Source organism: Procambarus clarkii, chromosome 10 (genome assembly GCF_040958095.1).
Source record: "Procambarus clarkii isolate CNS0578487 chromosome 10, FALCON_Pclarkii_2.0, whole genome shotgun sequence".
NCBI lineage: Eukaryota > Metazoa > Arthropoda > Malacostraca > Decapoda > Cambaridae > Procambarus > Procambarus clarkii.
The window spans coordinates 51,846,111-51,918,199 of NC_091159.1; the positions used below are offsets into that span (position 1 = coordinate 51,846,111).

The 72,089-nt window shown below is 42.8% G+C and overlaps 2 protein-coding genes and 1 long non-coding RNA gene across 3 annotated transcripts; all 3 read right to left on the reverse strand.

Annotated features, from left to right (window-relative positions):
- Positions 1-2,249: 2,249 nt before the first annotated feature.
- LOC123775166 (haloacid dehalogenase-like hydrolase domain-containing protein 2) lies at positions 2,250-25,381 on the reverse strand. Its single transcript, XM_045770112.2, has 5 exons — positions 24,927-25,381; positions 21,885-22,178; positions 20,813-20,928; positions 14,523-14,623; positions 2,250-3,565 (listed from the first exon to the last, which is right to left on the reverse strand). Exons 1-5 carry the CDS (start codon positions 25,019-25,021, stop codon positions 3,383-3,385), a joined length of 789 nt encoding a protein of 262 aa, XP_045626068.2. The 5' UTR covers positions 25,022-25,381; the 3' UTR covers positions 2,250-3,382.
- A 7,681-nt stretch (positions 25,382-33,062) lies between these two features.
- LOC123775154 (uncharacterized) lies at positions 33,063-42,988 on the reverse strand. The gene is made up of 4 exons (XM_045770090.2): positions 42,912-42,988; positions 38,235-38,461; positions 37,514-38,123; positions 33,063-35,214 (listed from the first exon to the last, which is right to left on the reverse strand). The coding sequence occupies exons 1-4, from the start codon at positions 42,946-42,948 to the stop codon at positions 34,886-34,888; spliced, it is 1,203 nt and encodes a 400-aa protein (XP_045626046.2). The 5' UTR covers positions 42,949-42,988; the 3' UTR covers positions 33,063-34,885.
- A 5,801-nt stretch (positions 42,989-48,789) lies between these two features.
- LOC138363169 (uncharacterized) lies at positions 48,790-50,887 on the reverse strand. Its single transcript, XR_011228035.1, has 4 exons — positions 49,339-50,887; positions 49,151-49,213; positions 48,992-49,036; positions 48,790-48,881 (listed from the first exon to the last, which is right to left on the reverse strand). It is a non-coding gene; the product is annotated as an uncharacterized lncRNA (long non-coding RNA).
- Between the last annotated feature and the right edge of the window lie 21,202 nt (positions 50,888-72,089).

The window sequence follows — 72,089 nt, forward strand, 5'->3', positions numbered from 1 at the left end:
GATGATTCCATGGGTTTATAGGCCTATGAGTGAAAAAGCATCTCCTGTTTTGTCCTATTCTGTTATAGTTTTTGAAGCTGTTGACACTTATTTGATCTTTTAAAGAAGTGTTCTGAATTAATCTCTTCTGACTTGTTAAGTATTTTGAAGGTCTCGACGAGATCAGCCTTGTGGTCTCTGGTTTACAGTGTTGGTTCTGTGGCCCTCAACTCTTCACTGTATGAGAGATGACTTAGATCTGGGACGATTTTTTCTCACACTGTTGAACTTTCTCCAATGCAGATATGTCCTTTTAAAGATGAGGTCGCCATGCTTGGATACAATAGTCGCTATTGAATTTATTTTTGCTTAACATAATATTCAATATTTTGAATTTAATATTTTTAATATTTTAATATTTAAATTTAATATTTTTTAATATTTAATATTTTAATTTAATATTTATAATATTTTAATATTTTAATTTAATATTTGTTGAATTTAATATTTTGCAACAAAAATATTAAATCAATTTAATAACTAATTTTGTTGGGGACAGGCAGCCTGTGAACAATGTACATGTTAGGCTTATATCAAGGTCCCCTTCACCCATGGTTGAACTACTGACCCTCACCAAGATGCAACCCCACAACAGGCTGACTAACTCTTGGGTACCTTATTTACTGCTGGGTGAACAGGAGCATTGGGTGATGGGAAACGTGGCGAACCACTTATGTCCCACTCGGGATTAAAACCCGGAATTCCCGACTGAGAGTCGAGAATGAACCTGATTGTATTACTACTACTCAAAGCACTACCTGGGTAGTAGATTAATAGTCCATGATTCACTAGAAACACATCAAACACTTACCTACACTACGCATTATTTGGGCCGAAAACGTAACAGGTACAATGCATGGCCTTCAGAAAAATAATCATTATTCCCATTATATGTTAAATTTTCATCACAATAGATAGCCTATTTGACCTTGCAAAACTTTATTGCCAAGGAGTTATATACACTAACAAATTTTCACCCATCTACTGCATCACATTCCAACACCTGATAGCCAATGAAAAGTTAACACTAACTTTGCCACAAGAGAATTTGATATCAAATACAACCAAGAATTAATAATCTCATTTACTTCTTGTGCTGAACATCCATAAAGGCTCAGGTCACACCTGATTAACATGGTAAAATTAAAAAAAAAAAAAAACAGACAGGAAGTCTGTGAATATACTTTAGGCTTGTATTAAGGTTTCTCCCCCCCCCCCCAAGATCAAACTACTGACCCCCACCAGTATACAACCCCACAACAGCTTGCTATCTCCTGTGTACTGTACCTATTTATTGCTATGTGAATAGTGGCATTAGGTAAAAGAAAACATGCCGACCGATTCCTGTCCCACTAAAGGAATCGAGCCCAGGAACCATGATTGGAAGTCAAGAAGGAAGTCATCTATAATACTACCTTTACAAAAGTATGGCTCTTGTGCATATTATACCAAATCCCAAAAATAACCAGGGAATAAAATGTTTTCCTACAGTACATCATTACTCTAACTCATTGCCTATGCAACATCATGAAGAGGTCTTATGGTGAATGATAAAATATAATTATTTAATTTTTTGGAGTACGGTAGAATGATTTGTCAAATAATCAAGAGTGCACTCACCACTCACAGAAGCATATTGAATTACTTGATAAATCTGGAGCAATCAACACTGGGAATACATCTTCAAATGATTAGTGTTGATGACTAACTCTTATCAAGTTTTTATCATGACAAAACCAAGTTTCTTTATATACAAATTTCTTATTAATTGATTGAAGTAAAGCATGGAGTGTTAAGTCATTTGACTATTACTCACTTGATGAGGAAAGTACGTACAGTGAATGTTGTAAAGACATCAGTTTGTGAAGACAGATGTTGGTAGGTGTATCATGTCTTGTTTTGTTCAGGCTCCCAGGTAATAATAATAATTTTGTATTTCTAAAATACAGAGGTATATGTTACAGAGGATTGATTAACAGGTGCAAAAATTAATATTTTACAATATTTCGGGCATAACAAAATTATTTAGTCAATATATTTTTAAATACTGTATGAGAAGTAAACTAACAAATAGAAATTATTGAAGAAGTTTAGCAAATAACATAAAATATAGTAGAGTCTGTAGCTGTAACAACAATAAATACAGTACAGTAAAAATCAAAATACAGATATAGCAAACAAATTAACATATCGAGGATGAGAAAATACGATTTAAATTTGTTACATTATGTTTATTAGGTATTTATTAGTCTTTTTTTTTAAATGGTCAGGAGAAATACACCATTAAATTGTATTTGAGAGATCATTCCATAATTTAGGCAGCCCGTCCTCCTAAGGTTTCCCAACGTCAAGAAAATGTCATATTAAAATGCTCTGTCGTAACCTAATAGAGGACCCAAAACTAGAAAATGGGAAAGGATGTCAATTTTGAGAGCCACTAACATTTTCTAATACAACGATTTTGACCTTAGGTAAAGTATGCATCAAAATGTGATGCTCTATTAGGAGGACGGGTTGATTTAGGATCCTTTATTTGCATGACATTTAAAGTTTGGTCAAGTCACACTCTTGAAATATTAAATAAATATTTGTTTCTCACATGGTGTCCATTTGAAGTCAGTATTAGCATTGCACTTACCGGTAATTGTCTTAGATATATAAGTACACTTGAGTGTATGTACAGTAGTGCCTTAATATTTACCATGTACAAAAGTTTCAATGAGCATCAATCAAATTCAAATGTTTACAGAGGATTCGCTACTGTATGTAATCTGACAGCAAGTTTCTCCTATGCCATGAATCAATCCACCCCCTTAGAGGTGTGTAAAAATTTGGCTTCAGGAAAGATGATTGTACAGAGCCTTTTACAGATCACTAGCCTATTCTCACAATTTGACAAGTGTCCAATTTATGTGCTTTTACAATATGTAAGTGAATGAACCTAAACCAACTTATCTAAGGTCAATACCCTTTTTAGCATGCCCATATATTCCACTAAATAATATTCAATTTGTAAGCTTGTATTCCTAGTGTACATTATGTACAGTCCATACATATGGTCCTAATTTCATAGAATATAGAATAATAATTTAATTATTTTAGATGGTAAATCAAAAATAATACAATTAGTAATATTGAGCTCCCATAATTTTTATTCAGCCACAGTTTGATCATATGAAGAGGAAATATTAAAATCTCGTGAACATTATTCTAACCTCAAGTCTTGTATGTTTTAAAAGTTATTATACATAAAGAAGTTGTGCTTATGGCTGTAAGGAAACCTATAGTTTGCTTTCCATTGGTTTAAAGTCTAAGTTCATTCAAATATATAGAATCTAGGATATTATTCCTCTGAATTCATAAGCCACCTGCTGATTATGTAATCCACAGCTTGGGCAAAATTTTCAGCAATATATGATGGCTTTGGGTCTACAGTAGACTCGTCACCTGGCCTATACTTACCAGTCTTCACCAAAATTCCAAGAAGGCCAGCATTCATTGCGCCACATACGTCATCTTGAGCATCCTGTAAAGGACAAGAAAAACATAGATATAATAATTTTTACTCTTGGTACAAGCTACAATAGTAGAACAGAAAACAAGAGATGCTTTTTTCATCCATAGGGTTATGAAACCATAGCACTGGCCCATCCACCAAAGCCGTCAATGTTAGATTGCTACAGTTCAAAATCCAGCTGGATAAAATCATGAAGAAAATAGAGGTACCTTAGACAAGCTGCTGGCTTCCTGCTCCCACCAAGACCACTAGAGAGATGGTAGCCCTCAGGTAATTCAGGTAAATTGCTATCTACATATATGAAAGTATTTAAAATAAGAAAAGCAAAAATGAAAATGAATTTTTGATTGCTTGAGTTTTGTATAATAACAACTGTAAGCTTGTTATAGCTTGGAAGAGGTAAGAAAAATACAAAGACTGAGACAGATTAGGTAAGCCATTATGTACGTACAATATAACTTACAAAGCAGTTAGTGAGTGCAAAACTGGCCAGGAATTAACACAAAAATTTATTTTACAATATATAGTACATGAATATCTATACAGTACAGTATTTTCCTTATGTTTATGCTCTCATGGGTGATCCAGAACAATTAGCATAGCTCCCAGAAATATGCTTTTCTTTGGTTCTCTATGCACTGCACTCTTGCTTCTAGGCCAATTTCAATTGGTCTTCAAGGATACAGTCTGGGACAAGTCACCATTCTGCCAAAGTGTAATAAGAGTCTTTCAAACATCCCTGCTGGATTCATACTTGGGCAAGAAAGTACAGTGGAGAAGACTATCCAGACTAAAATGGCCTCCAGAAGGTTAACTTTATTTCTTCGAAACCCTTTCAAGCATTACTCAGCATCAAATAAACCATCCAAGAGCACTCTGCTAACTGTTAGCCAGCTTGGCTGACCTATACCCCACACTCATTTTGGGTGGATATAAATAGAAGCTCTCTCGTATGGATCAATAGACCTTCTGCAGTTACCTTCATTTTTATGTTCTTGTTCGTCCCTAGATGTCAGCACCTACATGTCAACGTAGTAACTAGGATCTGCCCATCTCAAGTGCCATGACTTTCCTCCCCAGTACATCAGACTTGAGACTACCATTATTCAGTTACCCGACTTGTATTTACCTTAAAATCCACAGTTTTGTTCGACATTTGGCTCATGTTATTAGCAGACACTTTACATATTGAATGGATACACAGTCATTGCATATCTCTGGATTCGTTAACCAACTAGTGATATATAGGTTGTCTTTTCTGTTCTGCTTCAACTAGTGCCTCAGCAGTGAGTTTTATACATGACCTTTGCAGGACTTCTGGACTTTCTCAGAACAAAGCATTAGTGTTCAATATGCATCTACTGGGTTTCATTCATGGCAACATCACCTTTCTGTGCTTATGCAATTGTTCTGCTTACCCCAGGTCCTGCTTCAAAAGTGCTGTTCTAGCTATATTTTTTATGTTTACCTTTTAATGTGGCAGGCCTATTCTTGTCCTAAAGTTAACTTATTTTCTTGGTATACCTTAACCTAGTCTTGCAATCATATCTTTACTTTGTTCTGCAGTTTTGGATAGAGGTCACAAACTGTAGAACTGCTCCCTGGGACCTCAGATTCTTTGGGATGTGCCCCAGTTTTTCCAAACGACTTGACTTGCTGATGCTCTAGGTTCATGCATAAGGTCTGACTATTACTGGAGGCATTTTGTGGAGGTATGCCCTACCTCTGCAGAAACACACCTCTGGTATTTTCACTAGGTGCACTGGGTGTGTTTCCCTAGTTCCTCAGGTGCAGATCCCAGATCTTCTGACGTTCTTACCATTCTACAGGATGACTTCCAGGATCCTATTTTTTTTTCCAGCCACAGAATTGTGCCCTGGATCTCTGGTTTCCTGGATATGTGACCCTGCTTTGCAGATGCATTCCAGGAGATGTGTTTGGTATAGGAATCTCTTGATGTGCTCCTTGTTTCATCTTTCCAAAACACTGAATTACTCCTCAGATTGTTTACACCTTAGCCTGTTGGATTATCAAAAGCCAGAGACTCTTATAGTGCCTTACAAGCATTGAAGCAGGCAAGTAATTATCAAAAAGAAGGCCTCAAGGCAGGAAGACTATGTAGCACTGTATGTCGATGGATATTCAAAAGGTGCTAAATATCACTCAGGATGCCAATACGAGAACCAAAGAACATAAGGCAAGTGACGTCAAATATAGCAGATTCACCAAGGATTCTATTGAGAGACAAGTGACCCCAAGGGACATTAGGAAAGCAAGATATAAGATTGTCCTGAAAATCGAGACATTCTACAGGGAGGTGCACTGACTAAGAGGGACAATGCAGTTTGGACAATATGGAGCATGGTAGTGTTACATTAAGTGCCAGTGAACTTAAGTGTGTATTGCTGAATACAGTAACTTGCCTGAGCCATTTCCCACTGTCCATAACAGTGGTAGGAAGAAGGCTAAGGAAAAGGGTTGTTTTTAAGAGTGTGTAGCTTGTTACCTGTAATTCCAGACCTTTGACTTTGCCAACAGTTGTGGGTTGCAAAATGAATAACTGGGTAGAAATTCAAATAAGAAATTAATTTGAGGAAAAATAGAACATTATTAGAAAAGTGTGAATGGCCTTAATAGTAGTGTCCAAATTGAAATTGAAATAAGTTTATTGATGTAAAACACACACAAAGGGATGAGGTATCTCAAGCTATTCTCACCCCGTTCAGTACATCGTGTTTAAATGACAAGGATTAAATGACTCCAGACCCATGAGGACACTGTGAAATTCAACCACAATGACAAAGGAATGTTGATACCAATAAAGCAGCTGATGAAGAGCATACAAAATGGCATAAAGTTCCATTGTGATGATGATGATGGTCTCCAGGGGCAGGCACCACATATAAGTTAGGTCAGGAAAAAAAACAGAGTAGCCAATACCGTTGGCAGACTTAAACTCACCTGTGAACAATGCAATGGAGTGAGAGTGAAGAAAATTGTTCCAGGAAAACCCAGAAAAGAAGAAGACAGCAGCAGACGAACAAACAATCACCAAGGCCAAAAGAGCAGAAACCCCAGCGCCAGAGAAGAGCATGGAGCTCTGTAACCCGACCCCCAGAGGCCAATGCCAACAGGAAAAGAGCCATAGAGAAACAATCCTGAACTGAAGGGGCCACAACAAACTGAGAAGACAGAAACGAGAGCACTTCGTCTAAAGACCAGGATGACTATGGCAGAGCACTGCCATTTTTGGCCGGAGGAAAAAAACACCTGAAACAGCTCACACCACAGTGCAGAAGAAACATCAAAACCAAAAGCAAACCAGAGCGGCTCCACCAGAAACGCATGAGACAAGGCGACAGTATGTGTCAAGCCGACAGTCCCAAACCCCCTACGAGAGAAGGACAGGACCACGACAACAAACAGTGCAGGATACCTACGAAGAAACAAAAGGAAAAGAAAAGGAAGGACCGCCAGCAAAACCCCATACCGCCGCCGAGACGAAGCACACAGGTGGGACATCGTCAACGAAGCCACCTGATCACCAAACAGATGGTGAGAGACTCAAGTCAAAAGTACCAGACTGGAAGACTCCAGGAGAAGACCGAACCAGCCCCTTAACAGATCAGATCAATGATTAGAAAAGAGGCGGAGCCGAGGAAAAATCCCTGGGTTTGGACAACGAACAAGCAGCGCCCAAAACCAAGGCTGGCAAGAAGGAATGGAACGTCCTCCAGGGAACCAGGAATCCAGCAAGGAACAAGGAAAAGGCTGTAGCCAGGGTCATAACCCGAGTAACCCTGTCCCAACGAAAAGGAGCTGTTGGGGCAGGAGTGGGTGAATGGAACCTACAGCCACCAGCAAACATTACAACACAGAAGCTGATAGTGACATACAAGAAGATGAAAGAACCCTGTTCTATAACCAAGCAGTGGGGCTGTTCAGTCGCAGGGAACCGAATATGCGTACAGTGCAACCTAGCACCAACACTAGTATAACCAATAAGCAAATACTAAGAGACACAACGATGTGTAGTATAGAGGAAGGAAATATGCAATGCAAAGACCTGAAAAGTAAAACCCAAGCACCGGTAGCTAGGGACAAGAGAGTATAATCAAGATGATGAACGAAAAAGACCGAGGAAGCAAGTGGTAACAGAATGTACACGATCAAGCAAGCATACACACACACACTCTAATGTACATATAGGAGTGCAGCCAGACACTGAACGACGGTCAGGGAAAGTGTGTCCAGAAAGCAATGACTGAGGCAACGAATGAATGTCCAGATATAATTGATAGAAGCACATAGTAAGGTCACATTAAGATAGTGCAAAGTGGCCATTCAACACACTACAAATAACACCCAACACTCATCCAAAAACCGAGAACCAGCGCTTGGCTGACAGTATCACCAGACTGTATACTCTCACCTGTAGAGTATAGACACTATCGGGTCACGACACAGCTGAGATGTGTAATAATCCGGGAGCATTGCTAGTGAATTATGTTCGGAGTTGCGTGAACAGGAGGAAAAGATGAGACGTAGCGTAAGGCGGAGGTAGGTGCCACTCCAAGCCACCCCAAACCCATAAGCAGAGAAGATAACTAGGTGGTTCCCCCATATATAAAATCCAGAACTACCCCAGTACCTAAGGGGCTATGACTAGAGAGAAGATAAGCGAGAGTGGCGTATAACCCGTGAGAAGGACACGGAATTCCAACACATGTTAACACCGCCCAGAAACAAAACAATTCCCCACGGTGCATGCGCGCGAGTACCAAGCTGCACCACCCGTCTTTCAGGGAGGGGTGCCTACAAAGGGTAATGAACGATTAATAGGAATGTCGAGACAGGCTGGAGAAAAGACGTAATTAAAAAATAAGTAGAGATCGGAGCGAAAAACGATAAGGAGTACAAAAGAAGGCCAACGAGTCCTAGAAACGGACTGGAGGTAAGCCTCACTGGCAGACGACAGATGTTCCAATAATATGGGAAGTATCGAATATCTTCCCGAACCTTCGAGACCCCTGAGCACAAAAGCATGGAAGCACACATGGGCCCAGTGGCTTCCGTGACCAATGGTCATGCAGGATCCCAATACGAAGAGAACATAATTGCGACATGATGTAAAAGAATACATGTCCTAGAATAAAAGGAAGAGAAAGCAGTAAAAGCACCCACAGGAAGGACGGATCCTATGAACTCGAAGGGACACAGAACCGAACCTGGGGAAGGGCCGACACCCAAACCAACTCATACTCAAGAGGGAGAGAAAGAAAAACCCAACTCCACGTAACTGTAAGCCCCGCCCAGAGGGTTGGAAAATCCAGGAGGGGTCCAACAGGGTCCAAGGCCCCCAAGTCAGCTCCTACCCTAGGTCCCAGGAACCTCCACATCAGGCCCCGGGGATGCCAGTCGTCCTCCAAAGTCCCCAGCCTCACAAGAAAAGGCCAGGGCAGCCGAAAGAGTAGAAAGAGAGCGGGTCCACTGGTCAGACCCCGGAGCTACGGCAGGAGGAACAGTCTCGAATGCCACCATCGGCATCATAGAAGGGGCAACCCCCAAAACTGCTCGAGTCTCAGAAACCTCTAAACCCTGCCCCGACCCCGAAGCCATCAGACACTTAGGAGCCGGAAGCGGGGTGGGGGGTGGGACAGAATGAACCACAGTAGGGGAAGAATGAGGGGGGCACAGACTGTACCAAGGCAGCCTGCAACCAACACCCCCCAAGTCCGGATCCCTGTAAACCAAACGGGGCAGTCTCAGGGGCATCTGGGGAAGCAACCAACCTAGCACGTTGCAACAACCTTAACCTATCCTGCAACGCACGAGCCACCTGCACCCAAATAATGTCATCAGGAGAATGGGTTGAGTCACAAACAAGCAACAAAGCTCGCAGGACTCTGGGGACAAAAGTGTCACCGACCCAACAGGCAGCACAATGGAGGCAAAAACAATGAGCATCGCCCTGAGACAAGGGGACAGAGCAACCCTCAAACTTGCACAAATCGAGAGAGGACTCAGGGTACCCCGAGTATCGGGTCGATCGGACCCTAGTACCCCCGCAGGGTTTCCCAGGGCCCCTAGACTGAGTCTGCTAAGGGTTATTCCAGGCAGGGTACTGCTAACCGACACCCAAGCTACCAAACAACACTGCTAAAGCTGAACTCCCGGGACAGTGTCCGCTCACGAGGGCGAAGCAGAGGGTACCACCAATCAAGAAGCAAACCCTAATATAACAGGCAGGTAGTAGACACCAAGGCAGACCCTCCCCCACCACCAGGCAAAAAACAAAAATAAAAGAAATACCTCGCAAGAGGACAATGTACCCAGAAGGAACAGAGCTAGCCGCTGTTATAGGTGATAAACTTGCTGCCCAGTACCCCTTGCCCCTAACCAGTGCAAAAATTACCACTTACCCCAAGGTAAACAAGGGCGAAAGCCCCCGCAAAACACTTGAGGCAGGTCAATTGCCAAGCAGCACAAGACCAACAGAGGTTGACCCAAGGTGACTTGTGGAAGAGAACCCCAAGCCCCTAGGGTGGTACTTACAGGGCACTTAGGGAAGGGAACCCTAAGCGCATGCAACCCGAGCACCTAAGAATATTACTCCCAGCTCGCATGCCACCATAAGAGCAGTACTGAACCAAGGCACAGCACAACAAGAATCTGGAGCCACTCGACCAGTTGTGCCTCACACCAGCTGAAGAACTGGGGTGTGGATCGCTGGCGCGGGGGTCTCGGGGCTCCCACTTTCCCCTCCCGGGGAGGGGGGGAGCTGCACTGACATGTGGTGCAGCTCGTCTGAAGTCATGCTTGTTTGCTCGTTTTCATTTGGGGAGTTCTGTCCACTCGTTTGTCTACCTTTTGTCTTTTTTAACCAGAATAGGGTTTGTTTTGGGTCGCTTACCTTTCTGGGTGCCTGTCCTGGTCGATGGCAGATATAGAATGCTCCAAAATCACATGTGCAATTCTATAGGCTCCTCGTGCCTCTCCTGAGGGGAGACCAGGTTCTGGCTCGTGGTTCCCCAGTAGGCCTAGAACTCCACCCACATTGACTGGTGTCAAAGTTAGGGATAATCATATCAGCCTGGATAGCTCCGGGTAGCCCCCCCCCTCCCCCCAGAAAATATCATATAATATCCATGATTACTGGACTTGTATGCCTGCCTTCTGGCACCAAATGTATGAAAGAACATACATAACTCTCCTCACATCAATAATAAACCATACAAGCTCTTTATACATATTAACAAAAGCATGCAGCAACATATCACGTAACTGAAGTACAGTATTGAATATTACTAATGCACTGCTACCTGAATGATTCACTTCATGAGCAATAATTCTAATTAATACTACAACAGACTGAAACCATGAATCTGGCAGGAGTAATTTATTTAAGACTACATAGTTATGATCTAGTGAAATCACTGAGTCATAACAGGCCTTAAGGTTATACAGTATTTAATATCCTCACGGACAGTCTTTATATTTCCTCTCTCCAGTCGCAACATGGTACGGGAGAATGACTCTGCAAATACTGGCATTTGATTATACCTGTACATTTTTGGAGACCCGAACTGGGATCTCACCGGCAATCAACTGCCTCTTTAAGAGCTGTAATGATGCATGCACCAGCCAGGGTGGCTTAAAAGTACAGTATCATAGGAAAGTCAATAAGGTTCCTATGTGTAAATCATCAGGGAGGGTAAGTTCACCATATCAGACATCAAAACACTTAATCCATGCAATGGAGCCAAACAGATTATGGAACACAGACATGTATGAAGGAATCACAAGTGTTTGAATGTGATTATTGTGCTGTGATCCCCCATTAAGGAGGGGCAGATAAAATGTGCAATTATCACAACTAAAGATGAAGCCACTCCAGGTGATGAGGAAGTCACCACTGGAGACTTAATGCTCAACCCTGCCAAGGAAGTGGGACTGCATCTTACACTCTCTCACAGTGGTATAAAGACCTCTTACTCTCTCTCTCACCCCAGCCTGGACACCTAGTCAATCAACCTTCATGGGTGAGCCCTCACGGGCAACCCCAACTTTGGTCCAGGGAGTCGTACATGAGCCTCCTCACTACAATGGGAAGACCTTTGAGGTAAGTACAAACATTGAACATGACATGCAATGAAAATTCCCAATGACAAATTTATAAATATATTATGTCACTGAAATTGTAGAGGAGTGTATTTCCAGTAATATTTCCTTCCAGGTTTGATATTGCATAATTTTCTTCAAACATACAACAATATGATTTAAAAATATTTTGTAACTTTAATGCTCATCATGAAGCTTTGTGACTTATTGTGCTAGTTAATAATGCATTTCTTCAGTAAAAGAAATAAATTACATCCAATTTCTTTTTGTTGAATTTTGTGTTTAGTAATTTAATAAAGAGCATAGGCCTACCTATTGAACACTGCAACAATATTTTACCAACTACTAGATGTTAGAATATTAAATTGTAAATTTTGTTATGCCAGATAATAATAATTAAAACTTAAAAATGCTGTAATGTCTAGCTTATATTTTTATTCATTTTAATGTTAATTTTAATTTTTTCAATTGCCTTTATGTGTGGGAGAGAATTTTTGTTAGTGCGATGTAGAGCAGCTTTCCCGCACATTTGTGTAGCCTCTCTCTGCCACAAAGAAGAGCTGCTTCTGGTCGAAGAAGGTGGTGGTGTATATTTACTGCATGGTGAGGAATCAACCTCACTATTGCACGCTGTTTAACTCAGAGTAAACATTACTGAGCAAGTAATAAATATAATATTTTGTGTGTTTCTCCTCTCGTGTGTCTTAAAATACATGTAATGCAAGAGTTAGATGGTTTTTCTAAATACCTCAATTCAAAATAGTTATGAGTAATTCATTTCAATTCCTTCTTGTATTTGTTTAAGGGTCATTTATCTTTAAAGCATTCCCTCCTATAAATTACATATTCAATGCACGTTACCTTTCCTTTACATTGCTAATTAAATATTTCAAATGGTAAATACTAGCTAATACAAAGAAGCAATGAAGCTAGGTGGGGATTTACAAGTGCAAGTGACCTCTTCCCCTTCTTTTAGGTATGCAAATGAGCCACCAAATAAGAAACCTGCTGTGGGACAACTGCAAATCCAAGACTAAGGTAAAGTCAGTTAAATCCAAAACTAGTGCAAGTGTGCACATGGAGAAAGCAAAAGATTTCCAAAGGAAATCTAACATTAGCGTTCGTATACTGACATATTGCCAATGAACTTTCTAAATCAACACAGTACAGTATAGTATTATGCATTTGAAAATTTGCATAGGAGTATATTAAACAAAAATTTATACCAAATTTAGTGCAGAAGAGACAAACTTATACTGGCAACAATTGTAAATATACATGTACACTCACGTCATTGAAAGTCATGTTACTTCTGGGAACAAAGAAAAATAAAAAAAGGCATAGCGTGCTGTGCTGTGCCAATGCAGCTAGCACATACAAATACAAATTACTAGTTCAAGTATTGGTAAAACCTTAATACAATGGCTTTACAAAGGACCAAGTCTGTGTCTGTCATTTATAATAATCAAAGGAATGCACAGTATATCTTAGAGATTAGAATAAAGCTCATTTTTAACCCCTAGATGAAGGATTATTTCAGAAGTGCTGACCTGCCAGACAATAGCAAAGTGGTGTTATTTTTTGGCAATAGATCATCACATCTACACAAGGACTAGCGAATCAGTGACAATATCTTTGTTATGTACTTGCCCCTAAATATTGCTTTGTTGACGAAACCAATAGATACATGTAAAGTGTGTAATAACTGCAGAAATGTGTCCCTACTGTAAAAAAACATGAGTAATAGTGGTATAGATGTTTATAGTTATTTGCGGGGAATTCCAAGTGTTTTCGAACATGTTAACTATTTTAACATTCTTCAAAAAGTGACTCACAAGTCAACTACAGCCATGTACCCATTTGCTGCTAGGTGAACACACGAAGGGGCCAGAGAGAGACTTTCCGATGACAAAACAAAGAGAGTATCTCTGAAGAGGATGAGAGGAACAAATATTTTCAAGGAAAGCATGGAAGAGGTTAACAAACCAAATTTCTTTTAAAGTGTTAATGGAGTCCACAACTGACTTTTGTACTCGTAAAATTATAATTTTATTACAATTACCATATACACATGCATATTCAGCATTAAAAGGCTAGTGTTACCAAAATAAATATTAAAATAAATTCGCTAAATAACTAAGTTATGCTTGAAATGCTGGACATAAAATACATTAATAAAATACATAGAAGCTTTATATAAAATACAATTTGTGTACCAGCTGAATAACCACCTTAACATGTTACTTTAAATATCTTATAAATTATCATTATTAATACACTAAGTGTTTTTCAAGGCTACTAAATAACCTTACATTGAAGGATTTAGTCTTCCCGTTTGAAATAACCCGAGGACTTAAGCATCTTAAGACCACCACCTCACTCAACACCATCATACTCATCTAGACATCATTCCAAGATCGCAGGTAAAGCAAAATCTCACTTGAATGCTTTCAGTTCCAAAGTTGTCAGACCAAGTTGGTTCTCTGATCATGCACATAACAGTGTATTGATATCACAAATCATGCACATAAAATTATAATACTGACATCTCAGGTCTAATCACATAACAGCAACTTAATATCTCACACCATACAGCTAACAGTATAGAGCACTAACATATCTGATAAAGCACATAACAGCATATCATATTAACATCCCTGATCATGAACTTGTCAAAACACTAACACCTGTAATAATCAAGATGAGAGTAGACATTAATATTAGATGAGGAATCATCCTTACAGACAAAATGTCATCTACTATTAAAATCTACTCTGCTCTCTGTGTCCTTACACTGTTATCAGCACTTTGTGCACTTTGATCATGCAAATAAAAGCATACTAACATCTCCGATCATGACAGCTTCTGAAGCACTGCACCCCAGCTCCTCCAAAGCTGAATGAAAGAAAGCCGCTTCAGGTTTACCAACGGCTTCCGACTTACAACCTGTCGAGAAAAACCAAGCATTGAATAAAATGAAATGCCTCTTCCTGTTCAGGTAAAGCTGTATTGTTGAGATTGCTCCATGATAATGGGGTCCAGCCTGTCCTCTTAAACAAAGGCCAAAGTCCATTCCATACAACTGCCAAATCCTCTGTTTATGAATGAAAAATAGTTTACACATGACTCACAACTGATGACATTCAAACATTCCTCAAACAGTGCTTTGCTTACAATGTCTGTTCTAAACCTCAACTCTGTAAATACTTCACCTTCATACTACAAATACAAGTAAATGCCAACAGAACCTAAACACCTAACCTAACCAGTGCCTAAATATGAACAGTAGGCTAATATATAACAATATTAATTTATATTTGAGAAAATTCCTATTTTAAATGAACAGGATGTTAAAATTTATGAATGCATCTTTGGGTCGACTGCTGGATGGATTGAACATGGTATGAAGACGAGTTGAATGGGGCCACATCAGTCATGGAAGTTCTGTTTGACCTATTCAGAACCAAAGCCAGTATCTGGTGTCCCTTCAGAGATGCACAGGGAGCGAGTGATAATTTGCCTCCTCCAACTGGAAAAGCTTCCATAAAGTCAGCAATGCTTTATATCCAACTGGAGGATTCACAGAAAATATAGCCTCAAAACCACCGAACAACTCACATGCAACAAGGAAATCATTCAAACACTTTGAAACTCATTAGTACTGTACGGATTGCCACCACCAGTTGGCCCAACCACCTGCCCTCAGCCAGCCCACCATCTCAGTTCTGGAGTAGATGAACAACTCGCCAACAAACCATCGAACCTGGAAGGGGAGGGAGGGAATCAGGGGCCACTGGGGATCTGCCAGTGTTTTTTTTACATTCGACACTGGGTTTTTGAGCAAGATCCCACAGTGAAACTAACTATTCATAGAGGAAAAAACAGAACTTACCAGGGAGAGAAAAAAGTTAACAAGCACTAGGATGAAGAAGAGAATGAAGACTTACCAAGAGAGAGAGCCAACACACAAGACTTACTAGGAACCAGAACATTAACTGAATATCAGTCTACCAGAATCCTGTTAAAATACAAAAAACCCAAGCCTGAATATCAGCCCAAGATATGTTGGAGAAGACCGCAGCTACAGCCACGTATTTGCAAACATCATGGGCCCAAGGGTTGACCATAAACTGACTAGACTTAATAATGATATTGCAGATGACTTGGGAAATGTAAGCCTTGGAACACAAGACCAAGGAAACAAGGCCAACCAACTAGGCCCACACGTAGTAGCGAAGAGCAGACACTGGGCACACCAAAATGATGCACCCCTGGCCAAACCAACCAAGTATCAGTCACCAAAGACCCCTCTGTAAGCCTGCCAACTCATTCTTCACCAGAAAAGTTTAAGGGGTGCAAATGAATAAACCGCTCACCTCTCCAACCCTCGGCTGGAAGCGCAAGGCAACAAAAGACATAGCCTTGAGAAAGATATTGTAAACTGCCCAAAACTCTATGCGTGTTAGTAGCTTTGCAAAAAAATACAAGAAAACTGATATTATGTACTGTCACAACTCATTGTACCTTCTTGTATATAAATAAGTAAATAAATAAATAAATAAATAAATAAATAAATAAAAAATTCAAATTCAAATGTTTATTTAGGTAAAATACATACATACAAGGGGTGATACAAAAATTGATGAATTTATAGATAGAGCTAGTACATACAATGCCTAAAGCCACTATTACGCAAAGCGTTTCGGGCAGGAAAAACACTAAAGACTAAAACTTAATACTAATTGAGATTAAAGTTTAATATGTGTTGAGAAAATATAAATATAAAAAAGGGGCAACATGGCAGAAAAAAGCAAAAATACAATTCGGTCAACAAACAGCATTGTTTAAAAATAACAGACATGGGTTGACATTAAAGGGGTAAGGTAGGTTACAGGGAGTTAATTAGGTAGTGCTTAGTTTTTATCTTAAACTGGTTGAGAGAGGTACAGTCTTTAACATGATTGGGAAGGTCATTCCACATTCTGGGTCCCTTGATTTGTAGAAATTTCTAGTTTGATTAAGTTGAACTCTTGGAATATCATAAAGGTATTTGTTTCTGGTGTGGTGGACATGGGTTCTGTTACAACCTTCAATGAAGCTTTTAAGGTCAGGATTGGCATTACAGTTCAGCATTTTATATATATATATATATATAGTACACATGAGAGGATGTGCAGTGACTTAATATCTAACATATTCAGAGATTTGAGTAGGGGTACTGAGTGATGTCTGGGGCCAGAGTTGGATATTGTCCTAATAGCAGCTTTGTGTTGAGTAATTAGAGGACGTAAATGATTTTGGGTAGTAGAACCCCAAACACAAATACCATAGTTGAGATAAGGATAGATGAGGGAGATAAATAAATAAATAAATAAATAAATAAGCAGAATGGGAAGTGTAAACTTAAAACAGGAAAGTGGTCATGTGGAAGGTTGGACAGGAAATGAAGCTGTTCAATCCCAAAAGATTGAGGATGTACCATAGGTTCACTGTATCTTGCTTAGGGACTGGGAACAACTAGGACACCCACTGAAGGGTGTCACTTGACCATGCCCAAGTCTAAATAACCTACAATGACCCAACACAATGCTGGGAAGGACTCCTGACCTGTAAGACCTGATGACAAGAACAGGGACGGGACTGACCAACTCCACCGCAGGCTGAGAAAAATTACCCAAAAAGCCCCAATTCATGGTACAAGGACCTGGCAAAACAACCCAGACACCCTCCCACAATGGCATCAAAGAGACAAACCCAGAAAGGATTTGTATGAACCTGCAAGAAGAACCACTCTTTAGCAATGCATAGCTGTGATGTCAGACATTAGAAGATCTCGCAGAAGGAAGTGCAACCGTTCGGAAATCAGACTCACCCCCAAGACCTACCTTGACTAACAGTAGGCAAGGTCCCCACCCGACCAGGACCACCTCCAAGTGCAGGCAGAACCCTGAGATTGATGTTTGATGAGGCAGCAAGAGAATGGCTCCACTGACAAACCTACGCAACGACATCCTCTGGAAAGAGAAGTGAAAAGGTGGGCCATGAACAAAAAAAAGAGTTAAGACCAAGCCTATTTTAACAAACAGGGCAAGATGGTCTGTTGACATGTGAGGTGGGCCAAGAAGAATGCCACCACTGCATTCAAAAGAAGAGGACCATACATCTTCAGCAAGGCCACCAGGGATGGAGTTGCAAGCCTTAAGAATTCCAAACCCAGAGCAGAACCAAAAAATGCCACATCCACACAGAGCCCATCTATGAGGACTCAAACATGTAAGACAGCTGCTAAGTGGGAACATGCCCCTGTCATCCTATGTAATAAAGGCCCTCCCTGAACAGCACAGGCAGTTGCACATGGAGCTGCCACCTGAATAAGTCCTTGGAGAACACCTGAGCAAATAGGCAGTTCTCAAGCAGGGCAAAAGAAACGCCACCCAAAAACACCTGAAAGACGGAACTCACCTATCGAACAAGTGTGGGCCTGATAGAACCCCATGCCAAGCCCCAAGGAAAAAGAGAAGCTTGTCAGCCAGATAGAATGAACTCAAAACCTCACATCACACCCATTAAGCTGAGACAGACCCATACTCAATAAAAGAACCAAGGTCACTCAAAGAAAAGAGGACCAAGGTCTGCAGAAGGTACCAAAACAAACCAATGCAAACCTCCAAAAGCACTATGCAGGAAGATGGAAATCTCTGGAAATAGAACGACTCCAAGACACCGAATGGGACCTAGAATCGAACCCAAGGGAGAGCAGCCAAGCAATCATACTCGTGCATAAAGAATAAGAAAAATTATCCCCCTGAAGCAAAAGACCCTCCACAGAGGTGACCAAGATCCACAAAGGGTTGAAGGGTTCCATGGGTTCTCTTCAGGCTTCCTCTCAGCTCTGGAAGCCTGCCATAAAGACTCTAGGGCAGAGCCATAGTCCTTGCCTAACACCTGGGACAATGGCATCCTCCCAAACAGAAGGTTCAGAGCAGGAGTGGTGGGGAAAAATTACGAAGTTAAATGCCTCAAGACACCAGCGGGACCAGAAGACTCAGCTGCCTACATCATCAAAGTGTATGGGACCATTATCAAGTCATTTACATGACTTGATAATGGTCCCATATGGGCCAAAACATTGTCGTTTCTCCATTTTGTTTTGTGTAGTTTGGCCATCAGTACAAGTTCAATACGTTCCACTCTAGAGTGTGCAATGTACATCACCCACTGGGGACAACTCTGTGCAAACTTTTATCAGGGAGGGAAGCTTATAAAGCTAATGTGAAGCTTTAGGCACATGCTTAAATTGATAATAGGGGTCACAATTTCCAAATTTACAGATTTCCAACATGATCCCCTTTATTTTGAGGAGGAACTGGCTCCTCTGAAGGTCTCTACTACGAAAGAAGGGGGCTTTCCTCAAGTATTCATTTCTGTGCTTCAACCAGAGCATTTTGCTTCCTTTCATTTCCCTTTGGTTGTGGATTTCAGAGGATATGGGCTTTATACACAGGTGCAGGCTGGAGACGGAATGACAGCAGAAAGTTATGTCAATTCTTTTGTTTGGGGGGGGGGGCACACTTTTTGCAAGAGTGAGCCACTCCAGGGGACTTCAGCTACTCCTGTCTATTGATGAGGTTAATGTGCCCCCTCCCCGCTCCTAAGTGGTATGTGATCAATATTTCTTCTTTTTACAAGCTGAGCCTGAAGTGCAAAAGTTTCAGACATCTTGCCTAAGGCTAGGTTGGATCCGAAACATTCTTCTTTCCGAGTAACAAGGATTACGCATCGCAACTACCAGCCAGGGATTTTCAGAACCTGATATTGCAGGCAAGAGCCAGGAGGTTGAGGACTCTTAATTGTTTCATAGGCCAGCTCATTGTTCTTAAGCAGAAATATCTTTAAATCTTGATACAGGCCAAGGATTATCCAACCCAAGAATTATTCTCTGGCAGGTAAGAGAAATTCCACTACCGTACCAGCAAAGATGTGACTTCCAGTCTGGTCACTTCCAAAGAAATCCCAAATGTGAATAGAAATAGGGAACAGAAGGGTTCAACATTCGGAATTACCTTAACCAAGAACTTCGGTGTCTTGCCTGCATTCAGCTGGTCTGGCTCATCTCTTGCTCACTCTCATGGCGATATCAAATGTTTTGCCAACCTGCAGCTGACCGAGAGCAGGAGCTCTATAAGACCAGTGGTTATACATCAGAGTACATATGCTTATGACCAAACTTCTGCCAAAAAACATTAGTTGAAAATAGGTGGCATCGGGCATGTGAATAAGGTTGCTGGTTGGCTGGACCCCTAGATGACCCGAGCTACTGTACCACATCTTGAGGTTATCTTGAGATGATTTCGGGGCTTTTTAGTGTCCCCGCGGCCCGGTCTTCGACCGGGCCTCCACCCCCAGGAAGCAGCCCGTGACAGCTGACTAACACCCAGGTACCTATTTTACTGCTAGGTAACAGGGGCATAGGGTGAAAGAAACTCTGCCCATTGTTTCTCGCCAGCACCTGGGATCGAACCCAGGACCACAGGATCACAAGTCCAGCATGCTGTCCGCTCGGCACGCTGGACTTTAAAATCCTTAGCCTTCATCATTTAAACAATTTCAGCAGAGTGTTATACAATTTATCCCAGAGCCCTGTTAGCTACAAAACCCCACACACACAAAAAAAAAGGAATACAGGTTAAATAATACAGTGTATTAAAAGGCTCCCTGCAGACACACATTTAAGATGTTAAATAAATTGCAAAACTGGCACAAAGTTGTTCTACCCACAAAGAATAAAAACTAATGAAATAGATTTTCACTGGAGATGAAGAAGAGGGAACAATGCATTTCACAATGTACCTGGGAGAGAACACATCAAGAATAATAAGGGTTACCCTTCATAAAGCATTGGCTTCCTATCTCTCCCACTTACAGTAGAAAACATCAAAATTTTAAGCAACATTATGTATTTTCTTCCATATGCCTCTACAACCTTAAATGTTGAATCATAACATACAGATGCAGACAATGAGTCACAGTAACATGACTGAAGATATGATGGCCATACCACACATCAAAAAATAACATTGTCGTTTCTCCATTTTTTGATGTGTGGTTTGGTCATCATAGCATACAGAGTCTTACCAGATGAATATTCAAGAGCAGCTACAAATGCTCCTGGTCCAAGAGCCAATCCATCGCTGCGTTTGTAATACCGAGCTCTGTGAATAGCAATAAGTGGAGCCCCTTCAAGCAGAATTCTGAAATTGATGAGCTCTTAAGAAACCTTTACTGTGCACAAATTTAAATTTTATCAGAAAACTTACATAGGTAAATCTAGATAGATTTGATTGTACAGTATTTACAAGTATTTATAAATTAAAGAAACTTAAGATACTCGGTACTGTGATTGTGAATTAACAAATAAAGAAAATTAAGAATTATGAAATATTCTTTCAATACAGAACACACAGCAATAAAATATAGTGACAATAACAATAATACTGTACTATATTATAAGATAAAACTTATAAAAATACAACTTTTATGTGTAGTACATATTTTATATTAAATGCTTTACGGTAATAATTGCTCACAAGCTTTGTCTGAAGTCAACTGATAGAGAAATTAACAAAATAATATTTCTACTAAAATTAAATAAATAGGGATACTGTACATTGTGCAGGTTATCTCGCAAGCCATATATAATGTAGCAAATCCTCTCAGGAACTACCAACACACACCACCCAATGCAAAGTTATCCAGTACCACCTTATCACTACATACAAATTATCCAGAAGAATATACAAGATGGACAAGAACAAGCATCTTTGATTTCAGAGAAAATAGGACAAGAGAACATCAGATAAAGCAGGAGATTCAAATTAGTCAAAGAAATGTAAGGAAGTACAGTACTCGTTCTTTTTATGGATGGTCAACACAGTGTAAAATGTGAAGGTCTTGAATGCCAGCTCCATCGATAATTTCAAAGAGCCAATATGACAGAGAATTTAAATGTCAGAAGACTTAATAAAAGCACCAGATATAAAAAGCTAAAAGGCAGGGTAGAGAGTGCAAAACCTCACTCCCTATAGACACTGGAAGGCAAATGCAGCTACAACACTTCCCTCCCACGAACTTTCAACTACTATTTGTAAATTTTAACTTTTGTAATCATCCTCAAAGTAAGCTAGTACTGAATTGTATATACATTCACCTGAAGGCTGTTGTCATGTGTTCGTAATCAAACTGATCAGGGGCTAAGCCTACAAGTACAGCATTTTGATTCTCAGGGCTGATGTCATGAAATTCCTCCTTAGCTGCATCAGCAATCAGCATGTATGGTCGTAAACGTCTTTTGTCTATTAACTGCTTGGCAGCTGTTAGAGATGTGAAGATTTCATCTCTATCAATACTGAAACCGATGCGGGTGAGACGTTCATGAAGGATACGTTTTGATTCCTTTGTGGTGTTTGTAACAAACTTAATCTTGACATTTGTTGCCCTTAATCTGAAAAATTGAATTTGCATAAAAAATTATTAAGTTTAGGTTAATTTTCATTATGAACATTACACATTACATATATGTGTGTAACATGATATAACTACAAATAACTGTACAATAACATAGGCTATAGTACAGGGAATTTTTTTTTATTTTATTTTTTTACAAATTATTCAGAACACAGAATGTTCTTTTGGAGAGAAGTAAGAAGTGCAGCAGGGAGACAGGTGGATGGGTAAATGAGAAAATTAAAAGACAAACTTGGGAGAATGTTAATAGATGAAGATTAGAAGCAACTGGAGAGAATACTTTGAAACTGAAAAAGGTGCTATTGTGAAGAAGATTGGATTATTAGTGTGATAAAAGAGTATATGACAGCAATCAGAATCTGTTGTTATTCAGAGGCACTGTTACTTCTGTACAATGCTGAAGAAGCTGAAATGTGGGAAAGTTGCAGTTGTTGAGGTATGTACAGAAATTATGAAACTGTTATGGAGAAAAAGGTATGGAATGGATGTGGCACCGTGTCAGAAGGCACAGAATGGTGGCCCCTTGCCAAAAGGCAAAGAATGGTGGCACTGTGCCAATAGTGATGCTTTGCCATAAGGCACGAAATGGTGGTACTGTGCCAGAAAAGACAATGGTAGCACCGTGCCAGAAGGAATGGAACGGTGGCACCATTCCAGAGAATTAGAAAATGAGCTAAATTGTTACTACCGTATAAAAATTAGGGGAAATAATCAGAGGTGTAGTGCAGTGGTCTACATCCACTTACAACCAAGGGTCCTCGAAAAGATATTTAGGCAAGTCTTCTTTCCCCTTATGCTTCTATTCCCTTAGTAGTAAATAGGTAACTTGAAGTTAGACAACTGTTGAGGGGTTGTATTCTGAAGAAGGTTTGTAGTTCTCCAAGGGTAACCTCAGTAAGCTTACACAGGCGTCCTGTCCTACAACAATGGGAAACCAAGAGTTTGGCTGGATAGTGGTAGGAAAAATACAAGAAGTTACTGAAAAATTGATTATTGATGAAGAGTTTTTTTGTCATTTTTAACCTGCCCTCAGGAAGGAAATTCCCTAAAGGAAATGGACTAAGAATGACTACATAATTAGTGCTATTATCTACTCTCTACCCATGGTTAGGTTAGGTTAAGGTTACTTTAGGTTAAGGTTAGGTTAGGTTTTGTTACATTAATATGATGTATTATTGATGGTAATGTGAAATATGGAATGAAAAAAATATTTGAATATGCCCATGACTTCCGTTTACTGAAAACCAAATAAAATGTTTTCAGCATACACTTTTTTTTATTTTAAACCAACAAATTATATTGCAACAAAGTTATAACTTGAGAACAATCTCTGTTTACAAAAAAGGTTCATTTGCCATTTTAAATGTGGACTATTACTGGAACCAAAATATGCTTTTTGACCATCACTAATATCTGTTGTGATTTAATTAAAAAAAAAATTTATCCAGGTGGTTTGAGGGTGGGCGAGGCCTCTCATGGAAATGGATTTGGTCCGAGGTTGGGCTCGTAATCTTATATGGCTTCGAAGAGGCAATTTTATGGACCTCTTTAAGGCATTGCACTACAGTATTTGCAAATACGTTTATGGGGCACAATACATTAGATACAAAATTGACCCAAAAATATTTTTATAACCTCTATATTCATACAGCAGAAGATATGTCATCCCAATTTATACTATAGACAGTGAGTGCAGCACCTTGTGGTCCTGTATCCAGAATATCCACTACTATTAGGATAGGTAAGGGTTTATTATGTAGAAGACTTAAGATGATCCTTAAAAAAAATTCTGTGCATTTTCCAGACCTGTCTGCTTTCCAATATGACTTAAAAACCTTTGCATTGTCAGGTGAAAGTATAGTTTGACTAACAGGTAGGCTAGCTATTATTCTTTTATGTTCAATGACAAACTCCTTTTCTACAATTAGCATGTTAATAATTGGCCATGACCAAGATTGACAATTTTTTTGGCATTGTTTCGGAGTCTTGCCTGCAGACTTGCCGAATGCCAAATAACCAGTGGTAGCCAAGAAGTCCCTCAGAGGACTTCATATCCAAATCCTTTTATATCTAAATCATAATATAATGGATTTGGTCTGACAGCACAGTAAAAAATAAAATTGACAAATGAGAGCTTCCTGCTAAGTTGGCAGTATGTTATCATTTGTCACTAGCCAGATAAGCATACTTAAAAACATTATAATTGTATTATTTGCCTTGTGTTGTTTCCTTGTGTGTGTAATCACAAACTAATGGCATCTTATTTGTATTGTTTCTCTATCACCTTCTCATGAATTAATCCTGTGTAACTTTGCTGACACTACTATCGGCATTACCGTAATAAATTATAACAAGGTTTAATAATACCACTGAACACAGTCCGTGTAATAATGCTCACCACAGAAATATACATGAAACAAGATCAGTGGCAAAATTATTTAACCTATTTGTTGAATGCATAGTGGTAATAGATTGTTACAGGTAATAGACCACAATAAACAATTGTTACAGTGTAATAGACAATAATGAATTATTATAACCAAACCACACACCACAGGATGAAGAGACGACGACGTTTCGGTTCATCCTTGACCGTTATCAAGTCGATTGTCCAGGATGGACCAAAACATCGTCACCTCATCTTCTGATGTGTGATTTGGTCATCATATTTTCAGCCACGTTATTGTAACTCATCATCTGCATAATGAATTAATGTCCCCACTACCTTTTAAGGGCATCTATTGACCCGGGTATAACTGCGTCCTCCACATGCAGCGTGCCGCTCAGATCAATTAAAACAGCACCGACTCTCCTTGCCATTACTGACAACAGGTTGTGAATAATGAACAGTGCTCCGTCAGGAATAAAGGAAGTAATTATCAAAAGATGGTACCAAGCCAGGAAGACTATGCAGCTCTATCCGCCAGTAGAGGTGGGGAGGGGTGGGAATCTCCTCAGCTAGACTGGCGCCTCAATTTTCTTCAACTTTCAAGTCAACTCTCCATAAAAATCAATTCAACTCTCCATAACAGTCAGCTCAACTCTCTACAACACGCTACAAGGTTGTTTATGTCTATCAGCTGATTGTCTCGACACAGACACTTTTGTTTACATCGATCAGCTGACGATATAAATAGCTTTATATGTATGTCCGCTTTATGAACTCTCAACAGTTTTCGCCATCAAAACGATAACATTGAATCAATTTAACCATCCTCCATTTGCTGAGAGCGGCAAGAATTAGTTTTATGTGAAGACAATTTAATTCAGTAAGACTTATATCGAGGCCCCCTCCCTAATGCTCGAACAAACAATAGTTACCTAACTCCTCAGCTGGGTATCTATTTACTACTAAGTGAACAGAGGCATAAGGTGACAGGAAACGCGCCCAATCATGAATGTCCCGTGGGTTCTGTTTTTTTTTTTTTAACTAAGACATATGTATTCGTGCTCTGTTGAGAGACAAGAGAACTAGAATTAATAATAATAATAATAATAATAATAATAATAATAATAATAATAATAATAATAATAATAATAATAATAATAATAATAATAATAATAATAATAATAATAATAATAATAATAATAATAATAATAATAGTAATAATAATAATAATAATTTATTTAGGAAAAGTACATACATAGATGCAGAGTTACAGTACAAACATTCTGTTTGATTTATAGATAGAGGTAGTACATACAATACCTAAAGCCACTACTCAAACACAAACCGAAACTGTTTCTATTTTCCACTTGTTACAACTTGTAATTAAGTTGTTATAGCTTGGCTTAACGTGTTTATGACGTATTAGAACGTTGTTACAACTTACCTATATTGGTTGTTATAACTGGTTAGGTGGTGTTAAAACTTGCTTCGAACGTTGTACCAACGTCGTAATTTCAGTGTGTTTGGCGGGATAGTACGCATAGCGTTTCGGGCAAGGTGAGGTGGGGAAAAAACACTTAGACTAAAACTTAATAGTAATTGAGCTTAAAGTATAAATTGCGTTGAGAGAAAAAAAATAAAAGATAACAAAAGGGGGGAACATGGTAGAAAATAGCCAATATACAAGTTGGTCAACAAACAGCATTATTTAAAAAATAGTAAGACGGGTTGACATTTAGAAGTAAGGTAGGTTACATGGAGTTAATTAGGTAGTATTTAGTTTTCATCTTAAACTGGTTGAGAGAGGTACAACCTTTGACATGATTGGGAAGGTCAAATTCCACATTCTGTTCAAGTCCCAAAACTAACTCTCTCTCTCTCTCTCTCTCTCTCTCTCTCTCTCTCTCTCTCTCTCTCTCTCTCTCTCTCTCTCTCTCTCTCTCTCTCTCTCTCTCTCTCTCTCTCTCTCTCTCTCTCTAACTCTCTCTCTCTCTCTCTCTCTCTCACTCGCTCTCTCTCTCTCTCTCTCTCTCTCTCTCTCTCTCTCTCTCTCTCTCTCTCTCTCTCTCTCTCTCTACTCTCTCTCTCTCTCTCTCTCTCTCTCTCTCTCTCTCTCTCTCTCTCTCTCTCTCTTCTCTCTCTCTCTCTCCTGTGCAGTTACAAACCCATTAAGATTTCAATTTAGAATCAACAGAGCAGGAAAAGTTGTTAAACATATGGGACAAAATCTTACTGAAGCGACCATACGAGTCATAAATACTCATACTCCGCCCAAGTAAAACAGAAACAAGCAACACTTAGTGGGCCAGCCAGAGGCTTAGGGCCCACGCAGGAATATCCCTGCCAAAAATGAAAAGAAAACTCTGTCAATATATATTTTACTTATTTGTTTATATAAAACCTTGCTACAATGTACCTTTTTCATCTTGCCTGATATATGTTAGATGAAGGACCTAGCCGAAATGCTATTTGTGTTGGTGGCTTTGCAAAAATACATAAAATACAATTCTTATGAAATCTCACCAACCCATTGTATCTTCTTGTGAATATATTATTATTATTATTATTATTATTATTATTATTATTATTATTATTATTATTATTATTATTATTATTATTATTATTATAGAAGTGGCCCACAACAGTCTCTATACAAGGCAGTTTATATCTGCGGTAAGTCAGTCACACAATTACTAGTCTTGCTCCACACCCACCCAACTGGACGGCAGCTATACAGTCATGTGCAGGTTGCACCCACAGTAAGCAAATTTTAGTTAGTTGTTTTAAGATGTCTGGCAGTACATCACTTATGTGCTACCTTGGCCTGTAGCACATGCTGTTTTGCCCGAAACACTGCATATTAGTGGCTTTAGGCATAGTATATACTAGCTCTTGTCAACTTGTAAAGGAAATGGACACTGAACGAAAGCATTAGTGCACATCTCTGAAGAAAAAAAATTGAGGTTGTAAAGTTTTGAACAAAATGAGGCCTTTTGTTTCGTGATTAGTGACGAATATGTTGACTCTCCTGATATGATATGATATGGAATTGACTAATTGTGGTTGACTGCAGTTGTTGTCGACACGGCGAGGAGTGAGGACCTGGGTGTCGCTGCTGACGTGGCTTGTGTCCCGTGTTTTTGTTGAGGGGCCCTTGGGGCCGTGACGGTCTGCAATCATGAGGGGGCCTGTGACCCCTGTCACTAGGCAGGCCTCCATTGGCCTGGAGTTCTCTGGGGTTGCTTCCTACCACGCTGTGGAGGTGGTAATGATTGATATGCTACGTGTCCCAGTGGAGTCTGTATGTGGTGTGCAGCTGCTTGCCGGACGGCGGCCGATAGTCAAGTTCAACTCCCCGGCGATTTATCAAGGTCTCGTCAAGCGCTATGATGGGCGCTCCTTCGATCTTCCTGGAGATGGTGGGTCGGTAACCCTCTCCGACCGTTGTGGAGCCACGACGTATGTGACAGTGCATGGGATGCCTTTTGAGTTCCCTGAGGATCCCCTACGTCGGTACTTTGCCCGGTTTGGGCGGGTCCTACATGTGCGGATGAATGCTGTCCCTACCGGGAGATGGAAGGGGGTCCTGTGTGGGACCCGCACTCTCGCCATGCGCCTCCGGGATCCTGTGCCGTCCTCCATCATGCTGTTGGGGTTCCCGATTCGTGTTTTTTACGCAGACAACCTCAGACTTGTTTCAGGTGCGGCCTACCGGGTCACCTGGCCGCGGGGTGTGAGGAGCGCCGGGTCACCCCTATTAACCTCTTCCAAGAGGAGGATTTTCCCCCCGCTGTCGGTCCCGGACCTGTCTTAACATGATGGACCGTGTGTTGATTCCCTGCTGGTTTCTGCCCCGGTGTTGGATGGTGGTGTGGATGTTGACGTGGGGGGTTGGAGCGGCCCCGCCCCCGCCAATGGCTTCCCCGCCTCCGACGTCCCTGCCCCTGTCGCCTCAGCACCGCCCCGTCTCGGCCGCCCATGCCTGCTCCGTCCCTGCATGCGGCGTCTCCTGTCCCTTTGGATGTTCGCGGCGAGGAGTCACCTGCTGTGTGTGGTCCGGTGCCCCCGGCCGAGGAGGCTGCGGTTCTCAGGGGCCGGGCCTTGAAGGCGCGTCCGTCGGAGTGTTCTGCTGCGTTACGGGATGATGGGGGTGATAGCTCGGATGACCGGCAGCCCGTCTCCAAGCGCTCGAGGCGGGTCCCGAGTGTCTCCCCTTTGTGGGGTGCCTTGGGTGGAGGTGGAAGAGTACGTTGATCCGGCATCTCCTGCCGAGGTTGGCGGTGCTGTGAGGGGGCTCTGTGCTGCCTCCGGAGTCGCCCCCAATGCCTACTGCTGATGACTCCCCACAATGGGAGGTTACTCCTGCCGAACGGGACCTCGTCGTGATCTTACGGAAGGATTTGCGCCAAGGTGCCTCTGCTCCTATGCTCGGTGGCGGGGGCCCCGACTTGTCTGTGTCCTCTGCGGGTTCCCCTAGTGTGCAGCCCCGTGTGAAGCCTCGTGAGAAGCCTCGTGCGCCGGCCGGTACAAAACCCTGTGCGGCGCCCGGAGCACCTCCCAGTGCCGATTCCAGTGCGGACCCATCGAGTGTGAACCCCTTCCCTGTGCTCGCGGCCGACAGGGGCGTGGTTATACAGTCACGGGTTTTGGACCTCGTTTGGGACGATAGGGTGCGTGAGAGCCCGTGGTGCTCGTCGACTATTTGGGTACCGAGGTTAAAGGGGTTTATTTTTGGGGTGCCTGATTGGATGCCTCGGCCTTGTGCGTCTCCTGGTAGACCAGTGTCCGAAGACGTCCAGCTGGTCTGGGAGGCGTACTGCTTGCGCTTCCCAGCACAGGAGTTTCCGGACAAGTATCGATAGTGCCTGTGTTTGCTTGTATACTCCATGTCTGTGATTTTGTTACCGTGTCTGCGGTTCTATGTCTGTTTTGTCTCCGTGTTCGGTTTCGCCCTGTTGGGCGGTGTGTTTATGTGTGTGTGTTCCGGGTGCATTTTTTTTTTGGGGGGGGGGGGTTTGGGCTGTGCTGTGTGTGTTTTGTGTTCTATTGCTTGTGTTGTTTCTAGGGGTGTGTGTGTGTGTGTGTGTGCGTGTGTGTGCGTGTGTGTGTGTGTGTGTGTGTGTGTGTGTGTGTGCGTGCGTGTGTGTGTGTGTGTGTGTGTTTGCCGGTTCCTGCGTGTTCCGGTTATGACTTCCTGTCTGTCTTGGCTTTTAGTACTGATTGTGTAGCCCTTCAGGCTGGCTTGTGTTACTAGATTTGTATTTATTTTGTACCATATCGTTCTGTGTCTTTTTCATGTTTCCTGTTGTATGCTTATTTGTTTTTCTGTTATATGATGCCTTTCTCTGTTGTTCTCATGTTTGTTTGTGCTTTATGGATCACTGCTTGAACTGTTTAGCCTAACTGTTTTTATGTGTATTTAATGTACTTTATCAATAGAAAGACAAAAAAATTGTGGTTGTTTGAATTACTGGCCAAGATTAACTCATCCAAACATAACAAGGGGCAAAAAGCATACCTATCTAATACAACATGTGAGGGATTCATCACTGATGAATCCCTCGTTATCAGTCACGTGACGAAATACAAGTATTTCAAGGAGTGCCGGACCAACCGGGCTGTGGTGGGTATGTGGGCTTACGGGCTGCTTCAAGCAACAGCCTGGTGGACCAAACTCTCACAAGTCAAGCCTGGCCCCGGGCCGGGCTTGGGAAGTAGAAGAACTCCCAGAACCCCATCAACCAGGTATCAACCACAGGTATCAACCAACCAGGTAAGTATTATTCTGCTTCACTGGTTTCTCCTCCAGATGGATGTAATGTGAACCAGCTGGCTTTGACTGTGTGCCATATGTTGTGCCGTCTGAACCAGCTGAAAGATTTATGATGTTTTTTTTCGATATAGAAGGTCAAAGAGGAGAACAACTCACTCAAAGTTGAATTGAATGTTTCCATGAAAATGACATTGATATAAAAAACCAGCCAATTCTCAGAGTAAATCCACTAGAACGAGAAATCCCATCTTTTAATTCACGGAATGCCTGTACACACATTTTTTTTCTGCCTCCTAGTTATCAGCGAGATCTCGGCCATTCTGCTGCATTATCTAATAGTCGTGGTGCTCATTTGACCAGTGTGAAACTATTGTCCCGATTCCAGGTGTCCTATCAGCTGGTACAGACGCAACAACAAGCATTTATACACAACTTTTCTGCAATAAAACAACTCTTGAATGACGTTTAAAATAACAATGACCAGAAGGCCGAGAAGTCAACAACAGGGCTCGTCCACTACGTACTTTCATCCATGACGAAGCTGGAGGCAGGAATAGTGGTCATACTGTGGGTTCAAGTATTGTCAGCGTGGTCAAATGACCATCAATGAGTTCTTCTCGAGACTGGAAGCCCAACCATTTGGGCTGGACGGTAGAGCGACAGTCTCGCTTCATGCAGGTCGGCGTTCAATCCCAAACCGTCCAAGTGGTTGGACACTATTCCTTCCTCCCGTTCCATCCCAAATCCTTATCCTGGCCCATTCCCAGTGCTATATAGTCGTAATGGCTTGTCGCTGTCTTCTGATAGTCCCTCCCCTTGAAACTGGAACTCATCTTGCGCACTCTCTGAATTCTGGAGTGAATATATTCAAGCTGTGCGGTCCATTTTGTGTTTTTAAAGACATTGAGAAAAATGCCAAGGAGTTCAAGTTCAAGTATGTTTATTGAGATAAGAAAGAAATACATCTCAAAGGGATAGAGTAGCTTAGGCTACTTCTACCCCCCTCAAAAACGCCAAGGATCTGAGTGAGTGTGAAGATTATCAACAACAAACTCATAAAGGACACAAGTGAGATCACATGTGTGATGAGTTCAGTAGTTCCAACACGCTTGAGTCACCAATTGTTGAATCTCAAACACCTTTTCCCCCCACTATTGATAGCTTGTTTTTTACGCTGTCAAAACGCCAGGAAGCTTATTAAAAAGGGAAGAATAGTGTATTTGGGTCCCTTCATGAGTTATAGCCGTTTACACCCGAAGAGACTTTAAAGCAGCCATCAAGTCTTATCAACTCAAGATAAGATAAGATATCAACTCATATCCGGAAGATCTCAAAAAAAGTCTTGGCGAAATAAGAAAGCCTTGGTGAAGGAAGAAAGTCTTGACGAAGGAAGAAAGTCTTGGTGAAGGAAGAAAGTCTTGGCGAAGGAAGAAAATCTTGGTGAAGGAAGAAAGTTCTGGTGAAGGATTTGTACAGTTTAGTGAACTGTTGAAACCTGATCCTGCTTCTCATATTGGCGCCAAAAACATGACCAAATATGCAGACGATGAGTCACAATAACGCTGCTGAAGCTACGATGACTATAAAGAGCCAATATATATATATATATATATATATATATATATATATATATATATATATATATATATATATATATATATATATATATATATATATATATATATATATATACATATATATATATATATATATATATATATATATATATATATATATATATATATATATATATGTATGTGTATATATATATATATATATATATATATATATATATATATATATATATATATATATATATATATCACATTATAATGATGTTTTCCCTTAGTATTTACCTTAATTATGAGTCAGCTCTCCCAACCTCTGGTGGGCTTCGTTCGTAGACGCTTTTACGAAACATTTTTAAACTTCTAACTTCCCTGCTAGCCTAAGAATCCCAGCTCTTATATTTGTCATTAAACATAACCAGTGTCCATTCTCATGCTTTCCTCCGTACTATATCCTTTCCCCCTTTCTTAATTTTCATCTTATTCCTCTTTCTTCACATCATTCTGATCCTCTCGATCTCTTGCTCTAATTTACTTGTCTCTTGCCTCATATGCCTCTTCTATTCTTACTTCTCCTCTTCCTGCTTTTGGATTTTTTTTTAGTTCCTGAGTGTGTGTTTGTGCCCATCTTGAATGAGAATTAGCGTGTACAAATATATATGAGTACAAATGTGTGTCAGAATAACAATGTTATTGAGTATCAGTGTGCAGGAGTGCCTGCAGTGTGCAGGAGTGCTTGCAGTGTGCAGGAGTGCTTGCAGAGTGCAGGAGTCCTTGCAGAGTGCAGGAGTGCTTGCAGTGTGCAGGAGTGCCTGCAGTGTGCAGGAGTGCTTGCAGTGTGCAGGAGTGCCTGCAGAGTGCAGGAGTGCCTGCAGTGTGCAGGAGTGCTTGCAGAGTGCAGGAGTGCTTGCAGAGTGCAGGAGTGGTGGGATGCAACAAGTCCATTAAGGGATTACCGACTGATGGCCAGATATTGTTTTTGACTTCCTGTTTTGAAGAGACGAACACACACTCAAGAATATTTAGTGTTCTTCTTGCCATGTGACCAAAATTATGTATGAAAAAGTCTAAATATGACCGTATGAATATCAAGGTGCGTGAGTACAAGGGATACATGATGACAAACGTCAGTTATACATTCCTGTGTGTTTATTGATGCTATGGTTACAAAAAAGCGAGTTCAACCAGCGCTGTACACAATCCAGTCATTTATACATTTATACATTTGCTAAATTCACCTCTTGCGCTATGCAAGTGATTTCCAATAACCGCGCGTGTATCTGTTTTTATTAAAAAATATGATCTTTTACGCTCTTTATCCCATTTACTTTCATTATTTAAGCTATAGGGTGCATTGCATTTCAAACCCGAGTAAGGCAAAATAATGTAGTGGTATCAAATGTGAGAATTTGGCAATTATCGTACCCATGCAGCAATTACACGAAAAGACATACCAATAGTTTTTTTTTCGCTTGGTTTACACACGGACGAAAAATGTAAACCGGTGCATCGGTCTACAGGCCACAGAATATCTAGATAACAGATGCAACGATGAGCAATTTAAATGGTGTTGTGCAAGTCGCTTCGTTCACCAGCCAAATGTTTCTGTCGTATTGTATCAAAGTGTCGAACCCTGTTTTAGTGCGGTTAGGAAGAGTTAGGCTTCGTTTGTTTTGGTTTGGCGTGACCTGTAGACCGATTCAAGGGTGGTATCCTCATCCCAGTTGCTGTGTCATCAACCTTTTTATGACAGTTTCTGAAAACAATGATAACGAAGTCGCTACTGTTATGATAACACTTGCTGCCGTTATCGTAACGTTTATTAATCGTATACTCAAAGCTACATTCAGGAATTTTTTTTATATAGGTTTGAAATTTAGAATAAAAAAGTAGATAATAATGGTTTTACGATATTTTGTGATACTTGATATACAAATTTTGTAGATAATATTTGTTTATGATTTCATGTGAAGTGAGAATGTCAAGGTAGGTAATCATGGTTCCAATTTTTTTTTATCATGATTCTTACAGCAACTAATATAAATTAGATTTTTCCACTGTTGCCCATAAAAATTTTTTTTTTGCATTTGCATACAAGAGGGGAATTTGCTTTCCAATTGGTTTACAATTATGCAGTTTATGAAATTTCCAGGTATTCTGTAATTGCCCGGTTGACTTAAATGTTTTGAAAGAATAAAGAAATTTATGATTTTTTTTGTTAGAGGAAATCGATTAAAATGTAAATTAATCACTTAAACCTATAAATGAAGTAATTCTATATTATTTCCTATTTAATTAAGCTTCAAGACAGATAAATCAATATTCATGAAATGATCAGGGTTAGACAATGCGAGATTTGACTTGAACGCATCTGTACAAATGTTATTGTAAGTAAATACTTCTTTTTACATCTATGGTACATATCTGTACAGTAATGGGTGGTGGGTAAGCTTGGGTTCAGCTCTTGTTATCAAGCTGTGGGCGACCAGGAGCCAGAGAACTGAAGGGGCGGGGAGAGTGGGGATGCCGACTTGCCACAGTACTTCGCTGTGTCGTCGCCTTCGTCAGCGTCAAACCAAGAGAGGTCAGCTGTGGCGTTCATCATGCTATGTCCTCGGGCTAGGAGTGGGCTGGCTCATTCTTAGCGGTGATATTGAGGTCCTGTGATGTTTTCAGCTCATCGTAAGAGAGGCACGGATGTGGGTGAGGGCTGTGGGAAAACAGGCTGAGAGACAGGGATGGAAAAGTCAACTGGGGTTTTGCGACGGCTGATGGCGGCTGCTGAAGAGAAAACGAAAGCTGTCGAGGTTGGTATGGTTGGGATTGTCTGATGAGTTGGGATGGATGTTGGAGTGGAATGGTTGTTGCTGGGAGTTTAAAATGGTTGTTGTTTGGGACAAAAAGGGTTGCTGTTGAGATTGGATCGCGCATTGGAGTTGAATGGACTGAAGCAGCTATCGAAGTTGAAAGGATTGGATTTGCCTCGCTAGACGAGAGGGAAACAACATGAAGCTGAAGGGGGACAGGGGGACATTGGGGGCGGTGAAGGAAGCAGTGCCTCTGGGGGAGCGCACCTGGTAGGGGCTGTCAACAGGGACGACTCCGATCTCGTTATTGAGTTCATAGAAGGACTGGGCTGTGGAGCAGTCGACCATCTTCCACCAGCTGCAGGTGAAGTACTCCTGGTTGAAGATGGTGCCGTTGGGGCACAGCATCTTGGTGTCCTGGTCGAAGAGACAGATGTGGAACGCCTGGCAGCGGGTCTCAGGGTCAGCGTAGTAGCCTGCCGGGAGATGAGACGCGTCAGGGAGGCAAAACAGGTGCAGCAAAATAAACCGAATTTTCCGTTAGTACATCGTTTTCCATTCAGTTATCATGTTATCCGTCTTAAAAGGCTCGAAATGTTATTTCAAAGCAAAGAGTACTGCAAAGGTTAGTTTTTCAGAGGAATGTGCAGCCATAGCAATATCAAAATCAAGCCAACAAATTCAAGGATGTCTGAGAGACTGTAAGCCATTCACAAATATTGTTAATTAGATTTGATTAAGAAAATGATAATTCACCATAATTTATTTATGAGATGTTGAGTTTAGTGATGGGAAAGACAGTCGCGGGATGGTCACTTCCATACCTAATATTTTACAATGATTAGACTGTCTTAGATTGAGTTATATATAAACGGAATATTTAGTAAAGCGGACATTTAGTGACTGAATATTGTAAATTCTAATCTATTTTGTCATCGTGTTAAGAGTTGAAGATTTTGGATGTTGAAATAGAATAATTAGTTGCAGGCGATGAGTCACAATAACGTGGCTGAAGTATGTTGACCAGACCACACACTAGAAGTTGAAGGGACGACCACGTTTCGGTCCGTCCTGGACCATGGTCAACAGAATAATTAGTTGTTTTACTTTGCCTTTTGGCCTAGAGATTATCCTATTGGAACAATTAGGTGTTGTTACTCGGGGAAGTTAGTTGGTGAGGAAGGCGCACAACTCTGGCAGTATGTGTGGTGCCCAATGGTGCCCCTAGTGTCACCTGATCAGTGCCAGTCTATCCTAAGTGTTCGTCCTGGTGCCGAGGCTCTTGTCTGGTGTACAGTACCACGTGTATTAGTGTCTATGAACTCTTAAGAAGGGCCATAGTCATTGTTAACAAAAATTAACGTTCACTGCTGTTCAGGAAAAGCCGAGTTGAGCATTACGAAGCGTGTTGGTGGCTCTGAACACGACAATTAAGTATTACCAAGAGTGCTGGTGGCTCACAGCACGATATGCGACAGATTACCAGAGGTATGGACCTGTTCACGTGTCTACGTCAACATCTGTTAACGTGAGTATTACTTGTGTTGTGATGAGCTCGTAAGTCAAGGTCGTGGTTTGTTTAATCGTTTCCTTCTGCTGTTGTTAAAAGCTAAAATGACCTCCTTCCGTCTGTAAGAGATCTATACCAGTTCCCATAAACCCTGCAGGTTTATGTGAGACTTGTACCCGCTTTTATTTATTTATTTATATATTTATTTATATATATATACAAGAAGGTACATTGGGATTGTCAGGATACATAGCATAGTAATTACATTCTTGTAAAGCCACTAGTACGCGCAGCGTTTCGGACAGGTCCTTAATCTAAGAAACTTATAAGTAGGTAAATACTTGCAAAATTTATAAAAATGATAACAGTTACAGAGCATGAAAAAAATAAAAGATGAGAGAAAAATTGTAGGTATATTAAAGCACATAGGTAGCTCAGAATGATTGCAATGACAGCTTGAATGGTAGTTTAACAAAACTTAGGCACAATACAGCATATGGCTAGCACATAAAAGAAGACAGCAATGAACACAATGATAAAGTTGTTTGGATTAAGTACATAAAGATTGGGAGATTGGGTAACACTAGATACAGAGCAAATTTAAAGCTCAGTGCCTGAGCACTGCATGATAAAATTGATGAATGCGTCATTGGGGTCGATTGCTGGATGGAATGGACTTGGTCTGAGGACGGGTTGCTGTCCAAAGTCTGGAATGAATCCGGGATGAAATCGGGAATGTGATGTCCGTAGAGTGTATAGTTAGCGTAAAGTTACTCTGTGCCATTTACCCGTAATTTCCTAATAACATATTTACTGAAAGGGAAGGGAGGGGGGGGAGAAACAGGGGTGGAGTGGCGAAGGAGGGGGAAGGCTTGGAGGGGAGCAGGTGAGGACGAAAGAGGTGCAAAAGTAGTGGGAAAGAGGGGATGGAAGTAGGGGAGAGGGGAAGATGAAGGGAGGGGGATATGAGACCCATACAGCTGTTTACCAAGGCAAAGCAGTAAGGAACAAGATCTAGAAGCTCGTAGGGGGGAAGATACCAGAAGATATAAAAAAGATCAGGTATTTCTAATGTAAATGTTGATATAGAATATATATATATAAACTGGAAGGCCTTTTCCAGGTAATTAAGAATAGTAAGACTGGACACAGGATCTTTCTAAGGATGATCGTAATTTAGGGAAATAACAGAGCAACAAACAACGGGTCAATTTAGCAATAGATGAGACTCGGATCAAGAGAGAAGTAGCGTCCGAATCACTTACCGTCAGGTCGGCCGGCACAGGAGAAGTCGGTGTCAACAATGGGCCAGCCGAGGATTGGGTAGTCCACGCCTGGCTCTCCTGGCACCGACTCCCTCAGCCACTCCAAGGGGTCGCTGCTGTGGTGGTGGTGGTGATGGTGGTCGTGGTCGTGGGGTTCGTGGTGATCGTGGGGAGGCATCGTTGTTACCCGGACTGGAGGTCGGGTTACTGACGGGGTGGTGGGTGGAGGAGAAGGCTGCCGTGGGGGTCCAGGTGGAGGTTGAGTTGGGGGACAAATCATAGGAGGGCCACAAACTGGGGTTATGGTGGGGGGCCGCGTTGGAGGTCGAGGAGGGGGCAGGATTGGAGGTCTAGGTGGAGGTTGAGTTGGGGGACAAATCATAGGAGGGCCACAAACTGGGGTTATGGTGGGGCGCCGAGTCGTAGATCGAGGAGGGGGCAGGATTGGGGGTCCAGGGGGAGGTTTAATAGGGGGACAAATCATAGGAGGGCCACAAACTGGTGTTATGGTGGGGGGCCGCGTTGGAGGGCGAGTGGTAGTAGTTCGCTCGGGAGTTACCGGAGGGACTGAAAACGATGGAGGCGGGAGAGGAAACGTCAGTGGAGACTCCTGTAAGGAAACAACAAGCCATGAATCTCACCAACCGCACGCGCCACACAAACAATTGAATAACTCGCTAATACAACACATCAGAGCGCGGTGATGGGGCTGTGTACTCACGTCCGCTGGAGGTCTGGTTGGTGGACGTGTTGTGGGTGCTGGTGGACGTGGTGTGGGGGCTGGTGGACGTGGTGTGGGTGCTGGTGGACGTGGTGTGGGGGCTGGTCGACGAGTGGTCGGCAGGTGGGCCAAGTCGCTACCAGGCTGGGAAGCACTGTGGTCGAACTCAGTGTCCGGAGGCAGGTAGCTGTAAATCCCGCTCTGAGCCCAGCTAACCCCGACGCATCCTGTACAACGGCAGCCAATGAGTGACGGCATATTAGGGTGAGATCAGGTCCAGTTAGGTTAAACTAGGTTAAGTTAAGTCAGGTTAGGTTAGGAACCAATAGTCAAAGGTAGGTCAGGTTTTGTTAGCCAAGGTCAGGTTAATTTGGGCCAGATTAGATCATATTAAGTCAGATTAAGGTAGATCATATTAAGTCAGATGTTAGGTTTATTTAGGTCAGATCTAGTCAGGTTAAATTAGTTGTGCAAGGTAAGGTAATTACGAGAGAATGTTCAATCATTATGATAACATAACACCAGGTAAGGTTCAAGTAAGTTCACTGAGACTGGAAAATGCATGAAAATAAAAATGCAATGAAAATTACAATTAATCCATTTAAGGATTGCTCAAATTTCCTATATGAATAACGAAATGTATTCAAATCGTGATCTCTCCTTATGTTTTGTATAAGTTATTCTATTCTTTGGTCAAGGTATTTACTAGTTGAAATACATTGAATGCATTGCAAGCTATAAAGGGATTTTGTACACGTTTCAATCATAATGAGAATGCGTAATAAATTTTGCATATACAGATTCGTAAACGGCGTATTAAACAAAAGCACAGACGAGACAACAGATGACCTTCTGACCAATGCGAGGCAGCTCCAGTATACGCCAATCCAAACCCATTGACACCAGGACAATGTGAATAGTTCCTCGTAACAGTACCTGTGTTGACCAGGATGATCCTCATTCTGGAGAAGTCAACATTTCTTATGCTTTTGCTTGGAAGGCCTCAAATGGTATGCTTACAACGCGAGCCTTCAAACACCACCCGTTCAATGCCAGGATGTCTTGCTGGCCCTCCCCCCGGCCCACCGCCCGAGTGCAGGGAGTAATTCTTCATTTGTTGATCCTTATCTTCATATCTTGATCCTTATCTTCATATCTTAGAGTCCTCTTCCAACACGAGCCTCGCTTGTCACCACCACCTGGAGGGCACGGTGGAGGAAGGTGGAGGCGAGTGATGGAGGATGGAGTTGGAGGTGAAGATCCAGGGGACGAGGCTAGCGACGCTCGCCACATATGATAATGCTGCGGAGATGACGACAGTGTGTGTGGGGGGCGGCCGAAGATAATGTTCCTTTGCCTCTTGATGTCTTTATCAACCTCGTCACGAGTGTCGGGTCACCAACGGGAAGAACCTGATTAGTCATTCCCTCTAGAGTCTCTCTCTTTCTCTCTTTCTCTTGAATCTTTTACTTTCCACCAAGATATTTTGGAAACATAATTATTTTGGGAAGACGTTTTATCCAGCGGGTTGTCCGGGTGCTTGCGTTGATCTGAGCACCTAAATCTGCGTTCAATCCCCGACCGTCCCAGTGATTGGGCACCATTCCTTCCCACCCTCCCCTCCCGTCCCATCCCAAATCCTTATCCCGACTCCTTCCCAGTGCTACAATAATCGAAATGGCTTGGCACTTTATCCTGATAATTACCTTACTTTGCGTCATGGGAGAAGACACCGACCCATCTAAGACCGCCCTTTCCTCTGCAACATACATTCTTACTTTCAAGATAGCATAAATTCAAGGAAGTACTAGTGTCACTCTAAGAGCTGACTGCAATTTAATGGGGAAAAATGGGGCCGACCCCCAACCCGCCCATGTTGGTCATCTACCCTTCATTAATCACTTCACAAAGTTGGGTGAGGCTAGCCCCAAGTGCCTGGCCTCCCGCCTTGAGCAGACAAACTGGCATTCTGTCATATATATACACTGGATAGGGTACCCAGCAGTGCCGGGGTCTCTCTCTCTCTCTCTCCCTCTCTCTCTCTCTCTCTCTCTCTCTCTCTCTCTCTCTCTCTCTCTCTCTCTCTCTCTCTCTCTCTCTCTCTCTCTCTCTCTCTCTCTCTCTCTCTCTCTCTCTCTCTCTGTCTCTCTCTCTCTCTCTCTCTCTCTCTCTCTCTCTCTCTCTCTCTCTCTCTCTCTCTCTCTCTCTCTCTCTCTCTCTCTCTCTCTCTCTCTCTCTCTCTCTCTCTCACTTCCCCTACTCCTTCTCTCTCTTTCTATCTTTCTCTTTCTCTCTCTCTGTCTCTGGCTCCTCTCTCTCTCTCTCAGAGCATGGAATATTATTATCCCAGCAAACACTCGTTATGTTTACAATTGTTACTTTGGTGTAACGTTTGAACAACGTAATATCATTAATATGTAAAAAAAAAAATTGTGGTCAATATTGTAGGTTTGATATTTTATGAACAGCTGAAAAAGTCTCTGGAAAATCAAACCACCATTTCAGACTTCATATTAATCACCGTGAGTCACAACAGAAGGTCATCCTTCTTAAAGGGGGGGCAAATGGGGGGCGACCCTGACTTGTCAAGTTACAGTTACCTGCCATCCACTTGTCATCCTGAAAGGTTGAGTGAGGCTAGCCCCAAATATCTGGCCTCTAGCCTTAGACAAACCGACAGAGAGACATTCTCATAATATATATTAAACACTTGCACCATGTTGTGTAAATCACTGTATGTTTCTATACCAAAGCTCTTATCTTCATCCTGAAAAAAAAACATGACTGAGAGGATATAATTAACGTTATTAATTTTCTCGAACAGTAACTTCATTCATTTTCTATGATTCGAGTAAACTTACCTGAATAATTCGCCATATACTGTATATACAAATAATAATAATAATAAAATCCTAAACACGTAATCAAACATATCTTAGGTCTAGCCCTACACAATAATAAAATATATAATAGCATTGGTTTATGTTTGAATACTATTTTTGACTTAAGATTAAGTACCAAGTTAAGAAAGCGTCGTTGAGAATAGCCTCAGATTGGACGAGCATTACCTGAGGGAGGATTGCTCTATCTATAGCAATCTACTGCTCTAAGCTCTATCTATAAATCCATCAATGTTTTGTATCTCACCTTGTATGTATGTATTTTACCTGAATAAATATTTGATTTGATTTAATTTGATTTTGATTCTCTTGATCACCGAATACTTAAATTCAGTGAGGTTTAGTCACAAGATTTGAGTGTGGTCATTGCATTAACCTCACTCCAGTATCACACATAAACCAGATAACATCAGTAGCATATGGAAAAAAAACAGCTGCTATAAGAATAACTTTCTGAAACCTTAAGAAAAATCTTCTCTATTGCTATACACTTTAATTCAAAGTATACCCGTAAGCTATGTAAATAAGAGACCTCGTTCACCTTCACTCACACTAAGACAACAGAACGAAATAAAACACAGTGAACGAATTCTTTCTCAGGTCATTTTAAGATTTGTAGTCAAAAGTTTCTCTAAGACGAGAGTGTATTCTTCAACAATTTCTTCGTAAAACTTAAATATATGTTCCATATTTTGTTATTATTATTATTATTATTTCTAAATTATATACACAAAAGTTCTTACATTCTTGTACAGCCACCAGCACGTATAGCGTATTCGGGCAGGTCCTTAATCCTAATTTTTCCCTGGAATACGACGCGCAAAATCGTTTAACAATCAGATACCCATTCACTGCTGGGTGAACAGGGGCTACACTTAAGGCCAGTCAATCCTCCCCGGCCAGGATACGAACCTAGGCCAAAGCGCTCGCGAAGCGCCTGGCGAGTGTTTACCACTGCGCCACCAAGGTCTGCCGTGGACTGGAGAAAGCGAGCAGCAGAAAGTTGCGTGAAGAAAATAGAATCGTAGTGAAGATGAAAAACAAATGTATATTTTTTTTACGCCAGTACAGTTGTTCAGAATTACAACTTTTGTATACATTTGGTTCGAATAAAGCTTCAGAATCAGATTATATAGTCTACCGAATCTACAGAACCGAAATATTTTAATCACTCAGCAGAATTAAGGCTGAGCGGTTCACTCAGCCTCAGATGTATAGGGAAATGCGTTTTCATTATGCGAATAATGAGATGTGGAATAAACAAGACGAAAATGTAGTTGAGTAAAATATGGTCGAGGGCTTACAAAGCAATGCCCAGAAGTTATAACAACCTTTTGAGTAAAATTGCACCAGATACTCAGTTCATGACGACGCGGGCCAAGAAATCTTCCTTCCTGTCCATAAGTACTGTTAACTAAGCTGTTATACAAGTCCTGTTATTGAGATGTAAGGGGAATACGATCTGTGTTGATCTCGATATTCACGTAATGTATTGAGAATGCTAAATTGTAATCAGTGAGAGGAACACAGCGAGTGAGATAAGGCGAGGGCGTCGTGGACCAGGCGGCCGGTCAGGGGTGTTGTCCCACTGACTACGATTCACTCTCGCTTTCCTCGGTATTTAATTCTCTCGTAACTGTTCCGTGACGGATCTGCGCGCGAACAACTTTCCGGGTTCCTCCAACTTTCGTCTCGGGGAGAGTCCAAGCTCCTGGACCCCGGCACCACCGACGACACACACACACAGTTCAAGTTTCCACAGCTGCTCTCAACTTACCCAACACCAACACCAGCTTCGCTAACGGCAGCAGCATCGCCCCTGCTCCCTACAAAGGCTCACACTCGACAACTTCACTCGGAGATGACACAGTAATTCGCAAGCTTATATAGTCACCTTGGCGGAAGCCTTCGGCCACTGTTGCGCAGGTGGACGTCCCCAGACACGGAGCGACGTCGCTGATTGGTCATCTTCTTACGCTAAATCAAGTTCCTTTTCACTGGCCAGCGCGCCATTCCACACGAACCTGTAGCAAACTCCGATCACATATTAGTATATTAGAAAATCATTACGCTTTAGCAATAATATGTTCACAAAACGTCAGCCAACTTTTCATAACTCAAAATTTGTTGAAACTTAAATGGAGAACAACAAGAGGTGAAATAAGAAGCATTGTACATCGGTGTTGCAGAGTACAGCGTTTGGTAAACAACTATTTTCGTGTAGAGAGTGAAGATGCTCCCTGCTCGGCCTTGGGCCCGGTTGGGGGTCCACAGCTTCCCACACCCTCCTGCTGGTCACGCAAAGCTTTGAAACACCTCTGAAGCTTTTCGGGAAACTGTCCGTCGCTTTAAGCAACCAATGGGCGACCAGCTTGAAAAAAATTGATATTTAATATATTTTTTCATTTCTCGGGAAGAAGATGATGATGTAAGAGTCTGTGAGAGGCGTGACTCCAAGACACTCACAGGTGGTAGACAAGTTACTGCATGAGACTCTGTGGCTGTGTTACACATTGTTGGGCGCCCACACCTGCCCCACCCCCACACCTGCGCCACCACCCTCACCAGCTCGGCCACCCACACCAGCCCCACCACTCACACCAGCCCGGCCACCCACACCAGCTCGGCCACCCACACCAGCCCCACCACCCACACCAGCCCGGCCACCCACACCAGCCCCTCCACCCACACCAGCCCCTCCACCCACACCAGCCCCACCACCCACACCAGCCCCACCACCCACACCAGCCCCACCACCCACACTAGCCCCACCACCCACATCAGCCCCACCACCCACACCAGCACCACCACCCACACCAGCCCTACCACCCACACCAGCCCAGCCACCCACACCAGCCCCACCACCCACACCAGCCCCACCACCCACACCAGCTCGGCCACCTACACCAGCACCACCACCCACACCAGCCCCACCACCCACACCAACCCCACCACCCACACCAGCATCACCACCCACACCAGCACCACCACCCACACCAGCTCGGCCACCCACATCAGCCCCACCACCCACACCACCCACACCAGCCCAGCCACCCACACCAGCCCCACCACCCACACCAGCTCGGCCACCCACACCAGCACCACCACCCACACGTGCCCCACCACCCCCACAACAGCCCCACCACCCACACCAGCCCCACCACCCACACCTGCCCCACCACCCACACCAGCACCACCACCCACACCAGCCCCACTACCCACACCAGCCCCACCACCCACACCAGCCCCACCACCCACACCACCCACACCACCCACACCAGCCCCACCACCCACAACAGCCCCACCACCCACACCAGCCCCACCACCCACACCAGCCCCACCACCCACACCAGCCCCACCACCCACACCAGCCCCACCACCCACACCAGCCCCACCACCCACACCAGCCACACCAGCCCCACCACCCACACCAGCCCCACCACCCACACCAGCCCAGCCACCCACACCAGCCCCACCAGCCCCACCACCCACACCAGCCTACCACCCACACCAGCCTACCACCCACACCAGCCCCACCCCCACAACAGCCCCACCACCCACACCAGCACCACCACCCACACCAGCCCCACCACCCACACCATCCCCCCACCCCCCCTCCCCCACACCAGCCCGAGGTCGTATTCAGAAGCCACCAGTATATTGCCACCTGATGGCACGATTAAATAATTATTATCAAAATGTAAAAAATGTGATGACTATGCATTCATGATTACGTTGAAGTCTTCGTGCAACATAACCACACCTGAAGATATCAACACATAAACAATACGGCTAACAATATAAACAATTATCAAAGTGTTTTGTAAATACTGCAGTTTTATTGCCAGTGTATGAGTTCGTGTGCATTAAATTAGTGTGTGTGTGTGTGTGTGTGTGTGTGTGTGTGTGTGTGTGTGTGTGTGTGTGTGTGTGTGTGTGTGTGTGTGTGTGTGTGTGTGTGTGTGTGTGTGTGTGTGTGTGTGTGTGTGTGTGTGTGTGTGTGTGTGTGTGTGTGTGTGTGTGTGTGTGTGTGTGTGTGTGTGTGTGTGTGTGTGTGTGTGTGTGTGTGTGTGTGTGTGTGTGTGTGTGTGTGTGTGTGTGTGTGTATGTGTGTGTGTGTACCCTACCAGCGGGTTGTTTACGTTAAGGGCCGCGACAGCACAACAGGTACTGGTTAGGGACAAGTTCTTGTGTTGGGTAAAATACAAAAGCCATGAGGCTATGTGCAACGTCGCGTTATGTCGGAAAACTGGCGTTCCTTGAGGGAGGTAAACACACTGTTGGGTACATGATTGGCGAGTCCCTAAAGTCCTCTTTCCTCCCTTCATTCCTGGGAGTCGATCATGGGAGTGTGTGTGTGGGGGGATATGGACCCCCCCCCCCACACACACACATAACCTGTAGGAAGACTCTTCCGCCACCCAGCGACCCCCAGATGACAAGGCGCGTCTTTTGAACTCTTTATAGTCGAACTAAGACACGGCATAATGCCACAATCGCGATGAGGTCCTTTTTAAATTCGAGCCGAATTGGGAGACAACAGAAACACACAAAAAATGGTTTTCCAGTGACCTTCGGCAGATCAGGAGCCGGCCACTCACCATGTTTCATGGCTCAAAGGTGATGGGGAACGCGGCCAACCATTTCTGTCCTGCGCGGGATTCCCGACTGAGAGTCGAGAACGAACCCAACTGTACTACCGCGAGACTGTACGCGGCCCCCCAGGCGATCACGGTACCAGGCCTGGTACACCACTCCGGGCCCTTGAACTAGCATGCTTGTCGGCGTTATGGAGACCCAACGGTGAGACTCGGGTGTGGCACCGGCCCGCAAGTAGATCAGGTGTATGCCCCCCGTCCTCTGGTCGTCCAGCCTGCACCAGGTCGTCCAGCCTGCACCAGGTCGTCCAGCCTGCACCAGGTCGTCCAGCCTGCACCAGGTCGTGCAGCCTCTCAGTGTGGATAATATCAATTGAGTGTAAGGTTAACTTTATAAAAAATACCATTTAATGCTGGTATCTTTATTTATTCTATGATTAGAGAAAGCAAGTACAGCAGTACATATTCATACAGTGACAACCGCCGATGTTCAGGACACAGTCAAAGCCATACACTTAATACACCTAACTATACACTCGTGAAATATATACATGAGACGTCTTGTGCAATATATAAAACAGTTTCTTTCAATTTTTTCTGTTTAATTTTAACTTAACATATACTAGTAACTAGGCCGTACAGCATTTGAATAGGAAGATATACTGCAAATTATATACAGAAAAAAACGTGATCACTATTAATTTGGAACTACGTTACATGAAAGATGATGGTTTCATATTTTTTGACTGACTAAATATTTTACTTTTGAAGGCAATATAATTAGTTTACAATTAAATTTTAACCTGCAAATATATTGCTGGTTAAAATTAGCCAATAACTCCAAGTCAGTCAGACGTTACCTGCGCAAAATATTTAATTTTTTTATACACATCAAAGTTTAATGCCAAATAAGCTCTTAAAAACACATATATGTTCGTGAGAATATACATTTTTGTACATATTTATAGTACATATCTGTACAGCAATGAGCGGTGAGTAGCCTCATTCAGAGCTCCTGTTACATGCTGGGGGTCTCCAGCAGCCGGGCCACAAGACCTCCATCGCCGCCTTCGTCAGTGTCATACCAGAGGGAAGCAGCCAGCGTCGTCCATCCAAAACTGGCCTCAGGCTAGGAGCATGCAGGCGCGTAGGAAGTGAAAACCCGATGGTGTTTACACTACCTGTGGGGGCCTAGGGATGCGGGGATGGCTTCCAGTGGTCTGGAAAGACTGAAAGGCAGGAATGGATAGGTTGGCTAGAGATTAAGAAGGGTAGTCCTGAAACAGCGGCTGCTGGAGAAGATATGAAAGCCGTGTTGAAGTTGACACGTCTTTTGAGGATAGAAAATTTGTAGGACTTGAAATGACTCTTGTTTGGGAGCCGGAATAGTTAAGAGTTTGGGTTAGCATTCAAGTTGTTGAGCTAAGAATGATTGTTGTTAAGGTAATAGTGGTCGTTATAGGGGTTGGAATGTGTATTGGGGTTGGAATGTGTATTGGGGTTGAATAGACTGAAGCAGCTATCGAGGTCGAAGGGATTGGATTGACTTCGCTTGACGAGAAGGAAACAGCATGAAGCTGAAGGGTGACAGGGGGACACTGGGGGCGGTGAAGGAATCGATGCCTCTGAGGGACCGCCCCTGGTAGGGGCTGTCAACTGGGACGACTCCGATCTCGTTGTTCAGTTCGTAGAAGGACTGGGCTGTGGAGCAGTCGACCATCTTCCACCAGCTGCAGGTGAAGTGCTCCTGGTTGAAGATGGTGCCGTTGGGGCACAGCATCTTGGTGTCTTTGTCGAATAGACAGATGTGGAACACCTGGCAGCGGGCCTCAGGGTCAGCGTAGTAGCCTGCCGGGAGAACAAGTGCATATAAATTAAAATTGGATAGTAATATTATGGAGGAGAGTGACGGAGGAGACGAAGAGTTGGAGACGGCAGTCATGGCGAAGTTTGTAGTGGTGGTGAAGGTTGTGGTTTGGGGGGGGGGGGGGTAGTTGTTCATGACCGTGGAATTACCTTCCTCGTAGACTGGAATTAATCTTGCATTACATCATAGAAGCTTTCATATGAGTAAGTTTCGTTGAAGAGTAAGGAAATGGCTGATTGGAACACATAAACAACTTCGCTGTGTACAGGAACATTAGTTCGGGCTCTCTGTGCCCCTTCCTTTCTATTAAGTTTTCCGATATTTGAAGCGATGGAATTTTTATATTACAATTAGCTCAAATATGTAATATAGTTGAATACTCTCTACGGGTATGACTCTCACACTGGAGGTCGCAATGTTTGCGTCACTCACCGTCAGGTCGGCCGGCGCAGGAGAATTTGGTGTTAACAATGGGCCAGCCGTGGATTGGGTAGTCCACGCCTGGCTCTCCTGGCACTGCCTCCCTCAGCCAATCGAGGGGGTCGGTGCTGTGGTGGTGGTGGCCGGGTGGTGGAGGTGGTGGGGGAGGGGGTGGGGGAGGGGGTGGTGGAGGTGGTGGAGGAGGTGGTGGAGGGGGTGGTGGAGGTGGTGGAGGAGGTGGTGGAGGTGGTGGAGGAGGTGGGGGTGGAGGGGGTGGTGGAGGAGGTGGTGGGGGTGGTGGAGGAGGTGGAGGTGGAGGAGGTGGTGGGGGTGGTGGAGGGGGAGGTGGTGGTGGTGGTGGGGGTGGAGGAGGGGGTGGAGGAGGTGGTGGGGGTGGTGGAGGAGGAGGAGGAGGTGGTGGAGGTGGTGGAGGGGGTGGAGGAGGTGGTGGGGGAGGTGGTGGAGGGGGTGGAGGTGGTGGTGGTGGGGGTGGTGGTGGTGGGGGTGGTGGAGGTGGTGGGGGAGGTGGTGGAGGGGGTGGAGGTGGTGGGGGTGGTGGAGGTGGTGGGGGAGGTGGTGGAGGAGGAGGTGGTGGGGGTGGTGGAGGTGGTGGTGGTGGAGGGGGTGGTGGTGGTGGAGGTGGTGGAGGGGGTGGTGGAGGTGGTGGTGGGGGTGGAGGAGGTGGTGGGGGAGGTGGTGGAGGGGGTGGAGGAGGTGGTGGTGGGGGTGGAGGAGGAGGTGGTGGAGGAGGTGGTGGAGGTGGTGGTGGAGGTGGTGGAGGTGGTGGAGGTGGTGGTGGGGGTGGAGGAGGTGGTGGTGGGGGTGGAGGAGGTGGTGGAGGTGGTGGTGGTGGCGGGCAATACTGTATGGGCAGAAAAGAGCATCAATTACTGAAGCAGTGCAGCAATACAAGGGGCTTCATCTGACACAACAATATAAGACACATGAGAACGAGTTTGGTGACATACTCACCAGAACACAACAAGGTATACAGTTATTGGTGTTGTTGTCGTCCGGCTGTGGGGGGCGAAAGGGAAAACATCAATTACTCAAAACAGTTGATGAACACAAATGCCCTCTAAATTGCACATCATTATATGACATAAGTGAGCAAATTTGTGATGTACTCACGGGTAAGTAGCCTGAAGGAGTAATAACTTGTCGACAAGGTCTTGGAGTAGTACTCGAAGACCACTGTAGCGGCAAGAAAAGAGACCGAAGAACACCATCAGTAACACGAGCAGTTGAAGAACACAAGAGCTTGATCATTTACATTATTATAACACATAATAAGAGGACATACTCGGTAGTATACTCACGTCTACAGGACAAGGAGGGACAGTATAGCTGTAGGGTTGGCTCCGGGCCCAGGTGACCCCGGCGACCCCTACACCAGAGAAACACCAAGTGATTCACGTTATCTTAAGTTATCTTGAGTCAAGCTAAGTGATATCATTTGTAGATTTGTGAATTAGATACAAACGATAGTTCTATTAGTAAAAAAATATATATATATTCTGTACTCAGGAAAGTCTGTACGGGTAATTTACGCTGAATTTATATATTAGTAATGTTTTTTTAAAGCTAGTAAAAAATTATCTAGAATTCGATTGTTTAATTTGGTTCAGGATGTAATCTGTTTTGAGAATATATGTGATTTATTTTGTGTATTAAAAATCTTTATTTTTAAGGTAATAAAAGGGTGTTCGATGTTACATTTGGGATAACTGTGAATGGTTAATTTTTCACTTGAAACCAATCAGAGAAGAGCTGGGTGAAGCTCTGAAGGACTCCTTGCAGCCTAGTGTCACTTGTAAGGCCATGTTGCGTCCAAGCTTGGTAAGGGGCCACCAGGCAACCGTTGCTGGAGGGAAGCAACGTCAACACCGTTGCTGGTGTGGGAAGTGGCGATTTCAGAGCCATCTATGGACCAGCACTCCAACTCGAAGGTATTAAGTGAGACGCAGACAACGCCATCTGTTGGCGGTGGTGTGGCGTCGGTGAAAGGCTCCTGTTTTATATCTCAGTTAGGAGGTGAGGTCAATGATGATTACCTCTGGCAGGTGGCGTAATGATATCAACGTCATCTAGGTTGTGCAAGCAATTATAATTTCAGTTCCCGGTGGAAGGGTGTTATCCTAAGGCCACCCAGTATACTGTTGGCCTAGCTAATGACGTTTATAAGTTCACAGAAGTGACGTGAGGAGGCGATTGCGCTGAGGAGGGCAGTTCACCTTGGGCAGTCCAGAATTTCTGACTTGGTCCTGTGAGAGGACAAAGTGGCCGCCGTCGGTAGAAGCAGTGTGTTAGCTGCTGGATTTATGTAGTGTTGTATTGACCGACGTACCCGGGAATTGGCCAAGCGGAGTTACGAGACGACAAGTGTGTTCATCTGGTGAGAGGTGCTGCTAGATACTGTATAATCGTGAATATTTGAGACCCCTGTCAGCGTGTGGCTGAAACCCTCTGCCAGTGTGTTTTTGGAGAGCAGACGTGGGGTATTGGGACATCGTGGTGATACGATGTGTGGACTGGCCCATCTTGAATGTGAACTCGCCGGTGATTACCATTAAGCGTGGACGGCTGTATATGTGAAGATAGTGGACTCACCGCGACTTGATGAGTATTGCAGATCAATTGAGTGTCCTGGGTGAAAGCGACACTGTGTAAATATATGTAGTAATACTCAGATATATATTGGTGAAGGTGTAAATGAATGTGATAATATATTGGTGATGGTGTTATTGTGTCTTGTTTAACCCTCTTTATTCCTCGCACTGTTACTTGCTACCGCCAGTTCTTGACAACTTACCACTTGACTTGGGGAAGGATCATAAAAGAAGACGTTATAAGACACGACTGGCTCAAGCTGGCCGTAACACCGTCCCTATACCGAGAAACCTTAAGGTTGCTACTGTGATAAAAGACGAAACAACAGACACTACTTGAGACATGGCGTTTCCGAAGTACTGATATAAGAGGCTAATTAGCATAAGAAGCTAAGCACAATTCGGCCGAAGTGTTCCTGAACAATTCCACAAGATGAAGTTGTGGGTGGAGGTACAAATACAACAATCGTCTCCAGAATGGTTCCGCAGACCCTAAACCAGACTCCAGGAACCTTTGGACAAATGGCTTCTGGATTTCAGTACAAGAAGTGTAATGTTGTGAGAACGAATACCAGGGAAAGTAGGCAGAAAGCCGCTATGATACGAAGAAGAACGGGAAAAATATTTGGACAAAAATCCAGATCACATTGAAGTACACTTAACCAAGATAACAATAGAAGCCCATGAACAATTTACCATAGGAACTTGATCAATAAACTTTCAGAATGCCATAATACACAGCCTTTATAATGCCTTCGGAATTATATGCAGTCTTCAAAATGCTATCCTTTCTAATTATAGAAAGACCCTGTCAACGTATGCTCACACTAAGACAACAGGATTTAATAAGACGTTCGTGATTGGATTCTTTCTCAGCGCATGTAAGATTTCCAGCAGTTTCTTCATGAGACTTAAGAATCACATATATTCCATTAGCAACCACCGAAAGTGAGCCACAAAGATAATCGATAATAGCATGTAAGGGAACATGAGCAAAACAATGGCTTGTTCTCCCAATAGGCTAGACAACCGAACGCCATCACCAATAGGTTAGACAACCGAACGCCATCACCAATAGGCTAGACAACCGAACACCATCACCAATAGGCTAGACAACCGAACACCATCACCAATAGGCTAGACAACCGAACGCCATCACCAATAGGCTAGACAACTGAACGCCATCACCAATAGGCTAGACAACCGAACGCCATCACCAATAGGCTAGACAACCGAACGCCATCACCAATAGGCTAGACAACTGAACGCCATCACCAATAGGCTAGACAACTGAACACCATCACCAATACATGAGTGTCTAGATTGTACACAAGACAATCACTGTATTTGACCCTTAGAACCTCTATTAACAACAACAGAAACATAGATGCGAGGACTTGTGATCATAAGTAACACCGTCCTTGAAAAATCGCCATACAAAACCTCGAGGTAAAGTTATTCACCCCCTTTCTCATAATCATTAAATATACGCTGATCCTCGAGCTCTTGGGCCCCGGCACTACCGACGACACTCACATACACGCATACACACTCTTCAAGTTTCCACAGCTGCTCTCAACTTACCCAACACCAACACCAGCTTCACTATCGGCAGCCGCATCTCCCGCGCTTTTTACTAAAGCTCACAATCGACTACTCCTGGTGACATCACATGGCTCGACCAGGCAGTCAGTTAACACCTCCCACAGGGAGTCGCAGTGTTGATGACGGATGCCGGCTGCTTCACTCGAAACTGAGACATCACGGCTGTTCTGAAGTTTATATAGTCACCTTGGCGGTGTGTGCTGGGAGCGACGTCGCTGATTGGTCATCTTTTTTCCGCGTATGCTACCTTCAAAGCCCATTGCTACATTGCACAATAATATATGCAAATAGTTTGTAATATATTGAAATAAACAGCTAGATTTTTAAAGATATTGTTATACTTTGCCAATAATTTATTCATGATTAAACTAGCTAATAATCTTCTTTTTGTTTTTGTTTTTTTAACTCAAAACGATGAGAGCAGAAATCTGAAGCCTCGTATGGAGGCGTTCCCAGGCAAGGTGGAATACATCATATTTTTATGATAATGAAGACGTCGCAAGGTCAACCTTGGTCGAGCTGGGGATGTTCAGGCCCCCCTCCCCCTCCCCAACCCACCCTTACCATCCTCCTCATTATAAGTCAACAACAACACAACATTTACCTCCAGAAAGCCTATTGGGTGACACCAGACAACAACTATTTACAACAACCAAAGCTCTTTTTCAGTCAGCCCGTCCTCCTAAGGTTTCTCAACGTTAAGAAAACGGGTAATTTAAAGTGTCCTCTCCTAACCTACCACAGGACCCGAAACAGAAAAGGGGAACAAACAGTACGGCACTTTCGCGAGCCGATTCTATTTTCCAGTACGACCACTTTTGGCCGCATGTAACGCATACGAACGGAAAGCGACGTTCTTTGTAGGAGGACAGGTTGTTTTAGTCTTATATGGCTATCCAAGCTTGGAACAAACCATGTTATGCTACGTCTATTGGGTTACCCGGAGATTTGTTCCATATATCCACATCCTTCTTTCCAAACCAGGATTTACCCGGGTATTTCCTAGACCGAAACTAATCCCTTTTATATCCATTATTGTTTCCTGTTCTCTCTTGTGTTGTTGTGTGTAGAACATTATTTATTTTCCGTTTATCCTACCCTTTAATGCTCGTATGTATTTCAGTCATGTCACCCTTTACTCTTCTTCATTCTAGGGAATGTATAATTAAACTTTCTTTTTCATCTTTCTCCATAAGGAAGGTTTCAGGATTTGTGGGATTAACTTTAGTCATCCTTCCCTAAAAGCGTTGAAGTGAATTAAAGAACATTCTGCATAACGGAGGTAAAGGCTTAACTGAATAATCTAGATTTACATTCTTCCAGTGTGGGCTTACGTGGTTAAATTTGTTAATATATTATACTGTTGTAAGTGGATTGTATGTTATAATTATTTTTTAGCGGACTGTATAACCAAACCTAACCACTTGGGCTGGACGGCAGAGCGACGGGTTCGCTTCCTGCAGGTTAGGGGTTCAATCCCCCGACCGTCCAAATGGTTGGGGCACCCATCCCATCCCAAATTCTTATTCTGACCCCTTCCAAGAGCAGTATATAGTAGTAATATCTTGGCGCTTTCCCCTGATAGTTCCCTTCCCTTTCACACAATTCCCATAGTGTTTTTTTTTATATAGCGTTAGTGTTGGTTCAGGTAGAACAAGAATTGTCCTCGTTTATTATTAAATTATTATTGTTGTTAGGTAATCATTATTATCTAAGTTATTGAAGTTTAATGTAAACTAAATTAATTTTGGTAGAATTTAATCCCTGTGGTATCTGAATAGGGTTAGTTAACACAACTAGTCTCAGCTGGTCAGATGAATCATAATGTTAGTTGTAATTAAGATCATCTAAACCCCAGCAACGCTATACACGCCGGCCTGTGGCTAGCCTCCACTCGTGGTTAGTGGCGACCTTTGTTGTTTTATATTCAGCTACTGGGAACAAAAGCTCCAAGTAGCACGGGCTATGGTGAGCCCCTAGTGGACTTGTGGCGACGCTCCAAGCCTGTGTGTGGACTATATCTCCACCTGTCGACAATGCAGAATTCAAGAGCTAAATGCACCGTTTATTGTTAACATTCTCACCATTAACATTAGATTAAAGTTCTGTTAATATACATTCACAGGTATACTTTAGTTGTCATTCCCGTCACCGGCCCATTCACCTCATTGAGTTCCCGGTCATATTACACCATCTAGATACTATACACACGTTAAGACCCCGAGGTTACTTAAGAGTGAGTTATGGGACGGAAAGTGGCTCGTCCAACATGGACTTCTGAACGGCCTGCGACCACTAGGCGAGGCGTAATCGCCCAATAGTTGCTGTTTAACGCGTGTTCTAGCAAGCTAGCAAACGTGGTGCGATATGGCCTCCTCCTCCTCCTACCAGCGTTTGTGGGAGCAGTTAGTGACTGATTCTCAAATCAGGAATGGCTATTAAGTTATGTCTGGTCTTAAGATTAGCATTGTAATAATCTAGTCGACCTTTAAAATGTTAACTCTGATTTCCTCCATTTTGATTAATGTGAGACTCAACCGTCATTCATCGGCTCATAACAAAGTGGAAACGTTTTGGGAGATTTATGGAGCCAGACGAAGGAGGAATCTGGCTATTGCGCCTTTTAGTTAATGTTTCAATAATCGTGTTTAACATAGCACGATTCCCCATAGCATATTATTCGATATATTTATTAAGTAGTTAATTATGTTATAAGTGGGAAATATTTCCCATATCTAGACATATATTCTAGAATCCTTTTTTGAGTGTGTGTGTGAATGTCACTTACGTTTTAATTTACAAGAAAATCGAAACCGCACAGAACTGTAGTTTAACAGTACAAATACTATCCAACAAGCGATAGAATGCACTTGAAGATATTACCTGTCAAACGTTGCAAAAGTAAAGAAAGAAAAAGTCTGTTAGCATTCTGACGAAATATTCAACCAAAAGCAAAATGGAAACTAATCATCAAACAACAGAACGGAGGCTAGATTCCACCAGATTAAATTAGTCTTAAGGAGTATCCAGTCTACTTCCTCCCACAAAGTTGTTTAATTTTGACCAACAACTCCCCTGTTTCAAAGCTCTACGTAATACGCTGAAACATGTAAAAGTATTCTATGTTCTTGCAGAACCCTTTTGTGCAGTGGTTAACGTTCTCACTCGTTTGCCTCGCTAACCACAAAGACCCAGGTTCGAATCCTGGCCAGGGTGTGGCGACTGGCCACCGTCCCTTCACTCTTGTACACCCAGCAGTAACTGGGATCTGGTTGTAAGCGAGCGGCGGATCGTGTTCGGGGAAATTGATGAGCAGGAATAACCTAACCGGTTTCAGTACCTGAAGCCTAAATTCCAACAATTTGACAAATTTGTTTTTAATCAAAATAGTTCTCAAACAGAACTAAGTAAAATTTAGTTATTAAACATTAACGGAACGAAAATATAATTACAAAATACGCAAGAAACTACAAATTATGACTGAATGTCATGACGAAATGTTAACAAATTACAAATATAATTACGTTGAGATTAAGACAGGATATTTGGAGGAAATGTGTGAATTATAATATATATTTTCCCCAAAATATTTACGTTTAGCCAAGTTTATTATTAAGATACTCAGATTATACCAAAATAATCTTTTAGAATTAAGTCAGATTAGTTTTGTGCCGCAGGTTATAGAAACATTCACTAGAAATGTCTAAAGTAATCTAATCTAACTCAACATCTATTACCTTATGCCTAACTTCTAACACCAAGTTGAGCCCCCCATGGTTGTGATAAAATATGTAAGAATTTTTATTTAGAAAATGCATTCTGTAGTTGAAACAAAATGAATCTTATGTTCTAAGTTGGTTCACGTTCACCTACTTTACTTAAGCAATCTTTTAACTTGCCTCAAGCTCACCTAATTAACCTAGTTTGTCAAACTTTGATTACTCTTGATAAGGGTGTAGAGGAAATCTTAAGTTCATAGTAGACTATGGAAGACAACGCGTCTTCTGGTGTGGCTCGACGGACTCTTAACAGAGAGACAGAGAGCTTCAGTTTACAAAGATAAAGATGAGCTGAAGAAAAGGTGAAGGTTCAGGAAGGAGGGGCGGGGGGTAACAGCAAGAAAGGTGAAGGATTAAGGTGAACGACTACGACTTTGTGGTCATAAGCATGAAGATACAGCGTGCGTGATTATCACATGGAAATCCGTCAACCGATTTGCATGCGCAAGAGGCATCTCTCTTGTGAGTCTGCACAGTTAAACACAGGAGAAAAATGCCTGATTCATCAATGTTATTTTAGGAAGTAATAACACAGGAAGCAAAATAATATGTATGTAAGCAACATGTGGGTGAAGACCCCTAGGAAAGACTACAAGTAAAGTAAACGTTTGAAAGCTGTTCTGATCGTCGGCAGACGAGCCCAAGGGAAGAAAAATAAAACAGATAAAAAACAATGACACCTACTCAGCCATCATCACCACACACAACCAACACCACAACACACAGCCATCACCACCACACACAGCCATCACCACCACACACAGCCATCACCACCACACACAGCCAACACCACCACACACAGCCAACACCACCACACACAGCCATCACCACAACACACAGCCATCACCACCACCACACACAGCCATCACCACCACACACAGCCATCACCACCACACACAGCCATCACCAGCACACACAGCCAACACCACCACACACAGCCATCACCACCACACACAGCCATCACCACAACACACAGCCATCACCACCACCACACACAGCCATCACCACCACACACAGCCATCACCACCACACACAGCCATCACCACCACACACAGCCAACACCACAACACACAGCCATCATCACCACCACACACAGCCATCACCACCACACACAGCCATCACCACCACACACAGCCATCACCAGCACACACAGCCAACACCACCACACACAGCCAACACCACCACACACAGCCGACACCACAACACACAGCCATCACCACCACACACAGCCATCATCACCACACACAGCCAACACCACACACACAGCCATCACCACCACACACAGCCATCATCACCACACACAGCCATCACCACCACACACAGCCATCACCACCACACACAGCCATCACCACCACACACAGCCAACACCACCACACACAACCATCACCACCACACACAGCCATCACCACACACACAGCCCTCACCACCACACACAGCCATCACCACCACACACAGCCCTCACCACCACACACAGCCATCACCACCACACACAGCCATCACCACCACACACAGCCATCACCACCACACACAGCCATCACCACCACACACAGCCATCACCACCACACACAGCCATCACCACCACACACAGCCATCACCAGCACACACAGCCATCACCACCACACACAGCCATCACCACACACACAGCCATCACCACCACACACAGCCATCATCACCACACACAGCCATCACCATCACACACAGCCATCATCACCACACACAGCCATCACCACCACACACAGCCATCACCACCACACACAGCCATCACCACCACACATAGCCATCACCACCACACACAGCCATCACCACCATACACAGCCATCACCACCACACACAGCCATCACCACCACACACAGCCATCACCGCCACACACAGCCATCACCACCACACACAGCCATCACCACCACACACAGCCATCATCACCACACACAGCCATCACCATCACACACAGCCATCATCACCACACACAGCCATCACCACCACACACAGCCATCACCACCACACACAGCCATCACCACACACACAGCCATCACCACCACACACAGCCATCATCACCACACACAGCCATCACCATCACACACAGCCATCATCACCACACATAGCCATCACCACCACACACAGCCATCATCACCACACACAGCCATCACCACCACACACAGCCATCATCACCACACACAGCCATCACCACCACACACAGCCATCATCACCACACACAGCCATCACCACCACACACAGCCATCACCACCACACACAGCCATCATCACCACACACAGCCATCACCATCACACACAGCCATCATCACCACACACAGCCATCACCACCACACACAGCCATCACCACCACACACAGCCATCATCACCACACACAGCCATCACCACCATACACAGCCATCACCAGCACACACAGCCATCACCACCACACACAGCCATCACCAGCACACACAGCCATCACCACCACACACAGCCATCACCACCACACACAGCCATCACCACCACACACAGCCATCACCACTACACACACAGTGTTGTTTTTGTGGGGCTTTGACTCAAATATAGAATTATTTAATTATGAGAATTAATATAAATCGAAGGACCACCCACTTTTGAGAAAAGAGGGAAAACAAATAAAAGTGATTATAAGATTGACACTACAGAATCAGTGCCTATGTATGTTAAATTATTTAACAATCACTTAAAAAGAAGGAATGGACTGTATTATTAATTGATTAAAGTTAAAAGCCTCAAATATCAACATTGGGAGGGGGGGGCGGGAGGTATTTCTAGAAGTTCATATATATCTAGGAACCAGTGTGGTTCCAGTTAATTAATGGGGTTAGTAGAATAGTAGAATCTGAACTAGAATATAGATTCTAAAAAATCATGAAATATTAACTAATTAATATATTGAAAGATTATTAAATCCTAAGAAATAATAAATGCAAACTTATTGAGTACTGAACAGTAAATTATTGCGTTATATTATTCTCCTTGATCATCCTATAGAAATATATATAGAAATTAATAAAGGCCTCATTCAAATTCTCTACTAAACAAGATTTAGTCTTATCTGTAAGACGACTTCACTAAGTCCGTTTCGCTACTCGTCTTCGTGATCACAAGGTCCTAATAAGGAAGAAACACCAGCGGTGAACATCGTAGGTGAAGGAAGAAAAAACTTGATTCATCCTCGTCTTCACGCTGTAATCAGAGAAATTTGAGTAGCATTTGATTAGGCTATAATTTATTCCAATATTCACTGAAATTGGAATTAAAAATGTAAGCTACTAACCTGGTATTGTTGGTCTTCTCACAACTTAACGACAGGTTACCCACGAATACACAATCTTGAATGATGCATCAAACTAGAAAAGTATACTTAACGTGAGCGTGTTGGAACACTAAGTGCTACCGATATCGCGTCTGCCAGTCCCTGACGTTCACTGCTGTGGACGTGTGATTACCGGCCGTGACTATATTTGTTGACGCGTAATTAAACAGTTGAACGAGAAGGGTTGCCGTGTTTTTATTTTACGCCACAGTAACTATTTTACTGGAATAATTAATTTGGTTAAATACTCGAGCTCAGTACGCATAATGGTTATTTCCTTCATAAAGAACTATAATTTTAGAAGGAAATAATAATTTACTGAACTATATTTCTCCAACATGTGAGTGGGAGATTTCATTGTTTAAGCTTGCAATCGGCGCTTGGCGTCATGATGGCTGGGAATTGTGTGGACTAAATTATGCCTTACTATGGAAACACTAACGTTGTTAATTCTACGTGTTAGTGTTATTAGTAAATATTAATATTAGGAGTTAGGGGAGAATAATGTGTAAGTTATTTCCAACACAGCCATCATCACCACACGTAATAGTGGCTTTAGGCATTGTATGTACTAGCTCTATCTATAAAGCCAACAAACATTGTAAAATCTCTTTATGTATGTACCTTTACCTAAATAAAAATTATTATTATTATTATTATACACTGTTACGAACCCGATTCCATCGTCGGAGGTCGGAGCAACGACGTCAGCGCCATCTGTGAGTCCGCTCCCGAAACACCCCCACAAAATGGAGACGCCATCTAGCGGCGGCAGGATGATACCAGCAAGAGGCGCTAGATTCCTGTCCTTGTCAGATCGAGAGGTAGCTGGTGCTGACCTCTGGTGAGGTGGCGCCTAGAAAATCAGCGCCATCTATTGTAGGAGGAGTTGTATGTTTATGTCAGAGTCCGTAAGTGATATTTCCTAGTGTCCCATATACTGACCGGTGTACTGATGACGTGTCTGTATCCACAGAGTCGACGAAGGGCTGCTGTGGTACGAGGACAGTCAGTCTACCCAGGGCAGCCATTATCTCTCTACTCCATTCTGCTTTACGGAAGCAGTGAGCCGCCGCCGAAGAGGAACTTGTATAGTGTTCTACTGTCTACCTGTGAAGTGGCAGGGACAGAATTTGGTGTATCCCGGGACTGGCTAGAGGAAGAGACGACTGACAGTAAGGTGCTACGGAGGAGTGTAACTCGCTAGTTGCAAGAAGCTCCTGCCAGGGGTTCACTACCCTTGTATTTGCTCGTGTAGAGGCCCAGCAGCGCGAGGCTGATGTTCTCTGCCAGCACCAGGCTGGAGAGTGATTGTGGGCGTTCACAAGGAGCACCTAGTGAGACTGTGTATAGGCTGGCCCGTGGCTAGGGTAGACTCGTTGGTATTTCCCAGTACTGGTTGAGGACGGTACTGTGTTGAGGAAACACGGAAGCTGACAAGACTGCCTCGTTTGAGCATCGAGGAGCGCTTAGTGTCCTATGAGAGCGACATTTGTGTATATATCAGTGTATCAGTGTAGTAATACTTCCTTTATGATATTATGAGGTGATGGGAAAGTGATTATATGTGCATATATTGATAATTGATGAAGTGACATATTCACTGCAACTTCCCTATTGTGTTTTACTAGCATTACCAAGCTCACTCCTTGAAAGCCACTACTAACTTTGGGTTGGATATCAGAACTTTAGTTCCTCTAGCAAAGAACCCGGGTGCGACCCATTGTGGCCGAAACACACACACAGCCATCACCACCACACACGGCCATCACCACCACACACACACAGCCACCACCACACACACACACACAGCCACCACCACACACACACACAGCCACCACCACCACACACACAGCCACCACCACCACACACACACATAGCCACCACCACCACACACACACACAGCCACCACCACCACACACACACACAGCCACCACCGCCACACACACAGCCACCACCACCACACACACACATAGCCACCACCACCACACACACACATAGCCACCACCACCACACACACACATAGCCACCACCACCACACACACACATAGCCACCACCACCACACACACACACAGCCACCACCACCACACACACACACAGCCACCACCACACACACACACAGCCACCACCGCCACACACACGGCCACCACCACCACACACAGCCATCATGGGGAAGGTGATGGGGAACGCGGCCAACCATTTCTGTCCTGCGCGGGATTCCCGACTGAGAGTCGAGAACGAACCCAACTGTACTACCGCGAGACTGTACGCGGCCCCCCAGGCGATCACGGTACCAGGCCTGGTACACCACTCTGGGCCCTTGAACTAGTATGCTTGTCGGCGTTATGGAGACCCAGTGGTCAGACTCGGGTGTGGCACCGGCCCGCAAGTAGAGCAGGTGTGTGCCCCCCGTCCTCTGGTCGTGCAGCCTGCACCAGGTCGTCCAGTCTGCACCAGGTCGTCCAGCCTGCACCAGGTCGTGCAGTCTCTCAGTGTGGATAATAATCAGTTGAGTGTAAGGTTAACTTTATAAAAAATATCATTTAATGCTGGTATCTTTATTCTATGATTAGAGAAAGCAAGTACAGCAGTACATATTCATACAGTGACAACCGCCGATGTTCACGACACAGTCAAAGCCATACACTTAATACACCTAACTATACACTCGTGAAATATATACATGAGACGTCTTGTGCAACAAAAAAAGTTTCACTCAATTTTTGTTGTATATTTTAAACTTAATATATACTAGTAACTAGGCCGTACAGCATTTGAATAGGAAGATATACTCCAAATTATAAACAGAAAAAAGAAACATGAACAGTATTAGTTTGGAACTACGCTACATAAAAGATGATGGTTTTATAATTTTTTGATTGGTTTCATAATTGATTGATTTTTTATTTTTTGATTTTTTTGATTGTTTTATTTTTGAAGGAAATTATAATTAACTTATAATTAAATTTTATCAAGTTAAAATTAGCCATTGACTCCTAATCAGTTAGTCAGACGTCATCTACGAAAAACTCCTTTTTAATTTTTTATACACATCAAAGTTTTAATGCCAAATAAGCTCTTAAACATATATATGCTTGTGAAAATGTGCACTTTTGTACATATTTATAGTACATATCTGTACAGCAATGAGAGGTGAGTAGCCTCCTTCAGAGGTCCTGTTATATGCTGGGAGTCTCCAGCAGCCAGGCCACAAGACCTCCGTCGCCGCCTTCGTCAGTGTCATACCAGAGGGAAGCAGCCAGCGTCGTCCATCCAACACTGGCCTCAGGCTAGGAGCGTGCAGGCGCGCACGAAGTGAAAACCCGATGGTGTTTTCACTACCTGTGGGGATGCGGGGATGGCTTCCAGTGGTCTGGAAAGACTGAGAGGCAGGAATGGATAGGTTGGCTAGAGATTAAGAAGGGTAGTCCTGACAGCGGCTGCTGGAGAGGATATGAAAGTCGTTTTGAAGTTGACACGTCTGTTGAGGTTAGAAAATCAGTAGGAATTGAAATGACTCTTGTTTGGGAGCGGGAATAGTTAAGAGTTTGGGTTAGCATTCATGTTGTTAAGCTAAGAATGATTATTGTTAACGTAATAGTGGTCGTTATAGGGATTAGAATGTGTAGTGGGGTTGAATAGACTGAAGCAGCTATCGAGGTCGAAGGGATTGGATTGACTTCGCTACACGAGAAGGAAACATCATGAAGCTGAAGGGGGACAGGGGGACCCTGGGAGCGGTGAAGGAAGCGGTGCCTCTGGGGGACCGCACCTGGTAGGGGCTGTCAACTGGGACGACTCCGATCTCGTTGTTGAGTTCGTAGAAGGACCGGGCTGTGGAGCAGTCGACCAGGTTCCACCAGCGGCAGGTGAAGTGCTCCTGGCTGAAGATGGTGCCGTTGGGGCACAGCATCTTGGTGTCTTTGTCGAATAGACAGATGTGGAACACCTGGCAGCGGGCCTGAGGGTCAGCGTAGTAGCCTGCCGGGAGAACAAGTGCATATAAATTAAAATTAGATAGTAATATTTTGGAGGAAAGTGATGGAGGTTGAAGAGTTGGAGACGGCAGTCATGGCGAAGTCTGTTGTGGTGGTGAAGGTTGTGGTTTGTGAGGGGGGAGGTAGTTGTTCATGATCGTGGAATTGCCTTCCTCGTAGACTGGAATTAATCTTGTATTACATCATAGAAGATTTCATATTAGTAAGTTTCGTTGAAGAGTAAGGAAATGGCTGATTGGAGCACATAAACAACTTCGTTGTATACAGAAACATTAGTTCGGGCTCTCTGTGCCCCTTCCTTTCTCTTATATAAACCGATATATGAAGCGATGTAATTATTATATTACAATTAGTTCAAATAAGTAATATAGTTAAATACTCTCTACGGGTATGACTCTCACTCTGGAGGACACAATGCTTGCGTCACTTACCGTCAGGTCGGCCGGCGCAGGAGAAGCCGGTGTCAACAATGGGCCAACCGAGGATTGGGTAGTCCACGTCTGGCTTTCCTGGCACCGACTCCCTCAGCCACTGCAGGGGGTCGCTGCTGTTATGGTGGTGGTGGTCGACTTTACCTGGTGTAAGTGTTGTTGTAGTTGTTGTTGTAGGTGTTGTTGTAGATATTGTTGTAGATATTGTTGTAGATGTTGTTGAAGGTGTTGTTGTTGAAGGTGTTGTTGTTGGCGGGCAATACTGTATGGGCAGAAAAAAAACACCATCAATTACTGAAGCAGTGCAGCAATACAAGGGGCTTCATCTGACACATCGTTATAAGACACAAGAGGACGAGGTTGGTGATATACTCACCAGAGTACAACTGCAATTTGTAGTTTTGTTCTTGGCCGGCTGTGGGGGGTGAAAGTGAAAAACATCAATTACTCAAAACATTCGATGAACACAAATGCACCCTAACATGTACATCATTATATAACATAAGAGGACTAACTTGGTGATGTACTCACGACTAAGTAGCCTGAAGGAATAGTAACTTGTCGAGAAGGTCTTTCAGTAGTACTCGAAGACCACTGTAGCGGCAAGAAAAAGAGACCGAAGAACACCATCAGTAACACGAGCAGTTGAAGGACACAAGAGCATAATCTTCGCACATTATTATAACACATAATAAGGGGACATACTCGGTAGTATACTCACGTCTACAGGACAACGAGGGACAGTATAGTTGTAGGGTTTGCTCCCGGCCCAGGTGACCCCGGCGACCCCTGGACCAGAGAAAAACTGAGTTATTCGCATTATCTTAAGTTATCTTCAGTCAAGTTAAATGATGCCATTTGTAAATTTATGAATAAGATACAAAAGATAGTTCTATTAGTAAAAAAAATATATTCTGTACAATTTTTGTTGAACTTTATATATATATATATATATATATATATATATATATATATATAACTGAAAACTCACACCCCAGAAGTGACTGGAACCCATACTCCCACAACTGGTATGTACAGGGACGCCTTAATCCGCTTGACCATCACGACCGGACAATAAGGAAGTGATAGCCGAGGCTATTTGAACCACTTCCCCGCCGGCACTCGGATGGTAATCTTGGGCATAGCATTTTATCAAATCACCTCATTCTTTGGGATGAATGAGGTGATTTGATAAAATGCTATGCCCAAGATTACCATCCGAGTGCCGGCGGGGAAGTGGTTCAAATAGCCTCGGCTATCACTTCCTTATTGTCCGGTCGTGATGGTCAAGCGGATTAAGGCGTCCCTGTACATACCAGTTGTGGGAGTATGGGTTCGATTCACTTCTGGGGTGTGAGTTTTCAGTTGTATATAGTCCTGGGGACCATTCAGGCTTGTTTGCATATATATATATATATATATATATATATATATATATATATATATATATATATATATATATATATATATATATATAATATTGTGGGTCTCCAATGGTTTCGTTGAAGACATCATAAAAAGGAAGGTGAAACGTCATGCAACCTCTGAAGAGTCAACTAACACAACACCTATACCCCCTATTAGACTATTTTACAGGAACTTCTTTTCCACAGCTCATAAAACGGAGGAAAGGGTCCTGAAAGATATTGTTAATAGAAACGTTATCCCTACAGACAAAAATCAGAAGATACAACTGACCGATTTACTATAAAACAAAAACAAAAAACGGCCAACCTTCTCATGAAAACTCTCCAGACATAAAGCAGAAGCGCTTTAAAAGAAACCAACGTCGTCTATGCCTTCAAATGCCCATTTGGGGCCTGTAAGCCTCAAAGAATCTCAGTATATTGGCAAGACAACAACATCTCTTTCTAGGCGATTAACAATGCATAAACAACAGGGCTTCATTAAGGAACATATAATCTCTTCCCACAACCAGACCATCACCAGAGAAGTAAGTCTTAACAACCAACACAGAAATCATCGATAGATACAGCGATAGCAGGCGGCTTGACATCTGGGAGGCACTACACATCAAAAAGTCAACACAAGCAATCAACAGCCAATTAATGCACTTAAGTTGTGCATTAAAGAATGTAAATTCTTTAATGAATTAAACTTTAATTAAATTCTTTAATGAAAGTTAATGCACAACTTAAGTTGTGCATTAAAGAATGTAAATTTACCTTTAATAATGAGTATTATTTACAGACTTTTGGAATGGCAATGGGGAATCCTTTATCGCCATTGCTTTCAAACTTGTACATGGAATTCTTCGAAAAGAAATTTGTTTCAAAAAATAACTCCTGGAATCATTCCATGGTTTAGATATGTTGATGATATTTTGTGTATATGGACCTTCAGATGTAAACACAGACGAATTTGTAGCCAAACTTAATGACCTAAGTCACCTCTATAAAATTTACTATGGAGACTGAAATTGATAAATGTTTGCCATTCCTAGATGTTCTTATTCATAGGAAAGATTTTTCACTAAAGTTTAGTGTCTACAGAAAACCTACGAATAATTTATCTTATGTTCATTATTTTTCAGGGCATAGATACAATGTGAAAAAATAAATTTTTTCTTCAATGTATGTAAGAGCTCTTCGAGTCCAGAATTCTTAGACGAAGAGTTTAAGAATATTGATTCGATTGGTCTCAAGCTTTGTTATCCACTGAGTTTTTTGGAAGTTTGCCATAGCAAAGCACGTCGTACATATTATAATAATATATGCAGTGAAAGAATTCGCCCAAAGAATGTATTATGTTTACCATATTTCTCTGGGTTTGAGAATATTGTCAAGGCCTTGAAACTTTTTAATATAGATGTATTGTTTAGCTACGAAAATACTGTTGGTAAACTATTAGTTAGGAATAGCCCTCGTAGTGATAATTGTGTCATTTATAAAATACCTTGTAAAGACTGTAATAAGTTCTATGTTGGGCAAACATCTAAAGATTTGAAATGTAGAATTTCGCAACATAAATACTCTGTAAGACATGACCAATTGTCTAATGCTTTGTTTGTTCTTCTGTCAGAAGATGCTCACCAAATTGATTGGGAGATGGCTTCTTCAATAACGAATTGTAAAAGCACCTATAACAGAAACATAATTTAATCTGCTTTGATACAGATCACAAAAGAAAGTAATTTGAACATTAGCAGTGGTCTTATATAACTTAGATCCATTTTTAATAGATCAATTAAAAGGCGATTTAAGTAGGATCATTGGAACACATTTGTCTCACTAATTCATTGTAAATATTTACTATTTTATGTTATAATTATCCATGTGTGGGCCTGTGTGTGGTTGCTGCATCGAATGGGCCAATAGGTCCTCTGCAGTGTCCACGTATTGTACCTCACCTCACTCCACCATTCTCTCCTGCCTATTTATGTCAAGTACTCGACCTGTAAAACCACTCCTTCTGAAGATGTATTAATATACGAAAGTACTTAAGGAAATTCCTGTTTCAATTTTCCTCCGTTATATATATATATATATATATATATATATATATATATATATATACATATATATATATATATATATATATATATATATATATATATATATATATATATATATATATATATATATATTGCATTATTATTTTTGTATCAACCCATGTATATCTTGTAACCATCAAATGCATAATAAAGCACAAAAAATAAAAAAGGAAGGGGGTGGTAGGAGAAAAGCACACAGAAACTGTATTGGAGGGGATCTAAACATTCCCTCTAATGCGTTATGCGTGGTTTCCTCCGAGGCTATGGGTCCCCCTTCTTCCAGCTAGAGGTGGTACTCTATTTATCATTTTATATATATATATATATATATATATATATATATATATATATATATATATATATATATATATATATATATATATATATATAGGGGTACCACCTCTCGTGCAATTGGAGGGACCCATATCCTCGAAGAAGAAAATAAAGAGTATTTACAGAAGACCTTGTGGATTCTCACTACACACTTTAATCTTTCCTTCGTCTCCTACCACTCCTATTATTTTTTTGTATATTTTTTTATTTCATTTTATTTTATTGCAATTCTACAGTCTACAGAGAACACACACTTATATATATATAATAATGTAACAGTGTTCGAAGACCTCGTCCAGCTCATCGGAGGTTGGGTGCATACTAGGACACAGCACGCATTTCCTCTCTGAACTGCGACACTGAGGCGCTGGAATAGGAAACTAGCCGCTCGTGAGTCTTTAGTTTTCCTAATGAGTTCCTCGTTCGTCGCCCACCTCATTTAAGAACTAAAGTGCACATTTACCCCAGGCGCCCAGAGTCTCAGAGCCTATTGGCACGAACCTGTAACAACGTTCTAGGTCTCTGTACTTGTTGGTTTTCTGGGTCTCCCTGAAGGTGGCCGCCCCGCCTCCCTCAGCTGTGCTGTAAGGTAGATAGGTATCAGCCAATGTGGATGCACACGTGTAGTCCCACACGACCTGTTTACCTTCCCTCCACGGCTGCAGGGTAACTCCATCTGGGCGTTTTTGACTGTTGTCAGGTCTGCACAACTGAGGTTCCCTTTGTGCTGGGCATCCAGCTGAAGCCAAACTTCTCTTGATGATGTCATTGACTGCTTCATGTCTGGCAATCTTTCCCTGTGTCTTACGACAGATGAGACCATGGCTGCCGTATTGGTCTGCCCGTGCATGGCCGCAAATACACCGGTGCTCGGTGGAGATAGGGGCGGCAAGGCGCAGGGCAACACCAATACTTAGGGTCCGATGGTCCAGGCGGGTGCCCAAGGCGGAATTAGGGACTGCCAACAGGAAGTCCCCAGCATGGGGGGCTTGCACAGCTAGGAGACGCGCTCTGTCCTTCTCCGAAGCTGCCTCCAGCAATGCTGTGGCGATGTTCTCCACTATGGGACTATCCCATTTGGCCTGTTTGCCGTCGTTTGGAAAAGTTGGTCGAGGGTGTGAATTGGCAGAGTGTCTTACTGACCAGCTCCTTCCTCAAATTTGGGATCATGAATTCCAGTGGAGTTCCTAAGGTATTCTGGTAGTATTTCATTCACTAATTCACTTGTAGCACTGGTCGAGGATAAGAATGCCGGCAATGCTAACTGTGTCGCCTTGCGAATATCTATACCCCCGAGTCTAACTGGGAGCGTTGCTTGGTCCCACTGCTCATCTTACAGGGAGAGGTTTAACACTTTCATAGTTATTGACTTTAGGAGTGAGTCGTATTCTGGGTCATATTCCGTTAATTTTGGGCTGTCGAAGGAGGAAGCACACCTGAGGAAATAGGTAAGTCTGGGGCAAAGCCAGGCACCTTGTGAGAAGGTTCAAAGCATCTTGAGCATCCAAAACCCCTATTCTTCCCTCCATCCTTCGTTTGGTGATCCTCTTCAGGTCGTTCAGCTTTTCTTCGAGGACTACCTCAATGGCGTTCGAGCCCAGAGGTGTCCCTAGCAGCACACTGTTGGTGGGAGCGATCACTTGGGATCCTGGCAATAAGATTCGTACTGCATCTGTGATTGGTTGGCTGGCTGAGATGATTTCACACTTAGATAGGTTTAGGGTAAGGCCTAATTCCTCTCCCTTAGATTTCACTAGCTGTAGATCTAGCAGAGATTCCTGTGTCCCTGCCAGGGTGCCATCGTCCAGGAACCAGATGTTGAATTCGCTGGACAACCTGCTTGTGACCTCTTTAGCTGCCATGCAGAAAAGGAAAGGGGCAAGTGGGTCTCCCTGCTGGACACCTTCTGCGGAAACAACTTCATGTTCCCCAAACAACAGTGTCGATTCCCTACTGTACTCTGCTGAAACGAAGGCAAGTAGACAAGAAAACCCTGTTCGAACTGCTTCCAATACCACATCCCTTTTTACCTGGTTGAAGGCATTTTTAAAGTCTAATTTAATTAATGCCTTATTTTCTGGGAGGTGCTTGATATAGGCTCGTGCTGCATGAGCTGCTGCTTCACAGCCATGCAGGGTGAGACTTCAGGGTGGGTGGGGGTACAAACAATACGACAGTAGTGTTCGTCTGCTGAGAAATGCTGCTAGTGTGTTGCTACATACTTCTGCCAGGGTGTTAGCTACCCCCTGTATGTGACTATTTGAGACCCCCTGTTAGGTTGTTGCTTAAGCCCTCTGCCAGGTGTGTTTCTAGAGAGCAGGTGTAGGGTATTGGGACATCGTGCAGATACGATGTGTGGGACTGGCCCATGTTGATGGTAAACTCGTCGGTGATTACCATTGAGCGTGGACGATGTATATGTGAAGATAGTGGACTCACCGCGACTTGATGAACATTGCACATCTATTGAGTGTCCTGGGTGAAAGCGACACTGTGTAAATATATGTAGTAATACTCAGATATATATTGGTGAAGGTGTAAATGAATGTGATAATATATTGGTGATGGTGTTATTGAGTCTTGTTTAACCCTCTTTATTCCTCGCACTGTTACTTGCTACCGCCAGTTCTTGACAACTTACCACTGACTTGGGGAAGGATCATAAAAGAAGACGTTATAAGACACGTTAACAGAAAGAACCAGGTTACTGGCTCAAGCTGGCCGTAACACCGTCCCTCTCCCGAGAGACCTTAAGGTTGCTACTGTGATAAAAGACGAAACAACAGACGCTACTTGAGACGTGGCGTTTTCGAAGTACTGATATAAGAGGCTAATTAGCATAAGAAGCTAAGCACAATCGGCCGAAGTGTTCCTGAACAATTCCACAAGATGAAGTTGTGGGTGGAGGTACAAATACAACAATCGTCTCCAGAATGGTTCCGCAGACCCTAAACCAGACTCCAGGAACCTTTGGACAAATGGCTTCTGGATTTCAGTACAAGAAGTGTAATGTTGTGAGAACGAATACCAGGGAAAGTAGGCAGAAAGCCGCTATGATATGAAGAAGAAACGGGAAAAATATTTAGACAAAAATCCAGATCACATTGAAGTACACTTAACCAAGATAACAATAGAAGCCCATGAACAATTTACCATAGGAACTTGATCAATAAACTTTCAGAATGCCATAATACACAGCCTTTATAATGCCTTCGGAATTATATGCAGTCTTCAAAATGCTATCCTTTCTCATTATATAAAGACCCTGTCAACGTATGCTCACACTAAGACAACAGGATTTAATAAGACGTTGTGATTGGATTCTTTCTCAGCGCATGTAAGATTTCCAGCAGTTTTTTCATGAGACTTAAGAGTCACATATATTCCATTAGCAACCACCGAAAGTGAGCCGCAAAGATAATCGACAATAGCATGCAGGGAACATGAGCAAAACAATGACTTTTTCTCCCAATAGGACAGACAACCGAAGTCATCCCCAATCCATGAGTGTCAAGATTGTACACAAGACAATCACTGTATTTGACCCTTAGAACCTCTATTAACAACAACATCAGAAACACAGATGCGAGGATTTGCGATCATAAGTTCACTATTATATATTAGCGTTAAGACCTACCATTAATGTATAGTGACTTACTGTAAATATATAGCTCTTGTAATAGCACTTTCTGTGTAACTAGCTGATATTGTAACTATAAGGTGTGAAGCATAGATGAAATTGTTTATGTAATAATCTAAGATGAGGTCTGATAAAGACCTTTTGTGCCCTCTGTAATGCTTCTTGCGCTACCGCTCACAGGATGAGTATGGGGTGCACAATAAACAATCAAAATCAAAGTTCACCGTCCCTGAAAAATCGCCATACAAAACCTCCAGGTAAAGTTATTCCCTCCTTTATCATGATCAATAAATATACGCTAATCCTCGAGCTCTTGGGCCCCGGCACTACCGACGACACACACACACACACACACTCTCACACACGCACACACACACTTAAAGTTTCCACAGCTGCTCTCAACTTACCCAACACCAACACCAGCTTCACTATCGGCAGCCGCATCTCCCGCGCTTTTTACTAAGGCTCACACTAGGCTACTTCTGGAGATATCACAGCTCGACGAGGCAGTCAGCTAACACCTCCCACGTGGGAATCGCAGTGCTGATGTCAGATGCTGGCTGCTTCACTCGAAACTGAGACAACACGGCAGTTCTTAAGTTTATATAGTCGCCTTGGCGGTGTTTGCTGGGAGCGGCGTCTCTGATTGGTCATCTTTTTTCCGCATATGCTACCTTCAATGCCAATTGCTCTATTGCTCATTATTCTATGCAAATAATTTGTAATATACTGAAATAAACAGCTAGTTTTTCTTAAAGAAACTGTTATACTTTGCCAGTAATTTATTCACGATTAAACCAACCAAAAGTCCTCTTTTCGTTTTTGTTTTTTTAACT

Bases quoted from the DNA above. Each gene is read 5' to 3' on its own strand.
- LOC123775154 (XM_045770090.2), bottom strand. From the start codon at position 42,948: ATGCTGCTGCCGTTAGCGAAGCTGGTGTTGGTGTTGG. The intron at 38,124-38,234 runs GTGAGTACACAG...GTTTCCTTACAG, and splicing joins CAACCAGACCTCCAGCGGAC to GAGTCTCCACTGACGTTTCC. The intron at 35,215-37,513 runs GTAAGTGATTCG...ATCTCCCGGCAG, and splicing joins CTGTGCCGGCCGACCTGACG to GCTACTACGCTGACCCTGAG.
- LOC123775166 (XM_045770112.2), bottom strand. From the start codon at position 25,021: ATGGCAAGGAGAGTCGGTGCTGTTTTAATTGATCTGAGCGGCACGCTG. The intron at 14,624-20,812 runs GTAAGACTCTGT...TTTTCTCGACAG, and splicing joins TGCTCTTGAATATTCATCTG to GTTGTAAGTCGGAAGCCGTT. The intron at 3,566-14,522 runs GTTAGTATGCTT...TGTCCTTTACAG, and splicing joins AAGCTGTCATGATCGGAGAT to GATGCTCAAGATGACGTATG.